Here is a 71,211-nt window from a genome sequence, read left to right on the forward strand (position 1 = left end):
ATGGCCTTGGTCCTAGTTCCTCTAATGCTGCCTGGTGCCATAAACCCATTTCTACTATGACTGCCCTACCCCTGGTGCCAAATTACCAAGGCGGTGTGAATACTATCTTTACTTATCCCCAGTCGAGGACGCCTCGGATGCCCGACGACGATAAGCCACCAGTAATACACGAGGATAAGATTAACCGTTCATCTTCTTCAGGAGTACCACTCCAATAGCTACGACTAATATCCAAATGTTATTCCCCACAAACTTTAGCAGTTCTCCGCCGGCCCTAAGTGCCAAGGAAACAACCGAACCCAGCAGCCCAGGAAGACCGGCTGCCATCTTTTTTCCAAAGTCCGTCAGCCCACTGCCTAATTTCTTTACGCCCGCGCCCGTAGCCTTAAGCGCGGATAGGATTACTCCTACTACGGTGCTAATAGCGACCGCAAATGCCAGTGGAACGCCATACTTCAAAAGGGCTCTTTTTACCTTTTCCTTGGTGGTAAGCCCCAGCTCCTTTTCCAGGTTTTCCTTTTGCGCCCGTAATTCCGCAAGGCGCACCTCTAGATCTTCTGTTTCCCTTTGGGCAGCCTCCCTTTCCTCTTCGGTACGAGTTTGGTCCGCAACTACTTCTCGCTGCCGCTCTATTTGCCCCTCCAGGTCTTCGATGGCCTGATCTCTTTGCCGGATTTGTTCATCCTTAGTATTGATTTCAGCCATTAACCGCCGCCTTTCCACTAAAGAGCCAGCTATGGTAGTTTGTAGGTCCTTAGCGTCGTCTCTTGTTAAGTCCAACTCCTGCAGGGCAAGGTTAAGAGCCCTTTGGGTTTGGTTTCTTTCGCGACGAATTTTGGTTTTTTGTTCTACCAGCTCCCTTATTTCTTGATCTTTGAATTGGACCTCCCTTTTGTGTGCGTCGGCGAGTCGTTGGTTTTGCTTCATGTATTCCTCCTCCCTTTCTTCCAACGTTTCTCGTAGCGCTTCCGTTGAGGTGCCAGAGCTTTGAGCTTCTTCTAAGTCCCTTTGTGCTTTATCTCTTTCGCGCAGGGTTTTATCCAACTGGTTTCTCATTTCTTTCATTCTTTCATCTTGATGGGCGGACTTCTTCTCAGCATCAGCGAGTAGTTGACCTTGCTTTGCGTACTCTGCGTCTCTTTTTTCTAACTCCCTTTGCAGCTCCTCGGCACGCTTTTCAATTTCAACCCTTTCGGTTAGGGCTCTCAACCTTTCTAGCATGCTTCTAGTAGCCTGCTGAAAGCCTTTTAATCTTAAGACGTCGCCCCTAACGTCACCATTCTCATCAAAGAGGGGTTGAGGTTTCGTCCAGTGGTCTTTGTCGGGAAATCTCAGGTCTTGGACGCTTATTAGGACTTTGTTTCCGCGTTCTGTGAGCCTTACCTCGTCAGCATCAAGGTGGGTGTAGCGCAGCTCTAGCTCCTGCTTTGCCCACTCTATGGTTTCCCGTGTGGTTGCCTCCGGCTCGTCTATGTTTTGAAGCTCTAAGTATTCGGGGATGGGTTTGCTGGGGTTTTTCGACTGCCACATGCGCCTTAGAGCGTTCTTAGCACTTTCCCACCCACCACCATACTTATTCTCTAGGGCTGCGTCGTAAACTAGGGGGTCGGTATCCGCGCCTTGAGTCCATGCGTCGAATTCGTCGTCGTTAATGTCAACTTGACCTTCTTCGGTAAGGGGATCGAAATCCGTTCCTTCTACTTCCATTATATATGATAAGCTCAAAGTTAAATCCCAACGTATTACCTAAGCAGGTTGGCGGACTGAAAGCAGAACGCACCTTTCACCGGGTTACATTCACGCCTTCTAGCGCGAAACCAGGAGAGACGCTGTATGTAGGCGTACCCCGCCTAACGGATAACCTAGTCCTAGTACCCGGCACCCTGGCGCTAAGGTTTGACCTAGCAATACAACCAAACACTGCGGACGTGCGTTACGTCGTCAATAACGTGGGTAGAAACCTCGTTTCCAAAATACGCGTAAAGTTCGCCGGGGAATCCTTGCTGGACTTAAACAGGTATGATTTGTATACCACGTACAAAGACTTATGGTTGACTGCATTTGACCGCGCGCAAAGGATAGAGCAGGGAATCGCCAGTGATGCCATACGCAAGGTAAGAAGCGCAACCTCTGGCGCCTCAGGAGAAGACGAAATAAAGACGGCTTATGGTACTAAATATGTTGTTCCATTAGATTTCGAAGTTATCACGAACCACGGTGCATACTACCCAAGGCAGCTAAGCGAACTGCAGTTCGAAGTAACCCTAGCAGACACTACAAACATCCTGCAGGGAAAGGACGTAAGTTCCTCAGCCGTCCACCCATACTCCGTTACTAACTTAGAGCTGCAGTACGAAACGGTATACAGCGAAGACTTAGCACGTAGCGCCGGTAATGGAATACAGCGCCAGGAAGGCTTTCCTTTACGATCACGTCGTGATGTACAAGACGTTCAGCTTTACAAACAACGTCGAAGAGGTCATCAACCAAAGCATTAACCTTCCCAGGCGCAGCCTCACAGGGATAATGTTGCTGTTCGCAAAGACATACACGGCAGGATTGCGTGACTCTGAGGCGTTCTTTAATCCTAACATCACTAACGTAGGCGTTAGCATTAACGGAGTGCCTAATAAGGTTTACTCACAAGGGATAAAGCCCGAGGACATGTACCGGGAAGTCGCGCGTAAGTTTGGCGACCAAATTGGCCCAAAGAAATTCTTTAATGATAAGTATGCGCTGTGGATCGACATGCGCACAACGAACGACGAAGACCTACATGGTCAGGGTTTACGCCTGGTAAATACCCAGGACGGCATTACGTTGGAGATCAAGCGCACCAAACATGCCAGCGACACTACTAAGATAAACGCGTATATCTTCGTAGTCTCAGACGCGCAGCTAAGCGTGGAAATGAATCAGCTAAAAAGCGTTGCCTATTAAAATATTCCTTACGTATAATATGCTTCGCGTATTTCAAAACAACGAAACCAAACTGCAATGCATAGTGCAAGGCGACAAACTGTACTTTAAAGCAAAGGAGGTGGCTTTGGCGTTGGGCTATGAGCGCCCTAGAGATGCAATTAGAGCACACGTATCTGAGAAATACCAGAAAAGATTGTTTGATCTACAAGGGGCTTCAAATCACCGCTCCCCTACTACGCAACCACATTCCGTGTTTATCTCCGAACCTGGTTTGTACGAACTGATATTTAGCTCCAAACTACCCAAAGCTGTGGAGTTTCTTGATTGGGTCTTTGAGGAAGTCCTACCCGCGCTGCGTAAGGACGGTCGATATGCAATAGAAAAGCGGTTGGACGGCCCAAACAAGTTGGTATTTAAGATCGAAAATGAGTTTGACTTACATAAGAAGGTGGTGGATTACATCCGCAGGTTTTACCCCCAAATGCTCGTGACCCCTGGTCTAGGCGAACTGCAGGACGGCGACAGTAAACGCATAAAGTGCTGGCAGAAAGGATATCAACGGGGGCAACCCGACCTGCTTATCCTGAATGCGCACACCCATTACCGTGGCTTCTGCATCGAGCTGAAGACTCCAAAAGGCAACGGGGTATTATCCGAGGATCAACGCCGCCTCTTACAGAGGTATGAAGAAAATGGGTACAAAGCAGCAGTAAGGGGGACTCGCGGTCACCATTCGGAATCGCCCGGGAATTACCCGTGTTTACGCACTAGCGTCCCCCGCGGGAATTACCCGTGTCCCGTTATATGTTGCGCGAAGATTTCCTTACTGCTGCTATGTTTGCGAAGGTTAAAATATTTGTGTCGCAAACGGAGGATAAAATATTCCTTAGATATAGATGGACGCCATCAAAAGCATTAGTAACAAGACTGTGCGCCGACTGCGAACTCAGGTGCTTGACCGCTTAGACGCCGACTTTGCCTTCACAACGTTTATGGAGGGAGATACAGACGAGACGATGAGCGAGGAAAGAGCAGAAAGGATAATTGACTTAATGCCCGAAGGTCATTACCGCCTGGAGTTGACGTTTATAAAGTATTTAGACGGCGAGTGGATAATAGAAAAGGGTAGGAATCCAATACGGGCGTCTGGCAGGAAGGACCTGTTCGTTTTAAACAAGGACACGCGTCCTGGGGCGCTGGTGGGCATCGACATGTTGTTCTACGAAGTTGCTTACCCGGTCACCGTTGTTATTTACGGTGCGTATGAAATTAAGAACCCGGACGTTAAGAAGCTCAAACCAATGCGGCATCCGGGTAACTGCGTGGGTAAGTTAGTTAGAGAGTTCTTCGAGGATTCCTCTAGGGGAGGTAAGCTTACGTTGAAGAGAAGAGAAGCCATCAGGAAATGGGAGCATGCTACTCGTAGGGCAGGAGCCACCATTGAAAACATCAAGAAGTTAGAGGTTGCTTTAGAAAGGCGCATACACGTGAAAGACATCACCGACGGCTTCATTTACTCCGGGACGCACAAGTATGGGGGCCAGGGGGCGCCTATCGTAATTTACCAGCATAACGCACATGCGTGGAGGGAGTTAAGGTTCCCAAAGAAGAAAGAAACGCGCGTTTACAAGGAGTCACCGCTTGCAGAACTAATGCACGAGAATTCCATTTGCTTAATGGACGCGGAGGGAAGTCAATTTATGACCCAAGACGGCACTTTGTATCGTCCTGAAGTGGAACAGCTGCGCATTCAAAGCGCCTGTGAGACTTTAGGAGAAGACTTCTCTGACGAAGTGCTTAGCAGTCGCAGTTTGGACTTCTTAGCCGCGAAGAAAAGAAACGGTTGGAAATCCACGCCGGAGGAGTTCAAAGATATAGCTAAAGCTTGTGTAGAACACGGCCACGGTGGTCTTTGGAACATGGAGTACGATGAAGACGAATACGTGTCGCTGGATATGAAACATTGTTACCCCGCAAGCTTCAAAGGCCTAGGAGATTGTAAGGAATATTACGACCGTTACGGACATCCAGATTCACAGTTCTTTCGTGTTGCGTTGGATGGTCACTACGACGCCCCAGCAACGGGGTTTGTACGGTTGACCACCTGGAAATTAGCAGCGGGTTTGCACCCCATAATCTATGCGTGGTACGGGAAGCACCTGCAGGAGAAAGAATGGATACCGGTGCCCCTATTGAAGTTCTTTGAAGAGCGCAAACTTTTAAAATACACAGCGCATGAAGCCATACTTTGTCACAGCGCCTTCACGCAATGGTTACCGGAGCATAACCCCACAGCGCGTGTGGTCATAGGTAAATTCACGCAGGGCGCAAAAGAAGGTGAAAAACATATGCAGCGGCGCCTGATAACGGACGAAGGCGAGCTAAGCTTCCTCATAAAACGTGCGCATGACAAAGGAACGATGGTGTCCGTAGAGAAATGGGACTACATTGTCGACGATAAGCTGCACGAATGGAATGCGCTGTGTTACTACCAGGACCATCGACCGCAGTATTACCATCTGCGTGCCAGCATGTTAGCCTACGCGCACATTAACCTTCTCGCGATGCTCCTGCGGTTTGACAAAGAAGACATTCCGCGCGTAGCCACGGATTCTTTGTACGTGAAACCGCACGTCTTAGAAAAGATGAAAGAATTCTACACAGAAGACGAGTTAGCGGAAAGTGGCCAATGGCGCGTCAAAGACGAAGAGATCAAAGCTTGGAGAGGCCGCGTAGAATATCACGGAGAACACACCCAGGGCACCATAACGCCCACCGCGGATCCCCTACCTTCAGTTGTCGACCCCATTTCCTACCAACGCTTGTCTTACCTCTACGGTACGGGAGGCAGCGGTAAGACGACGCGTGTGTTAGAACTCTTTCCTGCCTTAAAAGTGCTAACGCCAACGCACCGTTTGGAAAGAGAACTCTGCGAAATGGGCCACGACGCTCAAACGTACCACAGCTTCTTCCGTTGGAATGGCCAAAAGTGGGTACCAGAAGCCATCCATGACATACCTCCGGTGATACTTTGGGATGAGATTTGCACCGTGCCTTTGGAAATCCTCAAAGAATTCGTAGAGTTCCTCCGTGGAAAGTGTCAAGTAATATTCGCCGGAGATCCCTGCCAGCCTCCTCCAATAGCCGGAGAGATGCCCCACGAATGGCTAAAGGGGTTCGTAGACCATGCGGAGGAAATTAACACCGACTACCGCAGTAAGGATCAAGTAAGAAACCTGAAAGCGGAATTAAGGGGCCTTAGTGACGCCGACCAATGCAAGACGCTGCGCAAACGAGTACGAGCGAAGAAATACGAGGACTTCCTTTACACATGGCATCCAAAGGATCTGGTGCTGAGCAGCAAACGCGCGGCACAATCTCGCATACAAAAGGATTTGCTAAATATACACCGAGAGCGCTTTCCTACGCATCACGTACCTGTTTGTTATAAACCCCACGACACCCGCATGCAAAAAAGAGACGTCTGGGTACCTGGTACCGACATCCAACTGCAAAATGCGGTAACGCACGATAAAGCCTGGGTACCCATAGAAAAGGTGGATAAAATAACCTCCCATCCAGACTGGCGCTTGGGCTATTGCATGACGGTCCACAGCGCGCAAGGGCTTACCATAAAAGAAACGCTGTGGATCATAGACCAGCGGCTGTGTTGGAGCAACCTTATCTACACCGCCGTAAGCCGCGTAGAATATGCCAAACAGTTAAAAAGAGCCTGGGGGCCGCAACTGCGTTACGATAAGACGCCAGAGGACGTAGCCAAAGAGAACATTGCTAAGAAACTCCTTCGCTACAAAAGACACGACGAAGAAAAGAGTACGGATCCCCGCTATGCGGGGGTCAAATTCGACCTATGCGTGGACGACGTCTATAAGAAAGGGGCACGGTGTGCCAAGTGTAACATACCCCTACTATGGAGGTTTGACCCAAATGACGATCAGCAGTTCTCCGTGGATCGTATAAATAACAAACGCGGGCATTGCAGAGGCAACGTAAGACTGACATGCCTAGAGTGCAATCGGGCGCGTGGAGCAGCACTACTCTGAGTCTTTGGGGACTATGAGCAGCTCTTCCTTGACAAATCCACGACTTGGGCCATCTAGGTAATACAACACGGGTTGCCCTTCCTTGGTGACGGACTTCGAAATCTCATACGTTTCCAGGGACCAGTTAGGATCCGTGGCTCTCTTACTGCCACCTTCGAGTTCCCCCGGCTGATAGAGGTATCTGACCACTATGTCGCGGGGAAGCTTTTTTCCTTCAGTCCGACCGCCCTTGAGCTTCTGACGTAGGACTTGTGTTCCACGTGTTTCTTCTTCATAGCATCCTTGGGTTTCATTCCTGTAGCCCTGGCCGCCTCGTCGTTCAAAGCCGCGATGACCTGGGGGAGCCTCTGAGTCCATTCCCTTGTTGCGTTTGGAGGGATCTTCCAGCTCTTTCCAATACTGGTACCCAAAGAGGCGCTCGGCCAGGGTCTTATTGAATCTCTCGACAATGCTCTGACCCCTGTGGTACTCTGCTTCGGCTCTCCTAATCTTAGTGTCGTGGTCTTTCAGGGTCTTAGTAACCACGCCCATGAACTCCGTCCCCGCATCCACTTGCAGCAGCTTAGGCCATTTCAAGACGCGCTTGTAAATCCTACCTAGGGCTTCTGCGACTTCCCCAGAATCCTTGCTGGTTATGGGTTCGGCGTCCTTGTATCTGCTTGCGATATCGACTACGGTCAAAGCGTATTTATAGGTCTTTTTTCTCACCTTATCGTGCGGTAAGAACAGCAAATCTGCCTGATGAACTTCATTGGGGGTATTTACGGTGAAGCTGGGCCTGGGAATGTACTTGGGCACGGGAAGATAAACCTGCCAGAGGGTTTGTTTTCTTAGCCAGTTCTTAGCCGTTTCTTCTGATACCCTGGCCGCGGTCGCGAGTTTCTTGATGGCCGACGCTCCTTTCCAATAGCCTTCAGGCCCATAGTAAATCCTCTTGAGTTTGTCCTCTACGCGACCCATTATATGAATTCCAAAACAAGATTGATCTTTCGCCCATTGAAATTCACCGTCTTTCCGTCCACCTTAATGGTGATGTTTATGCTTTCTACCAAATTAGACAAGTCATAGCTCAAAGAAATGGGAGTGTATTCTACTGGGTCAAATGGATTACCTTTGGGTAGAAACTTGGACATAAGAGAAGACTTTTCCCCATTGTTGTAACTATTGACCAAGTCGCAATAGACTTCGTAAGAGGATGCGACTTTCCATTTCACATCATATGTACTGCCGCTATTTATCGTGGTACTAGTAAGACCCAGGAGTTCTACCAATGAACTGTCCTTCAAATTAGCGCTCCCACTATTTTTCTTGAATTTCATTTCATGGGGTAATCCTGTGGTAAGAGTATATCCATGCTTTGCTAGCTCCTTAGCCAGTGTTATGGGGGTGTAATGGGAATCTGGTATTTTTGGTTTGGTGCCGGAAGTTCCGATGACAAAGCCATTAATTAAATTATACCAAGAATTGTACAAAGAGCAACTAACCAACCTTACCTTATGGGCTTTGATGGGGGGATTCAGATAAGTGGTAAAGTCATTCTTGTCGCTTTCCAAAAAGACGATCATTATATTAGATACGCCAAAGCTAGGCCTCCCGCCAGCCCTGCGACTCCTACGAAGACCAACTCACTATCTTTTTGTTTCTTAGAAGGCTGGTAGTAATTCTTAAACTGTGGCTTTCTCATTCTAAAGTCGGGGTGTGCTTGCGCATAGAGCTTAAAGGCGTAGTCTGTATTTTCGAAGTTCTTGTCTGCCTGCATCTTGTCTTGGTAGTTCTTATCCAGCCAATCCCTGTAAGCTTGTCTTTTTTCATTCCAAGCTGCCACGTCTCGCTGATATTTCTCCAGCGCTAAATCATGCCTTTTCCTCTCAGCGGCTAATTCTCCGCTGCGATCACCTCTAACTAATCTATCCAAATACTGACCACCATAATTAGCTCCAGTGAATGCTAAAGCTGCAATAACTCCACCTGCGACCACGCTAGCCATATATATTACGCCGTAGGCAGGTACTTTTCCTTCCGTAGGTAATCCTTTACCATGATAGCTCCGCCTACGGCAGCGGTCATCTTGGCAAAGTTAGCGAAGCTCTTGCTTGGGTCTTCAGTAAAGTCTTCTTTGAGCACTTTCTTGCCTACCCAACCAATACCCGCAACAATAGAAGTAATAATAGCTGCTTCTTCAACAGTTTTCAATAACGCGGTTGACATTATATTACAAAGCGAGAAGGTTATCACTCCATTACGGGGATCCTACTCTTAGGGGGCTCCTGCACGGGTGCGTGATATGTTGGCGGCACATGCACGGGTTCTACTTTTGGCTTTGCTGCCCGCCATTGTAAGTAGAGGCTGCCTGCTGCTATAGCAACTCCTAACGCGCCGATGACGTACCCAGGATTAATAAAGGATTCCTCTTCTTTTTCCTCCACCTTTTCTTCTTTTTTGGCTTTGTTCTTCCTATTCATCTCCGCGAGCTTCTTTCCGGCAGCGACTCTGCCTGGAGATTTAGCCTTGGTAATCTTCTGCTCCTCTTGGGGCTGCTCTACCTTCGACTCTGGTTCCATTTATATCTAAGGACTTGAAGGACTTGATAAATAACTTAATAGGACCTGAGCAAGTACTTGAGGACGACTTGACTAAGTACTTAAGGACGACTTGACTAAGTACTTGAGGCGACCTGGGTAATTCCTGAGGACGACTTGACTAAGTGATCAGGTACCTCAGCAAGTGCCGCCTGGAAGACCTTTTCAACTTCTCTGTCCTTCTTGAAGTCCTTCCAAGTTGTTCCAAAGGAACCTAGTAACTCCTTCAAGTCGACGTGCTGAGCTACGTGCAAAGCCGCAGAGGCGACTGCCATTAACTTACCACACTTCAACGACAACCACCCGCAGGTTATTTTAAGTTCTTGGGCGATGACATAGTCCTCGCTTATGTCCTTCCGTAGTTGCTCCACGTCGTCTATGGGCAGCGCAAGTCCAAGCAATTTAGTTGCAAGTCGGATAGCGGAGTCTGCTACGGCGTCCGTGGTCTTACTTACAAGGGCGGCCTCGTACCTCTTATGGAACTTCTTAACTTCCTCTTCTGACAACTTATTAACTTGCTCATGGGTAAGTTCCTTGCCTATCATTTCTTTACACTTCCCCGAAGACACAAGGATGTTAAGTTGTTCCTTGAGGTTACTTTCGTCTAACTGTGTGGGGACTTCATCTAAGAGCTGCTCAATGTCCATATATGTTAATGGAATACGGAAACCTCAAAGAGAAGATCATCTTGGAATGTTGGTGCGTTTTTAGGTGCCGCATGTATTCGTGTAACTGTTCCTTGGATATCTCACCGCCGTAGTCGCTTAAGATGGTTTCCAGGTCAGACTTACTGGGCGTATAAAATACTACGAGAGAGCCTATGTTTTCCCTGAAGGGTTTAGAGACACTGGTAAGCTGCTGGGAAAGCAACCAAACGCTGATATTGTCATGCCTACCGCTGAAGGCGAGCTTAACGAGCTCGGAGGTGCGCTTTTTTACGTCGTCCCCGCAGGCAATGTCATCCAGTATGAGTAAAGTCTGTGTATCTTTAGGGAATTGCTTGTGCCAGAACTTAAGATGGCTGGATAACTCGTTAGGGTCTAAGATATCTACGAAGAAGTCGTCATCTTTCACTCCTATGCCCGTCCAGGTGCGGTTATTCACGTAGGTGGGGCAAAGCAGTACGACGTAGTCGAAACGGTATCTAAAGGGTCCTAATAGCTGCTCCACGACAAATTGGGTCTTTCCGCAGCCGGTGGGTCCTACTATCAGAGCGTTACAAGGCATGTGATCTGGGTTCATATATAGATGGAGCCAGTGGAAGCAGTAAGAAGGATTGCCGCCGACGCAAAAGATAAAAGAGACACCATAGAAATGCAAAGGGAGGAGATAGACCGGTTAAAAGAGCGCGTGCAGGAGTTGTATGATGAAATGTGCGGTCTGAAGCGCGCGGAAAGGTTTGGTGCGCTGATAACTATGGCAACGTGGGCTAAGGAGTCCGTTAAGGACTTCATGCGATATCCCTTGTAGAATGTTGACGTTTAGGTTAAATCTTTGTTAAGGATGCCTGGAAACTATTCCAAAGAGTGTCTCAGAATGTTGACGTTTAGGTTAAATCTTTGTTAAGGATGCCTGGAAACTATTTCAAAAGTGTCTTAGCTTTACTATTTTGAATCCTGCAAGAGCCCTTCAAAAAGGGGTTCTTATTTTTATTTATTATTATTAAATATTCTTAATATAATAATAAATAAAAATAAGAATGGGATTCGAGACTCTTTGCGCAAACCCTACTTTACTATTTTAAGCCGCCTACTAACCATTACGGGCTTTCCAGGCATCCTTAACAAAGATTTAACCTAAACGTCAACATTCTGAGACACTCTTTGGAATAGTTTCCAGGTATCCTTAACAAAGATTTAACCTAAACGTCAACATTCTGAGACACTTTTGAAATAGTTTCTGGCCGTTAAGGATTTCATGCGGTATCCCATATAAGGGTTATTAAATCCTTATTATATATGGAGTGTGAGCGGTGTAACAAGGAGTTCAGCAGCAAGCAAATGTTAAAATACCACCTGGAAAAGAAGGTACGCGCTAAGAAGGCACGCGAAAGGCGTTGTAAGGAGTGTAATCGCCTCTTTAGCAGCGCGCAGATGTTGGATTACCACGTTGATAACCGCGTTTGTCTAAAGAATGTATGTGAGCGCTGCGAGGAGGACAAGAACGATGAATGGCACCGACATCGATGCCGCGGTAATTACGACCTGCTGAGCGTGGCTTGCGAGGAGCACGGCGACGTTGCCGCACGATGTTGCCCAAAGGAAACCCAAAGGAAGTTAACGCGCCGGAAGAAGGAAATTGACCAGCGCTTTACGGAGTTTGACTGCGTCGAAGGCGTAAGGTGGGAAGATAGGGAATATTGGGAGGCAACTTGTGAGCGCTGCGGCTGTCAAAGAGGTGACCAACATATTTGGCAGTGCCTCTACGACGGCCAAGGCGGCTTTAAGGAGTACTTAGATCGCTTCGAAGCTTGGCATGCCGGCAATGAGGCCGCAAGGAAAGCCCGTAAGGATTAGTAGGCGGCTTAAGATAGTAAAGTAGGGTTTGTGCAAAGAGTCTCAAATCCCATTCTTATTTTTATTTATTATTATTAAGGATAATGAATAATAAATAAAAATAAAGACCCCTTTTAAGGGCGCTTGCATAATCTAATAATAAATAAATAAAAATAAGAACCCCTTTTAAAGGTATATGCTAGCCTACGCAGCCGCCTTCTTAGGAGGATTCCTAATCGCCCTTTCAATATATGGACTGTATTACTTGCGAACTACCTGCCGACTGCATTACCCCTTGTAAGCCGCCGATACCCAAGCCGCGTAAAAAATACACCTGCCTTCATTGCGACAGGGTATTCTCCGAAGGATCCTTTGTGGGGCATTGGTGCTCCGCAGATCCTAAAGCGCAGCGGACTTTAGCAGACGCGCTTAACTACAAAGAGGAGATGGAGTGACTCTTCTTTCAATGTCAAACTTCCATCGGCCATTTACCTTGCCATAGCTGCGTAAGTGGGTGAATTCCTCGCCCTGAATTACGTACCGCACGCAATCCGGCGCCCAAAGGGAATATTCCTTGCCTTCTAAGTCTTTGAGGACTAACCGTAAACGGTCGATGTCTTCGAAGACGACGTAATTTTTTATTTCGTATGCTTTACCGCAAATCACGTCACGCCAGTGTATTTGGTTGACGATCATTATATCTATGAAATATTCTTAAATGCGTTGCCCTTGTCTCCGTAGTCTTGAAGCGTTTGCAGCACCACCGACAGGGAATACGGATGCCTTCCGCGTAGTTGCTAAGGGCACGACAGATGACGTCATAATCGTTGCTAACCATGGTCAGGTAACCATTCGCGTCATACTGCGAAATTATCTTGCGTTGGTCTGCGGAGAGTATGCCATTTCCTTTCGGCGTCTTTAATTCGATGCAAAGCCCTTCATACCTTAAATGCGCGTTCAGTATTAAGAGGTCGGGTTGACCCCTTTGATAACCCTTCTGCCAGCATTTTATGCGTTTGCTGTCAGAATCCTGCAATTCCCCTAAGCCGGGCGCTATGAGCATCTGGGTAGAAGCGGCGTATGTAGTCCACGACTTTCTTATGCAGGTCCAACTCATTTTCCATTTTGAAGACTAACTTGTTAGGACTATCGAACCGCCTTTCTATTTCATACTTACCTGTCTTTCTCAATGCGGGAAGAACGTCCTCGAGGACCCAATCCTGGAATGTCTCTGCCGTTGGCATCTTAGAGCTAAATATTAGTTGATACAACCCAGATTCGGTTACGTACAGGGAATTAGGCTGTGAATACGAGGGGAGGCGATTCACCTCCACTCTAAGTTCGCTAAGCTTTACCTTATACTTTTCACGAACATGCACCTTAATTGCATCTTTTGGGCGTTCGTAACCCAACGCCAGCGCCACTTCCTTTGCTTTGAAGTATAGTTTATCGCCTTGCACTATGCATTGCAGTTTGGTTTCGTTGTTTTCGAATACGCGAAGCATTATATACCAACGATATTTTTTAATCAAAAGGATGAGCGAGTGGATCAATAGGCAACGCTCTTTAGCTGATTCATTTCAACGCTCAGTTGCGCGTCAGACACGACGAAGACGTAGCAGTTTATTTTATCACCGTCGCCCGCGGAGGCATTCTTGGTGCGTTTGATCTCCAATGTTATGCCATCCTGAGTGTTTACTAGACGTAAACCCTGACCATGTAGGTCTTCGTCGTTAATGGTGCGCATATCAATCCACAGCGCATATTTATCCTTAAAGAATTCCTCGGGACTTACCTGGTCGCCAAACTTACGCTTTGCTTCCCTGTAAATGTCTTCAGGCTTTATTCCCTGCGAGTAGACCTTGTTTGGAACGCCGTTAACGCTTACTCCTACGTTAGTAATGTTGGGGTTATGAAAGGCTTCGGAGTCGCGCTTACCGGCTTCGTAGGGTTTGGCAAACACCAGCATCAACCCCGTGAGACTTCTTCGTGGGAGGTTAATGCTTTGGTTGATATCAATCATCCATCATCCGTCTTATCCAAGAAGCTAAATGTCTTATACATCACTACGTGGTCGTAAAGGAATGCCTTCCCGGCGCTATATTCCATGCCAGCGCTACGGGCCAGCTCTTCGCTGTACACGGTCTCATACTGCAGCTCTAAGTTGGTGATAGAATAGGGATCCACGGCTCCACTGATTGCGCTGTCCATGCCTCCTATGACATTCGTAGTGTCCGCCAAGGTTACTTCAAACTGTAACTCGGATAACTGCCTGGGGTAGTACACGCCATGACTCGTAATCACTTCGAAATCCAAAGGGATAACGTACTTGCTACCATAGGCGGTCTTTACCCTCGTTGCGTCTGCTACTGCGGTTGCTCCGCTGGAGTCCGTATGCGCGGGGTTAGTATCGCTGCGAAGCTTACGAAGGATAACGCTTCCAATTCCCTGCTCTATCTTTTGTGCACGGTCGAAGGCTGTTAGCCACAGATCCTTATACGTGGTGTACAAATCGTACCTATTCAAATCCAAGAGGGATTCCCCTGCGAACTTGATTCTCATCTTAGAGACGAGGTTCCTACCCACATTATTGACGGTATAGCGCTTGTCCTTGGTGCTTGGCTGCACCGCTAGGTCGAACCTTAAAGCCAAGGTGCCGGGTACTAAGACTAGGTTATCCGTTAGGCGGGGCACGCTCACGTACAAGGTTTCTCCTGGCTTTGCGCTAGAAGGTGTGAATGTGACCCGATGAAAGGTGCGTTCTGCTTTCAGCCCGCCAACCTGCTTAGGTAATACGTTGGGATTTAACTTTGAGCTTATCATATGTAATGGAAGTAGAAGGAACAGACCCCGACTTCGATCCCACCACTGAGGAAGGTCAGGCTGACATTAACGACGGTGATGAAGAACCGCTGCTTCCAACCCAACAAGTCGACGATTCCCTAAGGGATAGGATTGCAAAGGCCCTAAGACATCCCAAAGCACGCGAGTACACGTTTCCGCGTGAGCACATAGAGCTTCAAAACATGGGCGAGCCGGAAGCAGCCGCGCGGGAAACCGTAGAGTGGGCAACGCAAGAGCTAAGGCAACGTTATTCCCACTTTGATGCTGACGACGTAAAACCCACAGAACGCGGAAACAAAGTTCTCATAAGCGTTCAAGACCTGAGATTTCCTGACAAAGACCGCTGGACGAAACCACAGCCCCTCTTTGATGAGAATGGTGACGGTAGGGGCGACGTCTTAAGATTAAAAGGCTTTCAGCAGGCTACTAGGAGCATGTTAGAAAGGTTGCAAACCCTAAATGAAAAGGTTGCGCTAGAAAAACGCGCAATCGAACTGCAAAAAACGTTAAAAGAAAGGGAGGAAGAATACGCAAAGCAAACTCAGCTAATCGTCGATGCTGAAAAGAAGTTTGGTAACGAAAGAATGGTAGAAATGAGGAACCAGTTGGATAAAGCTTTGCGCGAAAGGGATAAAGCACAAAGAGACTTGGAGGAGGCTAAAGGCTCTGGCGCCTCAGTGGAAGCGCTGCGAGAAACGCTGGAAGAAAGGGAGTAGGAATACATGAAGCAAAACCAACGGCTTGCCGACGCACATAGGAGGGAAGTCGAATTTAAAAATCAAGAAATAGCTGAGTTGGTAGACCAAAGAACCCAAATTCGACGTGAAAGAAATCAAACTCAAAGGGCTCTTAACCTCGCCCTGCAAGAGTTAGACTTAATTAAAGACGATACCGATAACCTGCAAACCACCATAGCCGGCTCTTTAGTGGAACGGCGACGGTTAATGGCTGAAATCAATACTAAGGAGGAACAAATCCGGCAAAGAGATCAGGCCATCGAAGACCTGGAGGGGCAAATAGAGCGGCAGCAAGAAGTAATCGAGGACCAAACTCGTACCGAGGAAGAAAGGGAAGCAGCTCAAAAGGAAGTAGATACGCTCGAAATACGCCTTGCGGAATTGCGGGCTCAAAAGGAAAAGCTGGAAAAAGAGCTGGGGCTTACCACCAAGGAAAAGGTAAAAAGAGCTCTGGTGAAGTATGGTATTCCGCTGGCGTTTGCGGTTGCTATTTCAAGCGTAGTAGGAGTTATCCTATCCACACTTAAGGCTACGGGCGCAGGCGTAAAGAAATTAGGTAAGGGACTGACGGACTTGGGAAAAAAGATGGCAGCCGGTCTTCCTGGGCTGCTGGGTTCGGTTGTTTCCTTGGCACTTAGGGCCGGCGGCGAACTGTTGAAGTTCGTGGGTAACAACATTTGGATCTTGGTCGTCGCTATTGGAGTGGTACTCCTGAAGAAGATGAAGAGGTAACTCCTATGCGACAGGCGGCGCCTTCTCAGATGGTTTCTCGCCCTTTTCATTGGTTGCCCTGGACATTCTCGGCTGGATATAAGTAAATATGGTATTAGCCCCGGGCTGATAATTTGGTACTAAAGGTAAGACGCTCATGGTGCTAATAGCCTTATGACACCAAGCAGCGTCTACAGCCGTTTCAAGCTTACCATTTATTCGGAGGATGCCGGGGTATTTACCACCCCCGGTGGCATCGCTGGGGCGAACTTGAAGCTTTGCATATTGACAATTAGCTATTATATGAAAAGTCGCGGGCGTTAAGTCTTCTCCGCTTAGTGGGTTGGGTTCGAATGAAAAATGGACTGAATGCCTATTACCTTTTGTCCTATAAGGCGGCAATGGGGTATTGGTCTCGTCTAAGATTCTAAAGCCGGCATTACAACTCCGCCCCGTGTTAATGCTAATAGTACATATTATTATTCCTAAGCCCCCAACCTTCACCCACAATCCGGTGTCGTACCAATTATCATTTTCGTACTTTCTCTCCCCCAAATAATAAAGAAACCAATCTTCCTTCGCGTGTGGGTTCATATATTTCAGGGAATAAATTCCCTTCTATAGACTCATTACCGTAAGAGTGCTAATGGTTGCGTGGTTATAGGTCGTATCCCTTTGATTTTCTATGCTATTTACGCAAACGCTCCCGGTGTCGTCTACGCGTATTTGCAGCTTTACCTTCCCATGGCAATCAGCAACCATGTGAAAAGTCCAAGTCGTAAGATTCTCATAGCTATTCGTTGGCGGCTCTACGGAGAAATGCGTAGGCTCTCTGTTGTCCGTCTTTACGCGCATGAGCTGTAATGCCCCGCTGTCGTCGCAGAAACGAAATCCTACATTCGCATTGCTAACGGCTCCCAAAGAAATGCTGCATAATATCAACTTCTTTCCCGAGTAGTTCAGATCCACGGACATGCCCGTGACATCAACCCAAGAGCTCTGGTTGTATTTTTTCTCGCCTGTGTAAGTCGTATAAACACAATCTACTCCAGTTACGTAAGGGTTGTTCATCGCCATATATAATAGCTCAGACCAATGCTTGCGACTGTTAAGCCGGCTTTTAGTAAGTCATGGTCATATTCCTCACGTATCGCAGGCAGGACCTTCTTCGATGGTTTCTTAACTACGGGTAGCTTCGTTTCGTGTGACTTTTTTGGCTTCTCTACGAAGTGAGGAATGTTCCTAAGAGTGTCAGAGTTCACGTCGTTCACCCCAAACTTCATATCCTTAGTAGCTCGTTGAAGTTTGTTGTTGTATCCTACTACAGAACCAGTATTTATAGATAAATTACTAGGCATTAACCAACAACCCGGGGCTACTGCATAGTCCAACCTCGCTTTGGAATTTTGTATGGCTAGTTGGTAACGCTGTACGCCCTTGCTAATGTCGCCCTCCAAGATTGAACTTTCGAATAGAATCAAAGCTTCGGATCGCGTTTCTTCTGCGGCGCCCGTATTTCCGATTATGCTGGATCGGGTGTTTACCTGAGCTCCCAAAATGGAATACACATAAGCTTCTATGCTGCGGTTCAAACGGGCAAGGCCGGCTTTCGTTAGTCCTTTACCTTCTGGGGGTATGAAATTAAAGTATTGCTTCGTTTGCTCGTCGTTGGTAATCTTGATAATCAGCGGGTTAGCCCCACCATACTTACCACCCTCGTCTTTGAACAGAGGTCCGTCTCTGACTTCCTTAGTGGTTTTGGCATTTGGTTCAAAGAAGGTGCTACTGTCGTGAGTTTCTTTGTGATATCCCGTGTCCCATCGCAACTGCAGCGCATGAACTTCCTTATCACTTAGCTCGTGCCCACCAATCCCCCAATAAGCCCAAATATGTCCCAGACCATTGTTAGCGCCGGCAGTGCATCGGAAATCCTTCCCTACAACACCAAACTCCTTACAAAGTCTATCATAAGCCGGCACGCTGTATTTGTTATCTCTTGGATAAAACGCGGCATCTCCCGGCAGCGCAATAACACCCATCTCATGCAGTATTCTTCGGACGGTAAAGTGAAAGTGAAACATAAATATCGAATTCTTCATCAAGTTTGCGCTTACCCCACAACCGCTGGTGGCGCACCAAACCGCAAAGTTTAGTTGCTGCGGCCAATAACGCATGTTAGGACCGCTTAACCATTCATGAGATTCCTTAGCGGTGGTATGAATAATGGGCACGTTTTTGAAGATATCTCGCACCTTTAACGAAAAGGAATGGTTGTTAGAGATCCGCATGTTCAACGTTAGGTCCAAGCTTGGATGTTCATTAAACGTAACTGCGGGTATCGGATAAGTACTGGTACCAAGCAATAATTCCTTTGACCAACCTTGCACGGGCTTGTTTTCAACATATGTTGGCGTTGGCTTAGGCTTATGTTCAACATAACCAGAATTCTTCAGTTGATCGTCTATCTGATTAACCAGCGTAGGCTTCAAATCCTCATTGCTGTACATCCTAGAGCCGTTATAGTAAATACCATCGGGCCTTCTTTCGAACTTACTAGGGTCTGCATGCGGAAACATCTTCCTAAATGCTCTCCAATTCCAGTAATCTCGATTATCGTGATGTGGCTGGTCCTCAATATCATTCCCAAAAGCGTCGTACATTAGTATATATAATGGATGTTATACCATCAGCACCTAAGTTGTACCCAGATATTCCCTATACTACGCCTAACGAATTAAACGCGGAGAACTTCAGGCTCAATAAAGCAAACTTAATCCTGGCTTACTTGGAAGGGCAGACAAAACACTATGAAAAAGTTAGAAAAAAGTACGTCAGAGCCCGGAGTACGCTACATAAGATTGCGATAACTTCAGGGTCCATATCTGTCGTGTTAACGGGCTCTGGCGTTGCTACTTCGCTTACTGGACCGGGAATAATTGTTGGAGTTCCTTTGGCCGGCGTTGGGGCAGCCTGTGGTATTATTTCTGCTGTTGCTACGGGTATTATGAAACAGTTGTCAAGCAAGATATCCAAGCATGACACGACAATAGCTCTATCAAGGGCTAAAGTAAATACAATTACCGATCTTGTCTCAAAGGCTTTGCGTGACAGAAAGATAGACGACGTAGAATTCTCGCTTATTCTGGCCGAAGAAGACAAATACGAGAAACTAAAGACGGACATAAGGAATAAAAAAACAGTCGTAAAAGATCTTTCCGAGGAATCTCGCAAAAAGATCTACCAAGAAGCGAAAGAAGAGCTTCAAAGAAAGCTTGCTCAGTAAACATCTGCTTCGAAAAGAGCGTGACGGGATTCTATTTACATATCTAACGTGAGTCTAAAAATTATGCAGATTAAATATAATATTTTTCACATACATAAGCGTCCAGATGTGTCTGGCGTTCGCTTGTGATCGTGGGACTTTGGAGCTGGGGAGGCCTAAAGTCCCGAGTTCAAGCCTCGCTGTAGATGCATTTGGACCGGTTGCTGTGAGTGAAAAAAAAAAGCCTCCCCCACTCACAGCAACCGTGGGGGGAGGGGTAGAAAGTGCGATTCAACCCCGCGATGGGGGGTTTCGCGATTGGAAAAGTCAGGGGGTGTCTCGGGACGCTGTCCGGAGTTCACCCTCTGGTGGGTCGTAAGAAAGATATATGTGTATGTACTAGAGGGCCTCTGGCGCGGGATGAAATAAGCCCCGTAAGCCCAAAATGCAAAAAAACCCACTGGGGATAGCTTGGTGTTCTGCGCGATGCGTTCCCCAGTGGGGTTTCTGGCAAAATAAACGCCAGTTTTGCATTTTTATTTTCTCGGAATCCATCCTAACAGGGGGTGGTTGGGGTCAATTTTGTAAAATATTTCGTAAATTACGTCAGGGTAATAAGGAATATCCTTATCCAGCCGACAAAACATCCACTCGGCTCTGCTCATATCAGAAACCTCAGGAATAGACTTACCGGTAATTTCAGACAAAATGTAAGAGATGTCTTTGTAATATTTTCCTAGTTTTAATTTTTTCAGCGTTTTCCGTAGACTTTGTGGGGTTGGCTCTTCTAAATGGTCTATGATTTTCTTCTTTACTTCGTTGTCTAAATATACCGGTCGATAACCTTGGATATGACTCATCCAGTCCCTAAAGTATTTTATTCTCTTATAAGGTGTTTTCTTACGACCTCCATTGGCGTAATATTGCTCTCTGGTAGCATTTGGTACGGCATTACGAATGTTTTTACCACACTCGTAACACTGTGCTGACGTGTCGTCTTCTATTTGCATTTTCTTACCACAACACCAGAAACCCCGAGGCTTTGGTATGTTAACTTTGGATCTTAGGCAAATTATACAGAAGTCATTGGCGAACTTTTTACCTTCATGCATATAAGAGACAAACATTCCTAACATTCGCGCAACATATAACGGGACACGGGTAATTCCCGCGGGGGACGCTAGTGCATAAACACGGGTAATTCCCGGGCAATTCCGAATGGTGACCGCTAGTCCCCCTTACTGCTGCTGTACAAAGTGTCGATCAGCAACGACTACGACGACATCTGCAGGGAGATCACGGAGTATGCACAAGGAATTCGCCTGCCATGTAGGTGGTGCTGCAAGCGCTTTAAAAGCGCGCAGACTCTGGCAACGCATTTGAGAATATTCCATAGGTATAATGGATAAGGATAAATTTAACGAGTTAAAGTTCATACAAACACACTGGAGGGATTTAACCGTGGGGGAGATTTACGAGATAAAGAATTACGTGGTCTTTGAAGACTTGGACCGCCTGCGTTTGGTCTTAAAGAATAAAAAAAGAACATACACCCTTTGGGCGCCTGATAGGATAAGGTACGCCATTGAAGGGCAGGACGTTACCCATGTTATGAGTCATGGTAAAAAGGATGGCAGGTGGGTATTTGACGTAGTCAAGTATGAGCCTGAGAGTCCTCTGCATAATTAGCTTACACTGCATAGAAAAATGGATTTGCGTACCTGAGTAAATGTTGTGCAAATCTATTATACTAAAATTGACACAAATTTGTTTCCAAGCCAAATTTGGTCCAAATGTAATTTTTTTATCCCAATCAAATGTGAGTAAAAGTGTAGCATTCTTGGTATTTGCATCAGGTTTGGCAAACATTTTATTTCTATAACAAATACTGGGTTTTACAAAACATTTGCCACGAAAGCAAATTTGGTCCAAATTTAAATATTTGTGTCCCAATCAATTGTGAGTAAAAGTGTAGCATCATTGGTATTTGCATCAGATTTGACAAATATTTTATCCCTATAACAAATGCTGGGTTTTACAAAACATTTGCCACGAAAGCAAATTTGGTCCAAATTTAAATATTTGTGTCCCAATCAATTGTGAGTAAAAGTGTAGCATCATTGGTATTTGCATCAGATTTGACAAATATTTTATCCCTATAACAAATGCTGGGTTTTACAAAACATTTGCCACGAAAGCAAGTTTGGTCCAAATTTAAATATTTGTGTCCCAATCAAATGTGAGTAAAAGTGCAGCATCGTTGGTATTTGCATTAAATTTGACACATATTTTATCCCTATAACAAATACTGGGTTTCAGATAGGATTCGATATGCCACATACATGACGTCACTCTTTCTGTTCCAGAATACCAGTAATCTCACAGCATAAAGATCTTTCACATACATGACGTCACTCTTTCTGTTCCAGAATACCAGTATTCTCACAGCATAAAGATCTTTCACATACATGACGTCACTCTTTCTGTTCCAGAATACCAGTAATCTCACAGCATAAAGATCTTTCACATACATGACGTCACTCTTTCTGTTCCAGAATACCAGTATTCTCACAGCATAAAGATCTTTCACATACATGACGTCACTCTTTCTGTTCCAGAATACCAGTATTCTCACAGCAAAAAGATCTTCCACATACATGACGTCACTTTTTCTGTTCCAGAATACCAGTATTCTCACAGCATAAAGATCTTTCACATACATGACGTCACTCTTTCTGTTCCAGAATACCAGTAATCTCACAGCATAAAGATCTTTCACATACATGACGTCACTCTTTCTGTTCCAGAATACCAGTAATCTCACAGCATAAAGATCTTTCACATACATGACGTCACTCTTTCTGTTCCAGAATACCAGTAATCTCACAGCATAAAGATCTTTCACATACATGACGTCACTCTTTCTGTTCCAGAATACCAGTAATCTCACAGCATAAAGATCTTTCACATACATGACGTCACTCTTTCTGTTCCAGAATACCAGTAATCTCACAGCATAAAGATCTTTCACATACATGACGTCACTCTTTCTGTTCCAGAATACCAGTAATCTCACAGCAAAAAGATCTTTCACATACATGACGTCACTCTTTCTGTTCCAGAATACCAGTAATCTCACAGAATAAAGATCTTTCACATACATGACGTCACTCTTTCTGTTCCAGAATACCAGTAATCTCACAGCATAAAGATCTTTCACATACATGACGTCACTCTTTCTGTTCCAGAATACCGGTAATCTCACAGCATAAAGATCTTTCACATACATGACGTCACTCTTTCTGTTCCAGAATACCAGTAATCTCACAGCATAAAGATCTTTCACATACATGACGTCACTCTTTCTGTTCAAGAATACCAGTAATCTCACAGCATACAGATCTTTCACATACATGACGTCACTCTTTCTGTTCCAGAATACCAGTAATCTCACAGCATAAAGATCTTTCACATACATGACCTCACTCTTTCTGTTCAAGAATACCAGTAATCTCACAGCATAAAGATCTTTCACATACATGACGTCACTCTTTCTGTTCCAGAATACCAGTAATCTCACAGCATAAAGATATTTCACATACATGATGTCACTCTTTCTGTTCCAGAATACCAGTAGTCTCCTTGCATTCATACAACACCAGATATACATGTAACCAAAACATATATAAACCAAAAATGAGAACAAATATAGGATAGCAAACTGTATCATTTAGTTCTGTTGTTCTTTGGAAAACACTGCCAATGCATATCAAAAACTTAAAAACATTTTCCTTTAAAAGATAATTAAAAGATCACTATCTTTCAAATCAGAGATTATAAGTATTTCTAGTGTACAATATAAGATTTATCTCAACTAGAGTTCTATTCTGCTTTTTCTTTATTTATATGATATTAATATATATTTTTAAGTATCTTGTAGATCGGATTGTAAATGAATCAAAAATCTCTTTATCCTGTACATATCAGTCACCAACATAAATATTTGTCAATTTTCTCTGCATATCTTTTTCTAATATGAGGCTGGGGGGCAACTAGAAAACGTCACTGTTATTGTCCTCCAGGCTCAAATATCTCAACTAATCTCTATTCTCAGTCTGTAATGTCATATGCACAAATGATATGAATAGAAATAAGTGTAATCTCTTTATTATAAATATTTATTATGCATTTATATTATATTTAAATTTCTTTATATTGTCATCAAATGTAATTAATATTTAAGAGCAATAAACTTGTTCTGTTCTGTGTGTTCATACATGACGTCACTCTTTCTGTTCCAGAATTGATAATGTAATGTTCTTGTACATTCAACACTCAGAGAAAAATTAGTGAGTTTTTAATAAGTTCTTAGGGACCATTCATTTTTTATCAGGGAGGGGAGCCGGTTGAAATCTTGGGTAGGGGGCATGTCAAAGAATCTGGCTTATAGAGGGGGGGAGGCACATGTAGAAGAAGCAATGTCACAAGCGGGGGCATTCAGGTATAGAACATGAGGGGGGCAGCAGATGTCAACAGCAATATGGAGGGGGGGCTAGTTTTTCTTGTATGGGCTCTTGCTGTAGTTTCACTGCCCCCCCCTCCCTCCATGATAAAAAATGAACGGTCCCTTATTTAAACCAAAGACTTTTTATTTGCCAAAACAGTTAAACATTTATACCAAAGCAAACAAATAACACTATTTTGACTAGCAACAAAGTGGGAAGCTTTTTAATAAAGACATTTAGTTCGAAAAAACAAACTGTAGTCGGTCTTTTCAATCTTTCTTAGTTTTTGTCTGTATTTAAAATATTTTACCATCTGAAGATATAAGGGATCTTTTTCGTAGTCAGAAGTACTAGTATTAATTGTTGATGCAGTACTTGTATTCAATCTCTGATTCTCAACTTGAAAATTAACTTCAGTAGTAATAATAGCAGGAGTTGATGCAGTACTGGTATTTTCAACATCTAAATGAGCTTCATTGGACACATGCCAGTGATTGCCTTTCCCTTGTCCACAGGTTTTACTTTTCTTTGCCTTCTTTTTCTGCTTTGACCTCTTGATATAAGCCATTCGACTTGTTTTATTGTGCTTTCCCATCGTTAATTCCTTTTAAAAGAAATGGGCATCGAACGAGATTGGCGTGGTAAGCTTATATGATTTTAGCTTAGGACACAACGCACTCACAAAAATTTCGCGATCAATTTTTTTTAAACGGCAATAGTTTTAAATTGAGGATCATGTGGGCATTATAAATAGCACATGGATGCATGTCTTCGAAAAACCGAATCCCACAAAGCAATGCGCATCGCTATTACCACAGGAAACCCATTCAATGATAACAACAAAATAGCAAACATTCAACTTTAATAGTTCAGTAAACATTCAAGGGGACCTTTATGCACTGTTTTTATGTAAAACAGCTGTCTCAAAAAATTCTCTAACACCAAAAACAAAAGAAAAAACAAACAAAAAATAAAGAAAATGAAGAAAATAAAAGAGTAAGCTTAACATAGGATTTTCTTGCCATTAAAATATTGTTGAATTAATTACTTGGTTTCAAGTGGTATACCATGGAATATCCCATGTGTTTATTGTATTATTTTCTATGGCTTCAAGTGGTATACCATCCATGGAATATCCCATACCACAGTCAATTTTGTAATTTTGTTTTTGTACTCACTAGGCCTTATTGAGTGCAGTATGTACAAAGAAAATATACAGCTATTTCAAATATATATGTATTATATAATAATATAATAATATGCTAAATAGTTAAAGATGACTAAGTTCTTAGTTCTTAGATAAAGTAAAACGTGAATGACTAACGAATCAATTACCTACTACACTTGGATTTTCTGAGCCAAAGGACAGACAACCATGACCTTTTCACCCTTCAAAGTATCAACTGCAGGCACAAACTTTTGATGGATTCTTTGGACAGGAATGAAATTTGCTGGACCATCCATCTCAAACAAATCTCTGCACCAAACTTCAACAGGTGGCCCAAGATCCCTTTTCGCAGGGTGTTCCTGAAACCAGTGGACTACAGCAAAAACACAAGATACATACTGTCCTCCTATTTTGACATTTTGCTTGAGAAAGTATCTGATTATTCCTGGCCTTAAGTGAACACCACTTCTGTCAATTTTGCCACCAAGCTTACACCATCTTGCCAATATAAATGATGATCTTTGGCCAATTGAGTCACTTGATCCTAACTTCTCAGCATTAAATGAACATGAAGAGTATCTTTCAAACTGGCTTGTCACAGATGATTCATCAACTTCATCAAACAAATTGTTATAAACCTCCTTTAAAAAGGGTAAAAATTCAGGGTCCAGGCAATCTCTAGAATAGGCCATCATACAGTTAAATAAGTTACTATCACAGGCCCAAACTCCTTTTTTGAGTGGTCCAATGGAAAGAAGACTCGTGGCTATAGCACCTACATGTTCACTTTCTGCTGTTGATGTGTCACATGCATTTTCCATTAGAGTTCCAGCTTGTTTTCTCAATAGTCTTTCAAAAATTGGTTTAAAGTTCTCTTGAAATGCACTGGGGAATGGAATATCCCTTAAGAATTGATCAGAAGTAAACCTTCTCATCAGTTGAATTTCTACTGATTTCTGATTGGTACCATACTCCCCCAGGATACCATTATACCTTTCAAAGCTGAAGAGCCAGAAAGAGTATACTGGACCATAATCCAAAATGCAGTCCAAAATATGTGTATGAAGATGCATATTAGGGGTGATCTTTGCAGTACCGTACATGTTTTCAACTGCCTTGCAGAATTTTAATATGTATGTGTGAGCAAGCATTGCTTTGTTTTCTGTTATAACTGGAGTACAAAATAAAAAGCATGCCATTACAAAGTCTTGCCATATTTGCAAATCAGGTTTTGGCAAAATATCCCAAAGAGCAAACACTGAGTAGATGATTGTAAAATTCTTCCACTGATCAGCTGTAAATCCCCCATAGCTGTTTTCAATTTTCTTCGGCATCCTACCAATACTTGATGGAGCTTTGACTTTATCAATCTTGTCTTGTATTTTACCTAGGTGGTTTTTATTGATTAGGGGGGTTTGCTTTTCGGAGTGAATCCAAATATTTTTCATCACGTGTTTAGCAGTTCCAGTAAACAAGTTATGCATTGGGTCCACTATATGAAAACGCACACAGTCAAAATAAGGTAAAAACATCAGTTAGCTGAATCGGGTACCATATTGTGATTCCTTGGCAGTTCGATCAGCTGCAGAAGTCTGTTGCTGAGTATCTTGTGCTTGCTGTCTATGTTCTTTGTTTGTTCTGGGTTCACAAGGAGCAAATCCAGAAAAATCAATTCTTGTTGCAACGTTTCCTGGGAAAAATTTCTTACATTTAGAACAACCAAGATTTGAGCCATGTCCTGTGAATCCACAAACTTTTCTGGTAGCAGGGATGTCGCAACCAACGCATAGCAAAACACTACGAACTAACACCTCTGACCCAGCAACTTTCAGTTTGACACCTGTCCATAGCTGATTAAGCTCTGCAACTAGAGGCTGTAGATATGTATTTATATTTCTTTTTGGCTCTTTTGGTCCAGGGATGATTCCAACCAAGAAAACATTTTCAGGTTTGAACCTTTCTGCTCTTGGAAGATTCATTAAAACCATGTAGATGGCTCCAACACTATATATTGAATGCTTAAATGGCTGGAACCAGTCAACATTAAGCATAAAAGAATAATTTTTTGCTGCAGCTAAAAAAGGTTTTCCATCTACATACTGCCATTCTTTCCATAGTCTACCATCAAATACATCAGCAAGAAATGATTTTGGTACATTTCTATCACGCCAGCTCTCTAACTTTGTCATGAAATTTGGTCGTTGTAAAAACTGTTCCAGAGTAGACACTATGCTATTGTAACAGTACACTTTGTAGGGATATAATCTAGTTTTTCCACCTTTCAAATGTACCTCTCTCAAAAGTGATTCATTGCATTGTGTTCGACGGAATTGCTGGCGATGGTGTGGAAATTTAACAAATGTGCATTTCTTTGTGACATGCTTTCCAAATTGTAGAGTGTAACAATCATCAAAATTATACAGATTCTCACATTTTGGACAAACTACAAACTTTATGAATTTATCTTGATTTAGTCCCAATTTGTTCTTAAGCAAATGCAATGACTTTGGAATCAGCATAGCCAAGCCTGTTACCATGGGAACCATGGGCACCGTTGATCCCAGTGCTTCAAAGAAAGTTTTCAAGAAACTCAATAGAATATCAATTGCATTATCTGAGAGACTACAAAATGAAGACCATAGACATACGAATAGTAGCAGGCAATGAACAAGACCTTTTACTTTATCCAATGTACCCAAAACATTAACATCCACTGAATACAGGTTTTTATTGACCCTGAAATCACAGTCAACGTCTATGTCGTTCAGGTCCCATACTTCCTGTAGCTCTGGTCTCCTTTCGTGATATTTAAATTCATCATCACTCTCTCCCTCAGAAAGACCAACAAAGTTTCGATCTTCCGTTTCTAATTCTGCAATGTTGACACCTACCAAAGCAAATATATTTTTATTAAGCATAGTTTCATAACAAACTGTTATTTATTGTAATAGGAGAAATAAAATAAAACCCATGAAAAAACTTAAACAACTTTTTTTTACAGTTAAAACTTAAAATACCTTGAGGATTTCGATCTTCACAACTCGAAGTCGCTTCAAAATCTATACTGTTGTCCCCATTTATACTCAAGCTTGTATCACTATCGGTATGTTCTTCTTCGGAAGATTCGCCGCATATTTCCCACTTATTCTCCTTTTTGTTGAAATATAAATCTACATGTTGTCTGAATGTCCTCAAGGAAACAAACTCTTTGCAGTGTTCACAGTATTTTCGCTTTGAATTTGACGGCATGTTTCTCGGATTTGTTTCATGGTTGTCTGGCGGGAACTGTACCGGAACACAGGAATCCCATACCGGTATTCCAGTTAAATTATTGTCACGTGTCTGGTTACGTTTATCAGTTGATTTTAAAAGGGAGTTGATTTTAAAAGGGAGCGTTTGGGAGTGTAGAGTACATTCAGTCAAACTGTTGAATAGTTAGATAAATGTATCTTATAACTTAGATATGAGTATTTAGTTGACGTAAACTAAAATATTAACTAACTTATCTAATTTAGGTGACGTCAACTATTCAACAGTTTCACTGAATGGACTCTATGCAAACAGGAAATACCTATCATATTTCAATTAATAATTATGACCTTTGAAATTCATATCATGTAAGAACCACGTGCTGTATTTACTTTAAGCCAATAGCGTTACAGCTTATCCAAACAGCGCAAATCTAACCAACCGCATTCCAGAACTAAGATCACTGAAATCTAATACTCGAACAGTCATAAGGCGCGGTAAACTTGAGTGTGTGGTAGCCACTTTCAAATATCTTTTGTCCAGAACACGTGTATTCCTTGTTTCAAACTGAACGATCGTGGTAAAAAATGGCCAGACTGCCTCCTAACAAGCCAAGTCGTCGTCGTGATCAAGATAAGAGAGCCAGCACGAGTCAGGGAAAGACAAGGCCGCAGATCACCGATCCAGCTGAGCATGCGGGTAATTCTTCAACTGACACAAGTTTAATTCAAGAACCTCTGGAAGCTAGTACCCCAGTTCTTAATGAGACAAGCCGAGTTTTGCCAAGTGGTGGTTCACAGTTGTTCGAAACTCCGCGCACAACTGCTACCGAAAATCATCGTAGGTCAAGCTTCCTGAGCCTCCTTCCACCAAGAAATACCACGGATCATGAAGATCACGGAGATAGCCAAGCGGACATCGCTAATCAGTTAAACGAGTTTTTTAAAAGGCAAGACGCCTTCAACAAAAGTATAGAAGAAAAAGTTCAGTTAGCGCTGAATGAAACAGCAGAGAAAACAAGACAATCAAAACGACTTCCCAAGGAACTATCGGTAAGTCAATCAACAATAAGCTTTGAATTTTCTGTTTAGCATTAGTTTTGGCGCGCAAAGTTAGTTACGGTTGATGCTGTAAATTTATTTTACCATGCATTACTTGTGGTCTGTTACAAATCCCGCGCTGTGATTAACAAATTGCTAGTGATCTCTTATTGGTAGTAAACACGTAATAGCTAAAAGGTTTCAACCCAATGTATATATGTATCTTCTTTAGACTTGAACGATTGCACCTTGAGCTCTCGTGCTTTACACCATGAAGCGAGATTTTTACTGATTAAATATCAATGTCAAAGGCTACGAAATTTTACTTTTACTGGTATTGACTTTTCGTCTGTTTTTATCGCAGAGCAATGTAAGAGCAGTTTATGACAAAAGCGATAAAAAATGGGACTTGTCAAAAAAGTAAGTCTTTATTATATTCATACTGTTTCAGTTATTGTCATTGGAATTACCCTACCTATACTTAAACAATCAATCGCTGGTATTTATTACAGATTCAATGATCAAGATAGGGAAATAAATGCCGCGATCTTGGCAGGAGTTCGAAGCACTGATTCAAAGACTTCTACCGCGCTAATAGGCCCTTTGCAGCTAGTGGTCACGTGCTTGGATACCGCTTAGCAACACAAAACTGGAGAGCAAGCCTTCCAGTAAACAAAAGTTGTAATAGGTCAAGCACGCGTGGTTTTATACGATAGTTTCATCGTTCAAAACGCTTAATCCTTTTGCCCTATCTACAAACACAGTAAGATAATCTTAAATTCTCTCCTTTGGACTCGATTTTTGGTTCGAAGTAACGATATTCTTCGCGTTATCGCGAAAAAATTGTCACCGCCGGCCCGCTCGACGGCTGAAAAACATGGCGACTTCGCAAGGTATGTACTTCAAAACTCTCCTTTTTTTTGGTTTCTTTTCAATTATTGGACTTCTAAAATCTCTAAAATAACAGTTTAGATTGTGAATGGTGATCGATTGTAATTGGACGGCATTTTAATGGACGATTTGTTTATTTTTTGTGAGAGTGATTCCACGTCTAAAGTCAAGACTAACCCATGTTTACATATATTCGCTGTAGATGTTAGAACTCCCGACGAGCCATCACATACCAAGAAAAATTCTTCGTACCATTGTTGTGTTCCCTTGTGTAACGGAGATTCTCGATATCATCCTGATTTAAAGTTTCACCGCTTACCAGGCCGTGCAAGGGATGAGCAATTGAAAAAGGAATGGCTGGTGAAGATACGAAGAGATGTGGGCCCACACTTCAAGGTATATAGGAATCTAACAATATCAATGCACAATACGAATTGCCTGTGGATCTTTAAAAAACTGTAATGAAGATAAAAATAGTTGAATACAGTTACATTGTTATTAAAAGGACATTTGATTTATAATAGGTTAACAAAAGTACCAGAGTGTGCTCAAAACACTTCACTGAGGAAGATTACAATCCTCCCACTGATTCTGGACGTCAGTTGCTAAAAAGAGAAGCTGTACCATCAATCTTTGACTGGTCAACCAAATCCAAAGCAAGAAGAAAGATAATTCGACAAGTAGATAGGTAATGAATATCACATATTTCTACTTCAATACATTTCATTTAGACTTGACTGATGGAATTGTACTTGATGTTTATTTTGGTTTAAACCAAAATAATTTTATAATTTTAATAATTTAGTCTTTTATAATTTTTTATTTAGTGTGAACTGAGTGTGAACTGAGTGTCATCATAATTTCAAAACCTTTTTACAGAGACACTCAGACAGATGAAAGTGATGACAATGAAGATAATAGTCCCAGCACTTCTACAACCTTCAGCATGGATGACCTACAAGCACAAGTCCAGTCACTCAGAGCACAGTTCCAAGATGCACAAAAGCAACTTGAACAAAGTAGAAATGAAACTGCAGCTGCCCTCACTGAAATAAAAAGGGTTAAAGTTGAAGCTGCAAAAGAAATTGAGGACATTAAGAGGCAAGCTGCAGAACAATTAGCACTTAATAAATTTGGGCTTGAGAGATTTGGCACAGACAATGAGATCATAAGATTTTATACAGGTTTCCCATCCTATTTACATATTCAGTTCTTTTTTAAGTTTTTGCAGCCATGTGCTGCACAAATGACATATTGTTATGCCTCTGGAGAAAGAGAAAGTAGACCAGACTCAAGAAATATGCTTCTTGTGGATGAATTGTTTATGTTTTGTGTACGCCTCAAACTAGGTCTATTCGGACAGGATTTAGCTCATAGGTTCCGAATACATAAATCGTCAGTTTGCAGGAAATTGATCACATGGACTAATTTTTTGTATTTTCTTCTTGGTAGTCAAGTGATCTGGCCTTCAAGGCAATGACACCGAGAGCTTCGTCATGACTGAATCACCAGGTTCTAACAAATCTAGAATGCCGCTGCACCTTGTGATTTCCTTATCACTAATCCCCCCTGTGTAAAGGCTAGAAACGAAGCTAATAGCTCCATTAGGGGTAATGCCTATCAAACCCTTGAGTGTAGTATTACTCTTATAACTAGAATAAAGCTGCGACTGAAGTAGTAGGGAGGTAGGTGTTTGAACAAAAATCTCTGTACAATCTAAAATGACGTGTGCTTGCATAAAGCTTTTTAAAACCTTCTGGCATAAACCTATCAACATCTTGCCTTGAAGGCCAGATCACTTGACTACCAAGAAGAAAATACAAAAAATTAGTCCATGTGATCAATTTCCTGCAAACTGACGATTTATGTATTCGGAACCTATGAGCTAAATCCTGTCCGAATAGACCTAGTTTGAGGCGTACACAAAACATAAACAATTCATCCACAAGAAGCATATTTCTTGAGTCTGGTCTACTTTCTCTTTCTCCAGAGGCATAACAATATGTCATTTGTGCAGCACATGGCTGCAAAAACTTAAAAAAGAACTGAATATGTAAATAGGATGGGAAACCTGTATAAAATCTTATGATCTCATTGTCTGTGCCAAATCTCTCAAGCCCAAATTTATTAAGTGCTAATTGTTCTGCAGCTTGCCTCTTAATGTCCTCAATTTCTTTTGCAGCTTCAACTTTAACCCTTTTTATTTCAGTGAGGGCAGCTGCAGTTTCATTTCTACTTTGTTCAAGTTGCTTTTGTGCATCTTGGAACTGTGCTCTGAGTGACTGGACTTGTGCTTGTAGGTCATCCATGCTGAAGGTTGTAGAAGTGCTGGGACTATTATCTTCATTGTCATCACTTTCATCTGTCTGAGTGTCTCTGTAAAAAGGTTTTGAAATTATGATGACACTCAGTTCACACTCAGTTCACACTAAATAAAAAATTATAAAAGACTAAATTATTAAAATTATAAAATTATTTTGGTTTAAACCAAAATAAACATCAAGTACAATTCCATCAGTCAAGTCTAAATGAAATGTATTGAAGTAGAAATATGTGATATTCATTACCTATCTACTTGTCGAATTATCTTTCTTCTTGCTTTGGATTTGGTTGACCAGTCAAAGATTGATGGTACAGCTTCTCTTTTTAGCAACTGACGTCCAGAATCAGTGGGAGGATTGTAATCTTCCTCAGTGAAGTGTTTTGAGCACACTCTGGTACTTTTGTTAACCTATTATAAATCAAATGTCCTTTTAATAACAATGTAACTGTATTCAACTATTTTTATCTTCATTACAGTTTTTTAAAGATCCACAGGCAATTCGTATTGTGCATTGATATTGTTAGATTCCTATATACCTTGAAGTGTGGGCCCACATCTCTTCGTATCTTCACCAGCCATTCCTTTTTCAATTGCTCATCCCTTGCACGGCCTGGTAAGCGGTGAAACTTTAAATCAGGATGATATCGAGAATCTCCGTTACACAAGGGAACACAACAATGGTACGAAGAATTTTTCTTGGTATGTGATGGCTCGTCGGGAGTTCTAACATCTACAGCGAATATATGTAAACATGGGTTAGTCTTGACTTTAGACGTGGAATCACTCTCACAAAAAATAAACAAATCGTCCATTAAAATGCCGTCCAATTACAATCGATCACCATTCACAATCTAAACTGTTATTTTAGAGATTTTAGAAGTCCAATAATTGAAAAGAAACCAAAAAAAAGGAGAGTTTTGAAGTACATACCTTGCGAAGTCGCCATGTTTTTCAGCCGTCGAGCGGGCCGGCGGTGACAATTTTTTCGCGATAACGCGAAGAATATCGTTACTTCGAACCAAAAATCGAGTCCAAAGGAGAGAATTTAAGATTATCTTACTGTGTTTGTAGATAGGGCAAAAGGATTAAGCGTTTTGAACGATGAAACTATCGTATAAAACCACGCGTGCTTGACCTATTACAACTTTTGTTTACTGGAAGGCTTGCTCTCCAGTTTTGTGTTGCTAAGCGGTATCCAAGCACGTGACCACTAGCTGCAAAGGGCCTATTATGAGTAAGTTTTTAAATTAATGATAAGTGATCCAAGACTTTATAGCTTACACAATTCCAATTTTGATTAACAGGAGCAATGAGAGTGCATTTCAAAACAAAAAAGCGGCAAAGACAAAACAAAGAACAAAAGAAAGACTCGCAAGTGCTGAAAGAGCAAAGAAAGCGTTCGCGACTGAACTCGGTAAGTAAAAAAGCACATCAAACTTTTTCGTGAACAGCTTGAGAGTTGAACCTTTTCCTCATATAATATAGTAAAACAATGGTCTCGGTTTTCAATTTGTCCCCGTTTGACCAGTAGGAAAGGTATCTTAAAAGGTTTTTCTTGGCCTTTAATGAAACTCGCTCACAATAAGAAACAAAGAAATTTTAATAACAATAGGCGATTTCTTATTACTTCTGATAATTTTTAGCACCCGGGCTAATAAATAGGACATCTGGTATACATGAGACAATTAATAAGCAAAATAAATATTTACTGATTTTCCAGGGTTAATATTCAATCATCGAATAACAGAAGAGCTAGAGTGAATATAATTTCCCTCAGTGTGCATCTTGTCTCATATGACGCTGTGACTATTCATTACCGCTCCTTTGTTATCCGACGATTGAATATTAGCCTTGGAAATCGATACGCGAGGCCATTTTATAGGTTCAAATTCCAAAGTACTGTGGTCTAATCATGTCGTATGCGCAATCCATTACATTATGATACCACGTTTGACAATGTTATTTGTCGATCCTTCTCGTCTCTTCTCAGAAAAAGGCCAATCGTATCAAAGCGCTCAACCAGTCTACGTCCATAGCTGAAGATGACAAAAAAAAAATACTGCAACGTCATGACAGTGGATTTTATGTACTCGGAAGAGTCGGCATCCGAAGACGAGTTAGATGCCGAGGATCCATCGGAAGAGTCCGATTCGGAAGAAGAGGGGAGCAAAAGAAAGAAAAGGGACTTCTTTCTTTTGAAACCTCTCCCATGGAGAAGCGAGGAGGTCACTAAACTGATGAAAGTTTTGGACAAAAAGTCAAAGAGGAGGAAATCTCAAAAAAGTCTTAACATGAGTTTAGAGAGAAGGGTGGGACCTCCTTCTAAGAGATTGGCTCCCATTGATGCCCCAGCCTTTTCTCTTAGATAGGCTAATTGATTGAGTGAATGCGTAAAAAGCTAATGTGGCCAGACCATTGATTAATATATTATCTACAGCATTTGGCCGAAATAGCTTTGTACTCATTGAATACATTAATTGATGCATTTTATTTTCCTATCGGTATTTCTAACTATGCACGTCCTTAAATAAGGACGGCATTCACAAATTAGCCTCCATAGCGATACTTCATGTTAGTACGATCATTGTGATTTAATATGCGGCCGATTATTTTCAATAGACCTAATCGGCTAGCGTGTTGCTACGTACGTTGCCACCCAATTCAATTCTGAGAATGTTTCATTGGTAGTTATATTTTGGTTTTAGAGTTGAATTCGTAGAGACAAACTATTCTATTCCCAGAAGGTTTGACTTGGGTGGTAACGTACATAGCAGCACGTTAGCCGATTACGTCTATTGAAAGCACTTTACGAGTTGACTTGTTGACAACCCCAAAAACGTCCGTCAAAATGAAGTATCAATTTGTTGCAGTTCAGGGAGACAGGACAAAACAAATGTCAAAATGAAATTGTAATAATACTATTTCTGTCATTATTGTCAAAGAGCAATAAATTTTTTTCTTGATGTAACCTGAGTATCAATGCAATGTTTGGTTAATACATTAATTTACAATATAAATATTGAAAACATCATGCATGTAGCGAGTATAGGTGGTACACATATGTTCACTGGAAATGCGAGCAAATTTCGTTATTTATCTCGAAAAGAAACATGATTTTACTCACATTTGCTCCTGAACCAAAAATGTTCAAATACGAGTTTTGCGATGCATAGGCAGCCTTGAAAATATATGGCAGTTGACGTAGATTTGTTTAACTAACAAACGCGAGCAAATTTGGTCGTTTACCAACAAAGCAAAGCAATTTCTGTATACTAAACTTTACTCACATTTGCTCCTGAAGCAAAAATGTTCAAATACGAGTTTTGCGATGCATAGGCAGCCTTGAACATATATGGCGGTTGACATAGATTTGTTTAACTAACAAACGCGAGCAAATTTGGTCGTTTAATAACAAAGCAAAGCAATTTCTGTATACTTAACTTTACTCACATTTGCTCCTGAAGCAAAGGTGTTCAAATACGAGTTTTGCGATGAATAGGCAGCCTTGAAAATATATGGCGGTTGACATAGATTTGTTTAACTAACAAACGCGAGCAAATTTGGTCGTTTACCAACAAAGCAAAGCAATTTCTGTATACTTAGCTTTACTCACATTTGCTCCTGAAGCAAAGGTGTTCAAATACGAGTTTTGCGATGCATAGGCAGCCTTGAAAATATATGGCAGATGACATAGATTTGTTTAACTAACAAACGCGAGCAAATTTGGTCGTTTACCAACAAAGCAAAACAATTTCTTTATACTTAACTTTACTCACATTTGCTCTTGAAGCAGAAAACAATCAAATAACCAGTTTTCTACACATTGGCTTCGTTTTCAAATATTAAAGATTATTCACATTTGCAGATAGTCAATTTTGTAGTAAATATTGAGTTTACTAACAGGTTTGCACGCATGCAATTTTAACGCAAATATACAACAGCACTAACATTTTACTCTGATCGCCAAAGTAAATCAAAGACGGCATTTACCGGCTTTGCTTCATGCGCAAAACCGATGGCAAATCACAGATTTGTACTGAAGCAAATATAAGCAAATTGGAACAAATGTGGTATTTACTTTAAATTTGCTTCACATTTGCGGTGCAGGAAATCCATTATTCTATGCAGTGTTACTAGCGCGTCTGCTAAAGTCCGCTGCGCTTTAGGATCCGCGGATCACCAATGCCCCACAAAGGATACTTCGGGGAATACCTTGCCACAATGAAGGCAGGTGTATTTTTTCTCCTCACGAATTGCGGGGGTTTCAGGGATTATGCAGTCGCTTGGTAGTTCGCATGTAATACAGTCCATATATTGAAAGGGCGATTAGGAATCCTCCAAAGAATGCGGCTGCGTAGGCTAGCATATACCTTTAAAAGGGGTCCTTATTTTTATTGTTGTATTGTTGATCCCTAACAAACAACAAGAAAAATAAGATCAGGATTTGAGACTCTTTGCACAAACCCTGCTTTACTATTAAAGGCCCCCAGAAACTATTTCAAAGAGTGTCTCAGAATGTTGACAATAAGGTTAAATCTTTTTTAAGGATGCCTGGAAACTATTTCAAAGAGTGTCTCAGAATGTTGACGTTTAGGTTAAATCTTTGTTAAGACAGTTGAAGATATGTTCCTCTTCTCTAACACAACCACAACGATCGCACTCCTGCCTCCAATACTCCCTTTTAGTCCACGGAACGCCTTCGGCGCGTTCAAAAGAGGGGAAAGTACGGACTATCTTCTTATGGTAATCTATGCGATTCCTTAAGTAATCCTCTTTATGCGGGCAGCGACACATCAAATCCGCACATTGGTAGCAATCCACGCCTTCCAAGTCGTAAGCGCGGGAGAGAAACCTATAATTCACTTCATGCGTTCTCCGGTGCGTCTGTAAACGTTGACGACTACTAAGTATCTTATTACAGAAACTACACTGTCTGGTTCGATTACAGACGCCCCTTTTCAGATGCTGCTGCATTTCGAAGGGGTTGTGGAATTCCTTATTACAGTCCTTACAAAGCGCACAAATGCGTTTATCCTGATGTTGTTGCATCTTTTGAACGGTGCTGAATTCCTTACCGCAATCCTTACAAACCTTACTAATTGGCTTCTTCGTGCAAACTCCATGCCGAACATGGTATTGCAGTCTTTGTTTGCTGCTGAACACCTTTTTACACATCAAACAGTCCATATATACTTAACAGTATCTTAGCCTCCATTTAACATCCTTAACAAAGATTTAACCTTATTGTCAACATTCTGAGACACTTTTTAAATAGTTTCCACATATACTTAACAAAGATTTAACCTTATTGTCAACATTCTGAGGCATTTTTTGGAATAGCTTATGGGCGACTTAACAAAGATTTAACCTTATTGTTAACATTCTAAGACACTTTTTAAATAGTTTCCAGGCATCCTTAATAAAGATTTAACCTTATTGTTAACATTCTACGGGGGATATGGCATGAAGTCCTTAACGGACTCCTTAGCCCACGTTGCCATCGTCAAGAGCGCACCAAACCTTTCCGCGCGCTTCAGACCGCACATTTCATCGCACAACTCCTGCACGCGCTCTTTTAACCGGTCTATCTCCTCCCTTTGCATTTCTATGGTGTCTCTTTTATCTTTTGCGTCGGCGACAATTCTTTGCACTGCTTCCACTGGCTCCATATATATCAGGTAACAAGTTCCCTTCGAAAGAAGGGATATAAATGAACCCAGATCACATGCCTTGTAACGCTCTGATAGTAGGACCCACCGGCTGCGGAAAGACCCAGTTCGTGGTGGAGCAGCTATTAGGGCCCTTTAGATACCGATTCGACTATATCGTGCTATTATGCCCCACCTACGTGAACAACCGCACCTGGACGAGCATAGGCGCAAAAGATGACGACTTCTTTGTGGACATACTGGATCCTAATGAGTTATCCAGCCATCTTAAGTTTTGGCATAAGCAATTCCCTAAGGAAACACAGACACTCCTCATACTGGATGACATCGCCTGCGGGGATGATGTAAAAAGGCGCACTTCCGAATTAGTGAAGCTCGCTTTCAGCGGTAGACACGACAACATTAGCGTTTGGTTGCTCTCGCAGCAGCTTACCAGTGTCTCCAAGCCTTTTAGGGAAAACATAGGCTCCCTGGTCGTATTTTATACTCAAAGTAAGTCTGATCTGGAAACCATTTTGAGCGACTACGGCGGTGAGGTAAGCAAGGAACAGTTACACGAATACATGCGGCACCTAAAAACGCACCAACATTCCAAGATGATCTTCTCTTTGAGGTTTCCGTATTCCATTAACATATATGGAGATTGAGCAGCTCTTAGATGAAGTCCCCACGCAGCTAGATGAAAGTAACCTCAAGGAACAACTCAACATCCTTGTGTCTTCGGGGAAGTGTAAAGAAATGATAGGCAAGGAACTTACCCATGAGCAAGTTAATAAGTTGTCAGAAGAGGAAGTTAAGAAGTTCCATAAGAGGTACGGGGCTGCCCTTGCAAGTAAGACCACGGACGCCGTAGCAGACTCCGCTATCCGACTTGCTACTAAATTGCTTGGACTCGCGCTGCCCATAGACGACGTGGAGCAACTGCGGAAGGACATTAGCGAGGACTATGTCATCGCTCAAGAACTTAAGATAACCTGTGGGTGGTTGTCTTTGAAGTGCGGTAAGTTAATGGCAGTCGCCTCTGCGGCTTTGCACGTAGCTCAGCACGTTGACTTGAAGGAACTTGCGGGCACCTTTGGGGCCTCTTGGAAGGACTTCAAAAAGGACAGAGAAGTCGAAAAGGTCTTCCAGGCAGCACTTGCTGAGGTACCTGATCAAGTCGCCTCAAGTACTTAGTCAAGTCGTCCTTAAGTACCTGGTCAGGTCGCGCCCAGGTTATTTCCAAGTCGTCCTTAAGTCCTTCTCAAGTACTTATCAAGTCCTTCAAGTCCTTAGATATAAATGAGTGAACCAGAGTCGAAGGTAGAGCAGCCCCAAGAGGAGCAGAAAATTACCAAGGCTAAATCTCCAGGCAGAGTCGCCGCCGGAAAGAAGCTCGCGGAGATGAACAGGAAGAACAAAGCCAAAAAAGAAGAAAAGGTGGAGGAAAAAGAAGAGGAATCCTTTATTAATCCTGGGTACGTCATGGGCGCGTTAGGAGTTGCTATAGCAGCAGGCAGCCTCTACTTACAATGGTGGGCTACGAAGCCAAAAGTAGAACCCCCAACATATCACACACCCGTGACGCCTCAACCCGCACCTAAAAGTAGGATCCCCGTAATGGAGTGATAACCTTCTCACTCTGTAATATAATGTCAACCGCGTTATTGAAAACTGTTGAAGAAGCAGCTATCATTACTTCCATCGTTGCGGGTATTGGTTGGGTAGGCAAGAAAGTGCTCAAAGAAGACTTTACTGAAGACCCAAGCAAGAGCTTCGCTAATTTTGCTAAGATGACCGCTGCCGTATAACATAACTCGTGAAAATCCCTGTGATTTTCTAATATATAATGGCTAGCGTGGTCACAGGTGGAGTTATTGCAGCTTTAGCATTCACTGGAGCTAATTATGGTGGTCAATATTTGGATAGATTAGTTAGAGGTGATCACAGCGGAGACAGCCGCCGAAAGGAAGAGACACGACTTAGCGCTGGAGAAATATCAAAGGGACGTGGCGGCTTGGAATGAAAAAAGACAAGCTTACAGGGATTGGTTGGACAAGAATTACCAAGACCAAATGCAGGCAGACAAGAACTTCGAAAATACAGACTACGCCTTTAAGAGTGACCGTCTGTAACCATCCAGCAAAACGTGGCAAACTTCGAAAAATCGATTTCGCTCATACTTTCAAGTTAGTTAGGGTAATGTATCCTAAGAATCGCTGTATAGTTGGTTTGATCAAATAACGCTTTATTATGGAGAAAAATGGAATTTTTCAAACACTCCCGAAAACGCCGTTCGCGACAGTAAATTTTGACTCAACTTTCGCGGCTGCTGGACACAAAATAAGCAACACTGGGAATTAAAACAACCCATATTCTTGAAGAACAATCTATTGAGTACGATATGCGTGACTTTGGGATCAATTGTACAATTTTAAGATAACAAAATAATTTTATTCGCTAGACGTGTGTTTAGAGTATCAAAAAGAAGGTCTTACAAAAATATTCATTCTGAATGTGCTTAACCTCTCAGTCGCGTGAAACTTCGCTGGTTGATTATTCAGATATTGGTCTTTCTAGTGATGTAAAGAAATCTTTGGGCAAATGATTGTCTGTCACGCAGTATGTCTTCAAACTTTGGTCAAATTACTCATTTCTGACCTCTGGCCGCTTTCTATAACAGACAAGATACTAGCGTTTATAAGTAAAATATAAACTCAAAAACAAGCCTAAAACACTTTTATAGCCTTAAATAATGTAGCTGTTTAAGAATTCTTACCTGGCAAACTCTGAAACCTGGATTTTTATGAATGTTTTTAGACACAACATCGATCTGGTTTCTTTCATTACCGACTCGAACTTGTCAACGATGACACGCTGTTCACCTGTTCCGAAGAAGGATGCGTAAAAACTTTCCAAAGATTTTCATGTTCTGCATCTACTCCAATAAAATCGTGGGTGCCTCTGTCACATACATTTGTTCGGTACTAATTATGAACCTTAGAGGCCAGTGATCATTTATGATGACATGCCAAGCAGAAAAATTGCATGTAGTGTATACACGGTTCAACTTCTTTAAAATCAATTTAGAACTGTTACCATTAGTAAGGTTCTACTGCAGGTTTTCCCCCTCTTTATTAGTCATTCATATTATAGATTATCATGTAATTCAGCAAGTTTTACTGGAATAGTTGTGAAATTTTTTATTGTGTGTGTTTGCATCATCATTAAAACAAATTAAAACGATTTTTTAATCAATCTGGGTTTCCTGTGTTTTGCACCACAACAAGAAAGGTTGGGCTCCCTGTGGCACTCGGCCGTTGACAAGTTCGAGTCGGTAATGAAAGAAACCAGATCGATTTTGTGTCTAAAAACATTCATAAAAATCCAGGTTTCAGAGTTTGCCAGGTAAGAATTCTTAAACAGCTACATTATTTAAGGCTATAAAAGTGTTTTAGGCTTGTTTTTGAGTTTATATTTTACTTATAAACGCTAGTATCTTGTCTGTTATAGAAAGCGGCCAGAGGTCAGAAATGAGTAATTTGACCAAAGTTTGAAGACATACTGCGTGACACACAATCATTTGCCCAAAGATTTCTTTACATCACTAGAAAGACCAACATCTGAATAATCAACCAGCGAAGTTTCACGCGACTGAGAGGTTAAGCACATTCAGAATGAATATTTTTGTAAGACCTTCTTTTTGATACTCTAAACACACGTCTAGCGAATAAAATTATTTTGTTATCTTAAAATTGTACAATTGATCCCAAAGTCACGCATATCGTACTCAATAGATTGTTCTTCAAGAATATGGGTTGTTTTAATTCCCAGTGTTGCTTATTTTGTGTCCAGCAGCCGCGAAAATTGAGTCAAAATTTACTGTTGCGAACGGCGTTTTCGGGAGTGTTTGAAAAATTCCATTTTTCTCCATAATAAAGCGTTATTTGATCAAACCAACTATACAGCGATTCTTAGGATACATTACCCTAACTAACTTGAAAGTATGAGCGAAATTGATTTTTCGAAGTTTGCCACGGATTTTAAATTTTGCTTGATCGTTACAGACAGTCACTCTTAAGCTCTATGCGCAAGCACACCCCGCGGCATTAACGGGGTTGAAAAAGCCTCAGTTTAAGAATTACTACCAGCCTTCTAAGAAACAAAAAGACAATGAATTGGTCTTCGTAGGAGTCGCAGGGCTGGCGGGAGGCGTGGCTTTGGCGTATTTAGTCTAATTCAGCAAGCGTAGCTTGCTTCTAGAAGGAAACTGTGTTTCCTGAAATATATGATCGTCTTTTTGGAAAGCGACAAGAATAACTTTACCACTTATCTGAATCCCCCCATCAAAGCCCATAAGGTCCGGCTGGTTAGTTGCTCTTTGTACAATTCTTGGTATAATTTAGTCAATGCCTTGGTCACCGTACTTAAGGCGCCCGGGAAATATCAAGGCGTAATGCTACCCGATGGACATTACACGCCAATCACCCTTGCTAAGGAGCTCGCCAAGCGCGGTTATACTCTCACCACGGGATTGCTGCACGAAATGACCCTCAAACAGAATATGCCAAACTATTCATTAACTTTTGGAAAGTCTGACCCATTGGGGTCATTATTATGTGCCTCGGGCAAGACAATTACCGACACAGCCATACCTGTGAAATGGAAAGTCGCATCCTCTTACGAAGTCTATTGCGATTTAGTCCATAGTTACAACAATGGAGAAAAGTCTTCTCTTATGTCCAAGTTTCTGCCCAAAGGTAATCCATTTGACCCAGTAGAATACACTCCCATTTCTTTAAGCTAGGACTTGTCTAATTTGGTAGAAAACATAAACATCACCATTAAAGTGAACGGAAAGACGGTGGATTTCAACGGACGCAAGATCAATCTCGTTTTGGAATTCATATAATGGGCCGCGTAGAGGACAAACTCAAAAGGATTTACTATGGGCCTGAAGGCTATTGGAAAGGAGCGTCGGCCATCAAGAAACTCGCGACCGCGGCCAGGGTTTCAGAAGAAACGGCTAAGAACTGGCTAAGAAAACAAACTCTCTGGCAGGTTTATCTTCCCGTGCGCAAGTACATTCCCAGGCCCAGCTTTACCGTAAATACACCTAATGAAGTTCATCAGGCGGATTTGCTTTTCTTACCGCACGACAAGGTGAGAAAGAAGACCTATAGATACGCTTTGACCGTAGTTGATATCGCAAGCAGATACAAGGACGCCGAACCCATAACCAGCAAGGATTCTGGGGAAGTCGCAGAAGCCCTAGGTAGGATTTATAAGCGCGTCTTGAAATGGCCCAAGCTGCTGCAAGTGGATGCGGGGACAGAGTTCATGGGCGTGGTTACTAAGACCCTGAAAGACCACAGCACTAAGATTAGGAGAGCCGAGGCAGAGTACCACAGGGGTCAGAGCATCGTCGAAAGATACAATAAGACCTTGGCCGAGCGCCTCTTTGGGTACCAGTATTGGAAAGAGCTGGAAGATCCCTCCAAACGCAACAGGGAATGGACTCAGAGACTCCCCCAGGTCGTCGCGGCTTTAAATAACGAGGCGGCCAGGGCTACGGGAATGAAACCCAAGGATGCCATAAAAAAGAAACACGTGGAACACAAGTCCTACGTCAGAAGTTCGAGGGCGGTCGGACTGAAGGAAAAAAAGCTCCCCCGCGACATAGTGGTCAGATACCTCTATCAGCCGGGGGAACTCGAAGGTGGCAGTAAGAGAGCCACGGATCCTAACTGGTCCCTGGAAACGTATGAGATTTCGAAGTCCGTCACCAAGGAAGGGCAACCCGTGTTGTATTACCTAGATGGCCCAAGTCGTGGATTTGTCAAGGAAGAGCTGCTCATAGTCCCCAAAGACTCAGAGTAGTGCTGCTCCACGCGCCCGATTGCACTCTAGGCATGTCAGTCTTACGTTGCCTCTGCAATGCCCGCGCTTGTTGTTGATACGATCCACGGAGAACTGCTGATCGTCATTTGGGTCAAACCTCCATAGTAGAGGTATGTTACATTTGGCACACCTTGCCCCTTTCTTATAGACGTCGTCCACGCATAGGTCGAACGTCATATTTTTTTCTTCGTCGTGCCGCTTGTAGCGAAGGAGTTTCTTAGCAATGTTCTCTTTGGCTACGTCCTCTGGCGTTTTATCGTAGCGCAGTTGCGGACCCCAGGCTCTTTTTAACTGTTTGACATATTCTACGCGACTTACGGCGGTGTAGATAAGGTTGCTCCAACACAGCCGCTGGTCTATGATCCATAAGGTTTCTTTTATGGTAAGCCCTTGCGCGCTGTGGACTGTCATGCAATAGCACAAGCGCCAGTCTGGATGGGAGGTTATTTTTTTCACCTTTTCTATGGGTACCCAGGCTTTATCATGCGTTACTGCGTTCTGCAGTTGGATGTCGGTACCAGGTACCCAGACGTCGCGGCGCTGCATGCGGGTGTCGTGGGGTTTGTAGCAAACAGGTACGGGATGCGTAGGGAAGCGCTCTCGGTGTATATTTAGCAAATCCTTTTGTATGCGAGACTGTGCTGCGCGTTTGCTGCTCAGCACCAGATCCTTTGGATGCCATGTGTAAAGGAAGTCCTCGTAGGACTTCGCTCGTACACTTTTGCGCAGCGTCTTTCATTGGTCGGCGTCACTGAGCCCCCTTAATTCCGCTTTCAGGTTCCTTACTTGATCCTTACTGCGGTAGTCGGTGTTAATTTCCTCCGCATGGTCTACGAAATCTTTCAGACATTCGTGGGGCATCTCTCCGGCTATTGGAGGAGGCTGGCAGGGATCTCCGGCGAATATTACTTGACACTTTCCACGGAGGAATTCTACGAATTCTTTGAGGATTTCTAAAGGAACGGTGCAAATCTCATCCCAAAGTATCACCGGAGGTATGTCGTGGATGGCTTCTGGTACCCACTTTTGGCCATTCCAACGAAAGAAGCTGTGGTACGTTTGGGCGTCGTGGCCCATTTCGCAGAGTTCTCTTTCCAAACGGTGCGTTGGCGTTAGCACCTTTATCTTAGGAAAGAGTTCTAACACACGCGTCGTCTTACCGCTGCCTCCCGTACCGTAGAGGTAAGACAAGCGTTGGTAGGAAATGGGGTCGGCAACTGAAGGTAGAGGCTCTTTGGTAGGCGTTACGGTGCCCTGGGTGTGCTCGCCGTGATATTCTACACGTGCCCTCCAAGACCTTATCTTCTTATCTTTGACGCGCCATTGGCCACTTTCTGCGAGTTCATCGGCAGTGTAGAATTCCTTCATCTTTTCCAATACGTGCGGTTTCACGTATAAGGAATCCGTGGCTACGCGTGGAATGTCTTCTTTGTCAAACCGCAAGAGCATTGCGAGAAGGTTAATGAGCGCATATGCAAGCATACTGGCGCGGAGATGGTAATACTGCGGTCGATGGTCCTGGTAATAACACAGCGCATTCCATTCGTGTAGTTTATCGTCGACAAGGTAGTCCCATTTCTCTACAGACACCATCGTTCCTTTGTCATGCGCGCGCTTGATGAGGAAGCTTAGCTCGCCTTCGTCCGTTATCAGGCGCCGCTGCATATGTTTTTCACCTTCTTTTGCGCCCTGCGTGAATTTACCTATGACCACACGCGCTGTGGGGTTATGCTCCGGTAACCATTGCGTGAAGGCGCTATGACAAAGTATGGCTTCATGCGCTGTGTATTTTAAAAGTTTGCGCTCTTCAAAGAACTTCAATAGGGGCACCGGTATCCATTCTTTCTCCTGCAGGTGCTTCCCATACCACGCATAGATTATGGGGTGCAGACCCGCTGCTAATTTCCAGGTGGTCAACCGTACAAACCCCGTTGCTGGGGCGTCGTAGTGACCATCCAACGCAACACGAAAGAACTGTGAATCTGGATGTCCGTAACGGTCGTAATATTCCTTACAATCTCCTAGGCCTTTGAAGCTTGCGGGGTAACAATGTTTCATATCCAGCGACACGTATTCGTCTTCGTCGTATTCCATGTTCCACAGGCCACCATGACCGTGCTCTACGCAAGCTTTAGCTATGTCTTTGAACTCCTCCGGCGTGGATTTCCAACCGTTTCTTTTCTTTGCGGCTAAGAAGTCCAAACTGCGACTGCTAAGCACTTCGTCGGAGAAGTCTTCTCCTAAAGTCTCACAGGCGCTTTGAATGCGCAGCTGTTCCACTTCAGGACGATACAAAGTACCATCTTGGGTCATAAATTGACTTCCCTCCGCATCCATTAACCAAATAGAATTCTCGTGCATTAGTTCTGCAAGCGGCGACTCCTTGTAAACGCGCGTCTCCTTCTTTTTGGGGAACCTTAACTCCCTCCACGCATGTGCGTTATGCTGGTAAATTACGATAGGCGCACCCCGGCCCCCATACTTGTGCGTCCCGGAGTAGATGAAGCCGTCGGTGATGTCTTTCACGTGTATACGACTTTCTAAAGCAACCTCTAACTTCTTGATGTTGTCTATCGTTGCTCCAGCCCTACGCGTATCTTTTTCCCATTTCCTGATGGCTTCTCTTCTCTTTAAAGTTAACTTACCGCCACGAGAGGAATCCTCAAAGAACTCTCTAACCAGCTTTCCTACGCAGTTACCAGGATGGCGCATTGGTTTAAGTTTTTTAACATCTGGCTTCTTGATCTCGTAAGCAGCATAAATAACTACGGTAACTGGATATGCAACTTCGTAGAACAGCATGTCGATGCCCACCAGCGCTCCAGGTCTCGTATCCTTGCTTAAAACAAACAGGTTCTGCTTACCAGACGCCCGTATTGGATTACGCCCCTTTTCTATTATCCACTCACCGTCTAAATACTTTATAAACGTCAACTCCAAACGGTAGTCGCCTTCAGGCATTAAGTCGATTATCCTTCCTGCTCTTTCCTCGTCCATCGTATCGTCTGTATCTCCCTCCATAAACGTTGTGAAGGCAAAGTCCGCATCCAGGCGATCCAACACCTGAGTCCTGAGCTTGCGCACAGTCTTGTTTCGAATGCTTTTGATGGCGTCCATCTATAACTAAGGAATATCTTAACCTCCGTTTGCGGTACCCGACACAGCAGCTAAGGGACTTCTCGCAAAAGCAAACAGTGTAACGCACCTACTTCACACGGGTTATTTCCATGCCGCCAAAAAGTTTCCCATAGGCGCTAACGCGGGTAATTCCCGTGAAAATGACATAGGTTCCTGGGGACTTCGCGAGTCCCCCTTACTGGTCTACGGGTTTGGTACGGGTAAAGTGGACAAATCGGATATTTGCCTAAAAGTCCGTAGAGTTGGCTCGAATAATTCCCGCTGCCGACGCTAGTGCGTAAACACGGGTAATTCCCGGGCGATTCCGAATGGTGACCGCGAGTCCCCCTTACTGCTGCTCATATGTCGTCTTAGGCTGCCTGTTGAAGTAGCAGCCGACCGAGGCACTCTTTAGTTCACATGTGTTTACACAGGCGATTTCAGATGGAAACCTCTTAAAAACCTCATTTTTTGCAAATTCAGTAGGCCTAGACCCACACATCTGCTTTGAAATGACATACCAGAATTTCGAAGGGTCCAGAGACGGTCCAGTAACACGATTGAGAGTCCATTCTCGATCTGAGGGTTGCTTGGAAGTTTCCAATGGCGGAGTCTTGGAAGTCCCTGCTTCCATTTCGATCCCGCGCAGACTGACATCCAAATCAAAGGCATGGTGCTTTTCATTTTGAACTTCCCGCGTTAGTTTACTATTACTTATAAGTAACTTTCGTTAAGTTGAAAATAAATTTTTGTCGCCTTCGAAAGCCCTTTTCATGTACAAAAACAATGCGTACAATAGGAAGTCTCCTGAAATATGACAAGGCGTTCCTCGCGTCAAGTGAGAGAAACTGAGAATGAGCCTAAGGCAGCCCACTGAGCTATGTTCTGGTGTGCAATTTTACGTGATGTGGTGAATTATGGAGCAAGGATCGAAGAGAAAGGAACTATTGACAAATTTTTAATATTGTTTATTGTATCTAAGCTGACGACTTTACGAAGCGCTCGATCCGCTAGTAGCTGAGACATTTTAGTCTTGTTCTCCCCGGCTTTGGCTTATAATGCTTGCCGCATCACAGTTAGAATGATTTATAATATAAGTACACAATGATAAAAATTTCATATTACGACGCACTCCAATAATGATATTACATAAGTTGAAACTCTTAATCTAACCATTCAAACAAGCATATTGTAACTGAAGACGAAAGATTTAATTACATTTATCAGATAGAGATATCTGAGCCTGTCACTTGCCCAACACCTCTCCTGACATTTGTGTAAATAGAAATTAACACCCTAGGTACGCCTAAGTGATCTCCCGCTAAGATTTTTTTTCAGGGCCTAAGCTCCTCATGATGAGGTGCTTTTGACATTAATGAAATTGAAACTTGGTCTTCCCACTGAATTACTAGCAGACCTGTTTCTTATTAGTACTGGTTTGGTTTCACAGATATTTAACACTTGGATAAAATTTTTAGCCAAGCAACTAAGACCTATCATTCATTGGCCAGACAGAGAAACTATCAAGCAAATGCTACCACGTTCTCTAAGGGGATACCCTAACTTACGCTGTACCATCGACTGCAGTGAAATATTCATCGAGAGACCAAGGGACCTAGAAACACAAGCTCTCACTTGGTCCGATTACAAAAAGCATAACACAAGCAAATTTTTGGTAGGTATTGCTCCAAATGGAATGATCAGTTTCCTGTCAAAATTATGGGGTGGTTGAGCCTCTGATCAACATATAACAAGGCAGTCTGGATTTCTAAATAAATTAGAGCCTGGAGATTTAATTCTGGCAGATCGTGGTTTTCCTCTTCGTGAAGATCTGCTTATGAAAGGAGCAACCCTGAAGATACCTCCCCCCAGCAGTGGTATTGAACAAATGACCCAAGAAAATTTTAGAGCTACAAAAAGGATCGCAAATGCACGAATCCATGTTGAGCGTGCCATTGGAAGAATGAAGAATTTTGCTTTGTTGAGATATGTAATGCCAGTTACACTTTTACCAATTTCTGATGATATTGTCACAGTTGCTGCATGTCTGTGTAATTTTTTGCCACCTTTAGTTAACTAGTTTCACTTGCATGTGTGCTAGAATGCAAACACTAAAAGTCTAAGTAGTACTACATTAATTCTAAATTATGGTTATGTTTTTTCTATTGTTTGATTAGTAGTATTTATTACTTAATTGTGCAAAATATTAATATTGCATGCCTTTAGTGTTTGCACTCTATTGCAATAATTTGTCTGTGAATAAAACATGGCAAGTTATTTTTTGTGATATTTTTTTTCAAATTGGAAACATCTCTCTTAGTTAACACATAGCTAGGGAAAGAGTGTAATGGTCTGTAATGATTCTATGATTAAGTTGGTAGCTTACTCATTATAGTACCTATACAAGATTATACAAAATGAATATATTGAGAAATGAAAACCGTTTTAAAAGGCAGTGACTTCTTAAATTTATTTTTTGACAAACTCAATCCTTTCTTGTTCTCGCAGAGCTCGGCACATTCATAATATTATTAAGTTATTGTTTTCACTCCTTAGTGTTGCCTGACCTTGACAGATACAAATGATGTTATCAAGGAAATTTACAATGCAGTGAATCTTGATAATTACAGTGTGAAACAATATGAAGGTACTGTACATGGCACTGTACATGCTTGATGTTTTGGTCACCAAAGTTATGTTGCTCTTGTGTTGTTATTATTGTTCATGAAATATGGGATAATATGGTCTTTAAAGAAATATTCTGCTGCACTTTCAAGTGCTCCCCATCTTTCAGTATCAAAATTAATTCTCTCTAGGTAGAATCCATGTTTACTATAAACAAAAAAGTCACACCATTGTCTTCTAGTCACCCCCATCTGGTATAGGACTTGACTATAGTATGGATGGCTCTTTGAAAGACTTACTTGCCCTTTTTTGTTGGCTTTTAAATATTTTAGATTGTTTTGATTGGGTGCAGAGTCTGCAATGCTAAAAGAGCATTTTATCTCGAGAAGGCCTTCCCCACAACATGTACAGTCCACTAATCCATCAGGACTTGCAGCAATATAGGCCTTGCTTGGTATTACACGTAGTCTACTAGGCCTCACTTGTACATTCTGATGCTTAAGAGTGACTGTCTGTAACCATCGAGCAAAACGTGGCAAACTTCGAAAAATCGATTTCGCTCATACTTTCAAGTTAGTTAGGGTAATGTATCCTAAGAATCGCTGTATAGTTGGTTTGATCAAATAACGCTTTATTATGGAGAAAAATGGAATTTTTCAAACACTCCCGAAAACGCCGTTCGCGACAGTAAATTTTGACTCAACTTTCGCGGCTGCTGGACACAAAATAAGCAACACTGGGAATTAAAACAACCCATATTCTTGAAGAACAATCTATTGAGTACGATATGCGTGACTTTGGGATCAATTGTACAATTTTAAGATAACAAAATAATTTTATTTGCTAGACGTGTGTTTAGAGTATCAAAAAGTAGGTCTTACAAAAATATTCATTCTGAATGTGCTTAACCTCTCAGTCGCGTGAAACTTCGCTGGTTGATTATTCAGATGTTGGTCTTTCTAGTGATGTAAAGAAATCTTTGGGCAAATGATTGTCTGTCACGCAGTATGTCTTCAAACTTTGGTCAAATTACTCATTTCTGACCTCTGGCCGCTTTCTATAACAGACAAGATACTAGTGTTTATAAGTAAAATATAAACTCAAAAACAAGCCTAAAACACTTTTATAGCCTTAAATAATGTAGCTGTTTAAGAATTCTTACCTGGCAAACTCTGAAACCTGGATTTTTATGAATGTTTTTAGACACAAAATCGATCTGGTTTCTTTCATTACCGACTCGAACTTGTCAACGGCCGAGTGCCACAGGGAGCCCAACCTTTCTTGTTGTGGTGCAAAACACAGGAAACCCAGATTGATTAAAAAATCGTTTTAATTTGTTTTAATGATGATGCAAACACACACAATAAAAAATTTCACAACTATTCCAGTAACACTTACTGAATTACATGATAATCTATAATATGAATGACTAATAAAGAGGGGAAAAACCTGCAGTAGAACCTTACTAATGGTAACAGTTCTAAATTGATTTTAAAGAAGTTGAACCGTATACACCACATGCAATTTTTCTGCTCGGCCTGTCATCATAAATGATCACCGGCCTCTAAGGTTCATAATTAGTACCGAACAAATGTATGTGACAGAGGCACCCACGATTCTATTGGAGTAGATGCAGAACATGAAAATCTTTGGAAAGTTTTTACGCATCCTTCTTCGGAACAGGTGAACAGCGTGTCATCATCGGTATCGCTGTTTTCCTTGCTGGAATCTGTAGTGGTCTTTGGTTTGTATTTCCTACTTTGTCTAGGTATGATAACGCAGAAATCTGGAACCTGGTCATCAGAATACTCCATCTTCCTAAGGGTGGGTAAGGCTAGAGCTGACGATGTCTTCGTTGTTTCAAATTTCGTGTTGGGTATCTTTTTTCCTTTTCCAACGCCGTATGCTCTCCAAACCACAATGTTACGCTTTTTGAAGATAACATCATTGTCAAGGCTTACGCCTTGCTCGATGGTTACAGACAGTCACTCTTTAATACTCCATTTTACAGTTCCATTCAGTGACCACGAATAATAGTCTCTAGCCGAGGCTGGAGTTTCCGCGCATAGCAAAACTATAGTTTATCATGCGCGGTAACTCCAGCCTCGGCTAGGAACTATTATTCGTGATCACTGAATGGAACTATAAAGAGGAGTATTGGGGCTTGGTTTAATTAGTTTTGGTGAAAGTACTTGAAAATATGTAGGACTCAAGATGAATATAATTTGCATCCAAAGCAAAAATTTTGAAACAACGAAGACATCGTCAGCTCTAGCCTTACCCACCCTTAGGAAGATGGAGTATTCTGATGACCAGGTTCCAGATTTCTGCGTTATCATACCTAGACAAAGTAGGAAATACAAACCAAAGACCACTACAGATTCCAGCAAGGAAAACAGCGATACCGATGATGACACGCTGTTCACCTGTTCCGAAGAAGGATGCGTAAAAACTTTCCAAAGATTTTCATGTTCTGCATCTACTCCAATAGAATCGTGGGTGCCTCTGTCACATACATTTGTTCGGTACTAATTATGAACCTTAGAGGCCGGTGATCATTTATGATGACAGGCCGAGCAGAAAAATTGCATGTGGTGTATACGGTTCAACTTCTTTAAAATCAATTTAGAACTGTTACCATTAGTAAGGTTCTACTGCAGGTTTTTCCCCTCTTTATTAGTCATTCATATTATAGATTATCATGTAATTCAGTAAGTGTTACTGGAATAGTTGTGAAATTTTTTATTGTGTGTGTTTGCATCATCATTAAAACAAATTAAAACGATTTTTTAATCAATCTGGGTTTCCTGTGTTTTGCACCACAACAAGAAAGGTTGGGCTCCCTGTGGCACTCGGCCGTTGACAAGTTCGAGTCGGTAATGAAAGAAACCAGATCGATTTTGTGTCTAAAAACATTCATAAAAATCCAGGTTTCAGAGTTTGCCAGGTAAGAATTCTTAAACAGCTACATTATTTAAGGCTATAAAAGTGTTTTAGGCTTGTTTTTGAGTTTATATTTTACTTATAAACACTAGTATCTTGTCTGTTATAGAAAGCGGCCAGAGGTCAGAAATGAGTAATTTGACCAAAGTTTGAAGACATACTGCGTGACAGACAATCATTTGCCCAAAGATTTCTTTACATCACTAGAAAGACCAACATCTGAATAATCAACCAGCGAAGTTTCACGCGACTGAGAGGTTAAGCACATTCAGAATGAATATTTTTGTAAGACCTACTTTTTGATACTCTAAACACACGTCTAGCAAATAAAATTATTTTGTTATCTTAAAATTGTACAATTGATCCCAAAGTCACGCATATCGTACTCAATAGATTGTTCTTCAAGAATATGGGTTGTTTTAATTCCCAGTGTTGCTTATTTTGTGTCCAGCAGCCGCGAAAGTTGAGTCAAAATTTACTGTCGCGAACGGCGTTTTCGGGAGTGTTTGAAAAATTCCATTTTTCTCCATAATAAAGCGTTATTTGATCAAACCAACTATACAGCGATTCTTAGGATACATTACCCTAACTAACTTGAAAGTATGAGCGAAATCGATTTTTCGAAGTTTGCCACGGATTTTGAATTTTGCTTGATCGTTACAGACAGTCACTCTTAAGTTTTATTACTTTTGTATGTGCATTTCTTGCATCGTCCTCCATTTATATGCCATAAAGCAATGCAGGTATTGCCTTGCTGTCAGATTTCAATGAACACAAGGAATCCAAAAGGGAGCTGCATGCATTATTTGTCTTGTCATTTGGTTGTTGCAAAGTGTTAACCTTAGTCATGACACTGTGTGAGACAGAGGTAGCAATCCTGCCAACACGCTGAGACTTCCATTCGTGATTGACATTCTGTCCAAGGGTGCGACTTTCAAGAACATGGGATTCATCAACACTGAAACTGGTTAGAATGTCAAGTACCTGACTCCCTGTGTCCACTTCAAAGACTATTTCAGGGATACTTTTTGGTACACTAGTGGAAGTTTCAATTTCAATTGTTCTCTCCACATTGATATCATCCTCAGGGAAGTAATTAGTAGTCACATGTAGATCAAGATATTGAAATCCACATGCATTTGGTATACTTGGATACAAAGCACCAAGTAAACTCTTGAGTGTGGGAGTAAGCAGCAGGTAGGGGGACTCGCGGCCACCCCCCGGAATTACATGGGTATTCCCCGCGCTCACGTACGTGCGTCGGCCGCGGGTATTACCCGTAAGGTCGTTCTGGGTATTACCTGCGTAATTCGATTCGAAAAGCTCTCTACGGGTTTTACTGGTGCCCCACATTACTAAGTTAAAATATTACCCCTAATGGAGGACAAAATATCGTTAAGTATACGATGAGTGGTAAGCTTATTTGTCCAAGATGTAGCAAGAGCTTCACAAAGTGTGGTCTGATTTCCCATCTACGCAGGAAGGATCCCTGTGAGATTGTGACGACTTGTACGACAACGCGCGAGGAATACGTAAAGGAGTTGACAAGAAAGCCCGTGGTTCCCAAACCTGCTTTTAGACGTCGTCCTATGAAATATTGGATGCGTCCGCGTAGGGTCGTAAACGAAGGTTAAAATATTTCCTAGATATAGATGGACAACATCGCGGGCATTCAAAACAAAACTGTACGCAAGCTGCGAACCCAGGTATTGGATCGTTTGGACGCCGACTTCGCCTTCACGACATTCACAGAAGGAGACACAGAAGAAATCATGGATGAAGAAAGAGCCGAAAAGATAATAGACCTGATGCCTGAAGGTAACTACCGTTTACAGTTAACGTTTATAAAGTATTACGACGGTGACTGGGCAATAGAAAGAGGCCGTAACCCTATTCGGGCGTCTGGTAAGCAGAACCTGTTTGTTTTAAATAAGCAAACGCGCCCCGGAGCGCTGGTAGGCATCGACGCGCTGTTCTACGAGGTTGCTTACCCTGTTACGGTAGTTATCTACGGTGCGTATGAGATCAAAGAGCCAGACGTTAGGAAACTCAAGCCAATGCGACATCCCGGCAACTGCGTCGGGAAACTGGTAAGGGAATTCTTTGAAGATTCCGCCCGCGGAGGTAAGTTAACTCCGAAAAGAAAAGAAGCCATCAGGAAATGGGAAAACGCCACCTACAAAGCTGGGGCTACGATAGACAACATAAAGAAATTAGAAACCCTCTTAGAAAGGCGCATACACGTGAAAGACATCACAGACGGGTACATTTACCCTGGGACTCATAAATATGGGGGCCGAGGCGCTCATATAGTCATCTACCAACACAACGGACACGCTTGGCGAGAACTTCGGTTCCCTAAGAAGAAAGAGACTAAGGTCTATGAAACTTCCCCATTGGTAGACTTAATCCATGAGAACTCCGTTTGGCTGATGGATCCCGAAGGAAGCCAGTTTATGACTCAAGATGGTACTCTTTACCGCCCCGAAATCGAACATCTGCGCATCCAGAGCGCCTGCGAAACCCTTGGGGAAGACTTCTCAGATGAAGTCCTTAGCTCCCGCAGCTTAGACTTCTTAGCGGCCAAAAAGAGGAATGGATGGAAACCTACCCCAAAAGAGTTCAAAGATATCTCCAAAGCGTGCGTAGAACACGGTCATGGAGGTCTTTGGAACATGGAGTACGACGAGGAAGAATACGTGTCCTTAGACATGAAGCACTGCTATCCTGCGTCATTTAAAGGCCTGGGGGATTGTAAGGAATATTACGACCGCTACGGCCATCCAGATTCACAGTTCTTTCGTGTGTCCTTAGACGGCAGCTACGACGCGCCAGCTACGGGGTTCGTCAGATTAACGTCTTGGAAGTTGGCTAAAGACTTGCACCCCATAATTTAATCATGGTACGGGAAGCATCTACAAGAGAAAGAATGGATACCAGTGCCATTGTTAAAGTTCTTTGAAGAGCGTAAACTACTCACCTACACCGCGCATGAAGCCATACTTTGCCATAGCGCCTTTACTAAATGGTTACCGGAGCACAACCCAACCGCCTGAATTGTCATAGGAAAGTTCACGCAAGGTGCTAAGGAGGGTGAAAAACATATGCAGCGACGCCTAATAACCGACGAAGGCGAACTAAGCTTCTTCATCAAGCGCGCCTACGACCAAGGAACGATGGTGTCCGTGGAGAAATGGGATTATTTCATAGAAGCCGAGCAGAGAGAACGTAAGTGGAATGCTTTGTGTTACTACCAGGACCATCGACCGCAGTATTACCATCTGCGTGCCAGCATGCTCGCATATGCGCACATTAACCTATTAGCGATGCTCCTGCGGTTTGACAAAGAATATATCCCCCGCGTAGCCACGGATTCCCTATACGTTAAGCCGAGCGTATTGGAAAAGATGAAGGAATTCTACACTGCCGATGAACTCGCAGAAAGTGGACAATGGCGCGTTAAAGATGAGGAGATAAGAGCCTGGAGGGCACGTGTAGAATATCACGGAGAACACACCCGCGGTTCCATTACGCCGACGGAAGAGCCACTGCCCTCAGTTGCGGACCCTATTTCCTACCAACGCTTCTCTTACCTCTATGGTACCGGCGGCAGTGGTAAGACGACGCGTGTGTTAGAACTCTTTCCTAAGATAAAGGTGCTAACGCCAACGCACCGTTTGGAAAGAGAACTCTGCGAAATGGGTTACGACGCGCAGACCTACCACAGCTTCTTCCGTTGGAATGGACAAAAATGGGTACCAGAGGCCATCCATGACATACCTCCGGTGATACTTTGGGATGAGATTTGCACCGTGCCTTTGGAAATCCTGCAGGAGTTCGTAGAGTTCCTTCGCGGGAAATGTCAAGTAATATTCGCCGGAGATCCCTGCCAGCCTCCTCCAATATCCGGAGAAATGCCCCCCGAATGGCTAAAGGGGTTCGTAGACTACTCTGAAGAAATCAACACAGATTACCGCAGTAAGGATCAAGTAAGATACCTGAAAGCGGAATTAAGGGGCCTTAGTGACGCCGACCAATGCAAAACACTGCGCAAACGCGTAAGAGCGAAGAAATACGAGGACTTCCTTTACACATGGCATCCAAAGGATCTGGTGCTGAGCAGCAAACGCGCCGCACAGTCTCGCATACAAAAGGATTTGCTAAATATACACCGAGAGCGCTTCCCTACGCATCCCGTACCTGTTTGCTACAAACCCCACGACACCCGCATGCAAAAAAGAGACGTCTGGGTACCTGGTACCGACATCCAACTGCAGAACGCAGTAACGCATGACAAAGGCTTGGTACCCATAGAAAAGGTGGAAAGAATTACCTCCCATCCAGACTGGCGCTTGGGTTATTGCATGACAGTCCATAGTGCGCAGGGGCTTACCATAAAAGAAACGCTGTGGATCATAGACCAGCGGCTGTGTTGGAGCAACCTTATCTACACCGCCGTAAGTCGCGTAGAATATGCCAAACAGTTAAAAAGAGCCTGGGGGCCGCAACTGCGTTACGACCGCACCCCAAAAGACATAGCAAAGGAGAGCATTGCTAAGAAACTCCTTCGCTACAAAAGACACGACGAAGAGAAGGGTCATGTCTTTGACTTATGCGTGGACGACGTCTATAAGAAAGGGGCAAGGTGTGCCAAATGTAACATACCTCTACTATGGAGGTTTGACCCAAATGACGATCAGCAGTTCTCCGTGGATCGTATCAACAATAAGCGCGGCCATTGTAGAGGCAACGTAAGACTGACATGCCTAGAGTGTAATCGGGCGCGCGGAGCAGCACTACTCTGAGTCTTTGGGGACTATGAGCAACTCTTCCTTGACAAATCCGCGACTTGGGCCATCTAGGTAATACAACACGGGTTGCCCTTCCTTGGTGACGGACTTTGAAATCTCATACGTTTCCAGGGACCAGTTAGGATCCGTGGCTCTCTTACTGCCACCTTCGAGTTCCCCCGGCTGATAGAGGTATCTGACCACTATGTCGCGGGGGAGCTTTTTTTCCTTCAGGCCGACCGCCCTCGAACTTCTGACGTAGGACTTGTGTTCCACGTGTTTCTTTTTTATGGCCTCCTTGGGTTTCATTCCCGTAGCCCTGGCCACCTCGTTGTTTAAAGCCGCGACGACCTGGGGGAGTCTCTGAGTCCATTCCCTGTTGCGTTTGGAGGGATCTTCCAGCTCTTTCCAATACTGGTACCCAAAGAGACGCTCGGTCAGGGTCTTATTGAATCTTTCAACGATGCTCTGACCCCTGTGGTACTCTGCTTCGGCTCTCCTAATCTTAGTGCTGTGGTCTTTCAGGGTCTTAGTAACCACGCCCATGAACTCTGTCCCCGCATCCACTTGCAGCAGCTTAGGCCATTTCAAGACGCGCTTATAAATCCTACCTAGGGCTTCTGCGACTTCCCCAGAATCCTTGCTGGTTATGGGTTCGGCGTCCTTGTATCTGCTTGCGATATCAACTACGGTCAAAGCGTATCTATAGGTCTTCTTTCTCACCTTGTCGTGCGGTAAGAAAAGCAAATCCGCCTGATGAACTTCATTGGGGGCATTTACGGTGAAGCTGGGCCTGGGAATGTACTTGGGCACGGGAAGATAAACCTGCCAGAGGGTTTGTTTTCTTAGCCAGTTATTAGCCGTTTCTTCTGATAACCCTGGCCGCGGTCGCGAGTTTCTTAATAGCTGACGCTCCTCTCCAATAGCCCACAGGCCCATAGTAAATCCTTTTGAGTTTGTCCTCTACGCGGCCCATTATATGAATTCCAGGACGAGATTGATCTTACGTCCGTTGAAATCCACCGTCTTTCCGTCCACTTTAATGGTGATGTTTATGCTTTCTACCAAATTAGACAAGTCATAGCTTAAAGAAATGGGAGTGTATTCTACTGGGTCAAATGGATTACCTTTGGGCAGAAACTTGGACATAAGAGAAGACTTTTCTCCATTGTTGTAACTATGGACCAAGTCGCAATAGACTTCGTAAGAGGATGCGACTTTCCATTTCACAGGTATGGCTGTGTCGGTAATTGTCTTGTCCGAGGCACATAATAAAGATCCCAATGGGTCAAACTTTCCAAAAGTTACTGAATAGTTTGGCATATTCTGTTTGAGGGTCATTTCGTGCGGCAAACCCGTGGTGAGAGTATAACCGCGCTTGGCGAGCTCCTTAGCAAGGGTGATTGGCGTGTAATGTCCATCGGGTAGCATTTCACCTTGATATTTGCCAGGCGCCTTAAGTACGGTGACCAAGGCATTGACTAAATTATACCAAGAATTGTACAAAGAGCAACTAACCAGCCGAACCTTATGGGCTTTGATGGGGGGATTCAGATAAGTGGTAAAGTTATTCTTGTCGCTTTCCAAAAAGACGATCATTATATTCTAGGCGCCAAAGGCGCCACTAGAGGCTAAGCGTAGCCTAGACTAAGTACGCCAGAGCTACGCCTCCCGCCAGCCCTGCGACTCCTACGAAGACCAATTCATTGTCTTTTTGTTTCTTAGAAGGCCGGTAGTAATTCTTAAATTGAGGCCTTTTTAACCCCGTCGATGCCGCGGGGTGTGCTTGCGCATAAAGGTTAAAGGCGTAGTCTGTGTTTTCGAAGTTCTTATCCGCCTGCATCTTGTCTTGGTAATTCTTGTCCAACCAATTCCTGTGAGCTTGTCTTTTTTCATTCCAAGCCGCCACGTCCCTTTGATATTTCTCCAGCGCTAAATCATGCCTTTTCCTCTCAGCGGCTAATTCTCCGCTTTTGTCGCCTCTGACTAATCTATCCAAATACTGACCACCATAATTAGCTCCAGTGAATGCTAAAGCTGCGATAACTCCGCCTGCGATTAAACTAGCCATTTATATTGCAGGGGACAAGTCCCCTTCTAGAAGTAAGCTACGCTTACTGATGAATGTACTTTTCCTTCCGTAGGTAATCCTTTACCATGATAGCCCCGCCTACGGCAGCGGTCATCTTAGCAAAGTTAGCGAAGCTCTTGCTTGGGTCTTCAGTAAAATCTTCTTTGAGCACTTTCTTACCTACCCAACCAATACCCGCAACGATGGAAGTAATAATAGCTGCTTCTTCAACAGTTTTCAATAACGCGGTTGACATTATATTACAAAGCGAGAAGGTTATTCCATTACGGGTATTTTGCTTCTAGGCTCCTGCGCCACATGCACGGGTTCTACCTTTGGCTTTGCTGCCTTCCATTGTAAGTAAAGGCTACCTGCTGCTATGATGACTCCTAACGCGCCAATGACGTAGCCCGGATTGATGGAGGATTCCTCTTCTTTCTCTTCCACCTTGTCCTCTTTCTTTGCTTTGTTCTTTCTATTCATCTCCGCGAGCTTCTTTCCGGCAGCGACCCTGCCTGGAGATTTAGCCTTGGTAATCTTTTGCTCCTCTTGGGGCTGCTTCTCCGCCTTCGATTCAGCTTCACTCATTTATATCTAAGGACTTGAAGGACTTGATAAGTAACTTAATAGGACCTGGGTAAGTACTTAAGGACGACTTGACTAAGTACTTGAGGCGACCTGGGTAATTCCTGAGGACGACTTGACTAAGTACTTGAGGCGACCTGGGTAATTCCTGAGGACGACTTGACTAAGTACTTGAGGCGACTTGATCAGGTACCTCAGCAAGTGCCGCCTTGAAGACCTTTTCAACGTACCTGTCCTTCTTAAAGTCCTTCCAAGACGTCGTAAGTTCCTTCAAGTCGACATGCTGAGCTACGTGAACTGCCGCAGAGGCGACTGCCATTAACTTACCGCACTTCAACGACAACCACCCGCAGGTTATCTTAAGTTCTTGGGATATGACATAGTCCTCGCTAATGTCCTTCCGCAGTTGCTCCACGTCGTCTATGGGCAGCGCAGGTCCAAGCAATTTAGTCGCGAACTTAATGGCTGAGTCTGCTACGGCGTCCGTGGTCTTACTTGCAAGGGCGGCCTCGTACCTCTTATGGAACTTCTTAACCTCCTCTTCCGACAACTTATTAACCTGCTCATGGGTAAATTCCTTGCCTATCATTTCTTTGCACTTCCCAGAAGACACCAGGATGTTAAGTTGTTCCTTAAGGTTACTTTCATCTAACTGTGTGGGGACTTCATCTAAGAGCTGCTCAATCTCCATATATATTTACCTCATACGGAAACCTCAAAGAGAAGATCATCTTGGAATGTTGGTGCGTTTTTAAATGCCGCATGTATTCGTGTAACTGTTCCTTGCTTATCTCGCCGCCGTAGTCGCTTAAGATGGTTTCCAGGTCAGACTTGCTCGGAGTATAGAATACTACGAGAGATCCTATGTTTTCCCTAAAAGGCTTAGAGACACTGGTAAGCTGCTGCGAGAGCAACCAAACGCTAATATTGTCGTGTCTGCCGCTAAAGGCGAGTTTAACGAGCTCTGACGTGCGTCTTTTTATGTGGTCCCCGCAGGCGATGTCGTCCAGTATGAGGAGGGTTTGCGTATCTTTAGGGAATCGTTTGTGCCAGAACTTAAGATGTCCAGATAACTCGTTAGGGTCTAAGATATCTACGAAGAAGTCGTCGTCTTTCACTCCTATGCCCGTCCAGGTGCGGTTGTTCACGTAGGTAGGGCAAAGCAGCACTATGTAGTCGAAGCGGTATCTAAAGGGTCCTAATAGCTGCTCTACCACAAACTGGGTCTTTCCGCAGCCGGTGGGTCCTACGATGAGCGCGTTACAGGGCATATGATCTGGTTCCATTATATATATGAAGCCTTTGGAGGACATGACGAGAGAGGAACTAATTGCAGAACTACGCATGATGCATGGCCAGAATGAGGTACCTACGCCTTTAGAGGGCCTTACGAATGAAAGGTTGCTGCAGCAGGCATACATAACGTTTGGCAGAGTAGAAATCCTTTAAATATATGGAGGCCGTGGACGCAGTCAGAGCGATGGTTAACAAACTCGAAGACAAGTCGGACACGATAAAGATGCAAAGGGAGGAGTTCGATCGATTAAAAGAGCGCGTGCAGGAGTTGTACGACGAAATGTGCGGTCTGAAGCGCGCGGAAAGGTTTGGCGCGCTGATAACGATGGCAACGTGGGCAAAGGAGTCCGTGAAGGACTTTATGAAATATCCTATGTAAATTGTGTGGACAAGTGTTTGAAATGATGCCTTAGGATGTTGAGGATGAGGTTGTTATCTTGTTAAGTAGGGTACGAAACTCCTCAAAAAACCCCCGTAGGATGTTGAGGATAAAGTTGTTATCTTGTTAAGTAGGGCTGGAAACTATTCTGAGATGCCCATAGAATGTTAAGGAATATGTTGTTATCTTGTTAAAGGATGTTAAATGGAGGCTAAGATATAGTTAAGTATATATGGACTGTTTGATGTGTAAGAGGGTGTTTAGCACCAAGCACAGACTGCAATACCATGTTCGGCATGGAGTTTGCACAAAGAAGCCAATTAGTAAGGTTTGTAAGGATTGTAATAAGGAATTCAGCACCGTTCAAAAGATGCAGCAACACCAGGAAAGACGCGTCTGTAGAAGCGCCTGTAAGGATTGTAATAAGGAATTCAGCACTCTTCAGGAAATGCAGCAACATCTGAAAAGAGGGGTTTGCTGTAGGACTAGGCAGTGTAGTTTCTGTGATAAGATACTTAGCAGCCGCCAACGTCTTCAGACACACAGAAAGAGGCATGAGGAGACTTATCGATTCCTTTCTAGGACCTACGACATGGAAGGAGTAGATTGTTACCAGTGCGGTGATATTATGAGTCGTTGTGAACATAAAGAGGAATATCTAAGGAATAGAATAGACTACCATAGGAAGATAATCCATACCTTTCCTTTCTTTGAGCGCACCGAAGGAATTCCATGGACTAACAGAGAATATTGGAGGCAGGAGTGTGACCGCTGCGGATGCGTCAGAGAAGAGAAACACATCTCTAACTGCTTAACAAGATAACAACCTCATCCTTAACATTCTGAGGGGGTTTCTGACAAGGATATATGATAGCCTACGCAGCTGCATTGGAGGATTCCTAATCGCCCTTTCAATATATGGACTGTATTACGTGCGAACCCCCTGCTGACTGCATCGTTAAAAAAGAGTCGCCGAGCACTGCCGACGACCCTACTTTAAATGCTCCTAACTACATAGAGGCGAAGGAAGGACGCACTTTGCGACGTCAAACGCCCAGCGACCATCCTTCTTCCCATACGACCTCAGATGCGTAAACTCCTGCCCCTCTATCACGTATCGGACGCGATCCGGCGCCCACAGGCTGTACGTAACACCCTCATGCGCTAATAACAACCGTAGCCTGTCAATATCTTCAAAGGCTACATAATTTTTTATTTCATACGTAACGCCCTCCTTTAAGTCTCTCCAGTGTATCTGCCTTACAGCCTCAAACTCCATATATTCTATGGAATATCTTTAAATGCGTTCCCAGAGTCTGCGCGCTTTTAAAGCGCTTACAGCACCACCTACATGGTAAACGCATTCCTTGTGCATACTCCGTGATGGCTCTGCAGATGACATCGTAGTCGTTACTGATCAACACTTTGTAACCATTCTGCTCATACCGCTGCAGCAGCAGGCGTTGATCCTCAGATAATGCCCCGTTGCCTTTAGGGGTCTTCAGCTCTACGCAGAAACCGCGGTATCACACGTGTGCATTCAAGATAAGAAGGTCGGGCTGACCGCGTTGATATCCTTTCTGCCAGCACTTTATACGTTTGCCGATCGAATCCTGCAGTTCGCCTAGACCAGGGGTTACGAGCATTTGGGGGTAAAACCTGCGGATGTAGTCCACTACCTTTTTATGCAGGTCGAATTCATTTTCGATTTTAAATACCAACTTGTTTGGACCGCCAAACCGCTTTTCTGTTGCATATCGACCGTCCTTACGCAGCGCGGGTAGGACTTCCTCAAAGACCCAATCCTGAAATGCTTCTGCCTTTGGTAGCTTTGAGCTAAATATCAGCTGATACAACCCAGGTTCGGAAATAAACACGGAATGTGGGTGTATAGTACAATCGTCGCGATTCACGACCCCTTTTAACTCAGACAGCCTTTTCTTGTACTTATCCGAAACGTGAGTAATTAAAGCATCTCTAGCATTGGAATATTCCAACGCAGCCGCCACCTCCTTTTCCCCTGAAGTACAGTTCGTTGCCTTGCACTATGCATTGCAGTTTGGTTTCGTTGTTTTGAAATACGCGAAGCATATTATAGGTAAGGAATATTTTAATTTTTCGTTCACTTTGTTCACGAAACTAGTAGGCAACGCTCTTTAGCTGATTCATTTCCACGAAAACGTAGCAGTTTATTTTGTCGCCGTCGCCGGCATCGGTGTTCTTGGTGCGCTTGATCTCCAATGTTATGCCATCCTGCGTATTTACTAGACGTAAACCCTGACCGTGCATGCTTTCGTCGTTGGTGGTGCGCATATCGATCCATAACGCATATTTATCCTTAAAGAATTCCTCAGGGCTAATTTGGTCGCCAAACTTGCGCATGGCCTCTCTGTACACGTCTGCGGGCTTTATTCCCTGGGAGTAGACCTTGTTGGGTACTCCGTTGACATTTACCCCCACGTTAGTAAAGTTGGGGTTGTGAAAGGCCTCGGAGTCGCGCTTGCCGGCTTCGTAGGGCTTAGCAAACACCAGCATTAACCCCGTGAGACTTCTTCGGGGGAGGTTAATGCTTTGGTTGATAACCTCATCCGTCTTATCCAAGAAGCTAATTGTCTTATACATCACTACGTGGTCGTAAAGGAATGCCTTCCCTGCACTGTATTCCATACCGGCGCTACGGGCCAGCTCTTCGCTGTATACCGTTTCGTACTGCAGCTCTAAGTTGGTAATAGAGTATGGGGTTGTTGTGGTAAGTGCAGTGGTCAGCCCACCAATGATGTTATTAGCATCTGCTAAAGTTACTTCAAACTGTAGCTCGGATAACTGTCTTGGGTAATACACACCGTGATTCGTAATCACTTCAAAGTCCAGTGGTATGACATACTTGCTACCATAGGCGGTCTTTATTCGCTTTGCGTCTGCCACTGCGGTTTCTCCGCTGCCGTCAGTAGGTTGTGTTTTCGTAGGTGTGCGGACCTTACGTAGAATGACACTACCAATTCCTTGTTCTATCCTTTGCGCGCGGTCAAAGGCTGTCAACCATAAGTCTTTGTACGTGGTGTATAAGTCGTACCTATTTAAGTCCAGCAAGGATTCCCCTGCGAACTTTACGCGCATCTTAGAAACTAAGTTTCTACCCACGTTATTAACAATAATTCTTTCGTCTGTGTGGTCAGACTGCACCGCTAAGTCGAACCTTAAAGCCAAGGTGCCAGGAACTAAGACTAGGTTATCCGTTAGGCGGGGCACGCCTACGTACAAGGTTTCTTTTGGTTTTGCGCTGCTGGGGGAAAAGGTGACCCGGTGAAAGGTGCGTTCTGCCTTTAGTCCGCCAACCTGCTTAGGTAATACGTTGGGGTTTAACTTTGAGCTTATCATATATAATGGAAGTAGAAGGAACGGATCTTGGCCCCCTTACCGAAGAAGGCCAAATCGATATTAACGACGAAGAATACGACGCATGGACTAAAGGCGCGGAAACCGGCCCCCTAATCTACGACATGGCCCTAGAAAACACGTACGGTAGTGGGTGGAAAAGCATCATGACCTCCTTGAATCGCATGTGGCAATCAAAGAACCGCGGCCCCGTCCCCGAGTACTTAGAACTTCGGGATATGAACGAGCAGGGAGCAACCGCGCGGGAAACCGTAGAGTGGGCAACGCGAGAACTGAGGATGCGTTATCGCCGTTTTGAGGCGGACGACATAAAGCTCACAGAACGCGGAAACAAAGTCCTCATAAGCGTCCAAGACCTGAGATTTCCTGACAAAGACCGCTGGACGAAACCGCAACCCCTTTTTGATGAAGATGGTGAAGTTAGGGGTGACGTGGCGAGATTAAAAGGCTTTCAACTAGCTACCCGAAGTGCGTTAGAAAGGTTGGCAGCCCTGAATGAAAGGGTTGCGTTAGAAAAACGCGTCGAGGAGCTGCAAGAAACGTTGGAAGAAACGGAAGCAGATTACATGAGACAAAACCGACTACTTCTCGATGCTCAAAAGAGAGAACTTGACGACAAAAATCAGCTAATAGTACAGATGAGAGAACAAAGAGACAATGCCCTACGCGATAGAGACCAAGCCCAAAAGGCCTTCGAGCTCGCCCTGCAAGACCTGGACATGAGCAAGGAAGAAGCCAAAAACTTGAATGTCACCATAGCCGGCTCTTTGGAGGAACGGCGGCAGTTGGTTGCCGAAATCAATACTAAAGAAGAGCAAATCCGGCAAAGAGAACAGGCCATCGAAGACCTGGAGGGTCAAATAGAGCGGCAGCAGGAAATAATCAACGACCAGACTCGTCCCGAAGAGGAAAGGGAGGCAACCCAAAAGGAAGTAGAAACCCTTCAGGTGCGCCTTGCGGAATTACAGGCACAAAAGGACAACCTGGAAAAGGAGCCGGGGCTTACTACCAAGGAAAAGGTAAAAAGAGCTCTGGTGAAGTATGGTCTTCCGCTGGCATTTGCGGTTGCTATTTCAAGCGTAGTAGGCGTGATCCTTAACGCGCTTAAGGCTACGGGCGCAGGCGTAAAGAAATTAGGCAATGGGCTGACGGACTTGGGAAAAAAGATGGCAGCCGGTCTTCCTGGGCTGCTGGGTTCGGTTGTTTCCTTGGCACTTAGGGCCGGAGGCGAACTGTTGAAGTTCGTGGGTAACAACATTTGGATCTTGGTCGTCGCTATTGGAGTGGTACTCCTGAAGAAGATGAAGGGTTAATCTTATCCTTGTGTATTACTGGGGGCTTATCGTCGTCAGGCATCCGAGGCGTCCTCGACTGGTGATACGTAAAGATAGTATTCGCGCCGCCTTGATAATGCGGAACTAGCGGCAAGCACACTCATGGTGCTAATGGGCTTATGATTCCAAACAGCATCCGTCGGAGGATCTCTTGTCGGGGCGGCATTTATCCGAAGGTAGGCAACGTCGTTGGGAAGAACCTGAAGCTTCGCATATTGACAATTGGCTATCATATGAAAAGTTACTGGCGTTAAGTCTTCTCCGCTTTTTGGAGGGGGCTCCGACGAGAAATGAACTGGGTTCCTATTGCTATCTTTTTTTCTGTAGGGTAGTAATGGGTGGTCATCCTCATCAACGATCCTAAACCCCACTTTACACGAATACCCCGTCGAAATGCTAATGGTACACATGACCAACCCCAGGCCCCCAACCTTTACCCACAGCCCGGTGTCATGCCAATGCTGTTCTAAGTAGTCCTTCTCCTCCAGGTAATGGAGAAACAAATCTTCCTTCGCGTGTGTGTTCATATATTTCAGCAAATAAATTTGCTTCTAAAGGCTAAGCACCGTAAGAGTGCTGATGGTTGCGTGGTTATAGATAGTATCCCTTTGATTTTCTATGCTATTTACCGTAACCTTTCCCGTATCGTCTACTCTTATCTGCAGCTTTACCTTCCCATGGCAATCGGCGACCATGTGGAAAGTCCAAACGGAAAGATTCTCGGCGCTCTAGGGGGTTGGGCTCTACGGAGAAATGCGCAGGCTCCCTGTTGTTTGTCTTATTTCTCATAGGCTGCAGTATACCCTTGTCATCTAGAAACCTAAAGCCCACGTTGGCGTGACTACTCGTGCCAATGCAAATACTACAAAGGATCAATTTCTTTCCCGAGTAGTTCAAATTCACGGACATGCCCGTGACATCAACCCAAGATGCCTGGGTGTATTTTTTCTCGCCTGTGTAAGTCGTATAGACACAATCTACTCCAGCTACGTAGGGGTTGTTCATCGCCATATATAATAACTCAGACCAACGCCTGCGGTGGCTAAGCCGGCCTTTAGTAAGTTATGGTCATATTCCTCAGGTATCGCAGGCAAAACCTTCTTTGATGGTTTCTTAACTACGGGTAGCTTCGTTTCGTGTGAGTTTTTTGGCTCCTCTACGAAGTGAGGAATGCCCTTGGTAGTATCAGAGTTCACGTCATTTGCCCCAAACTTCATGTCTTTGGTTGCTCGCTGCAGCTTGTTGTTGTAACCCACAACGGAATTGGCGTTGATAACCAAATTACTTGGCATTAACCAACAACCAGGACTCAAGGCGTAATCCAGCCGCACTTTGGATTGCTGCACCGCTAATTGATATCTCTGCACCGACTTGGATATGTCATTTTCTATTATTGCGGACTCAAACAGGGTTAGGAATTCCTGTTGCGTTTCCCGCGAAGCACCTTGGGATCCAACAATGGGGCTGCGGGTATTTACCTGCGCTCCCAGGATGCAGTAGACAAATGCTTCAATGCTGCGGTTAATTCGAGCTAGGTTTCTTAGGCCTTTTCCTTTTAATAATACAAACGGATCCCAAGGACTGGGGTAAATTGTCTCAATCCTATCGATCAGCGTAACGTCATTCTTGCGACCACCCAAGTCGTAAAACTTTAGGATCCCGGGGTATTTTTGATGATACATGTCGGCCGGACGCACGCCGTCAACATGCCAAGCATAAATAATGCCCAAGCCATGCGTGGCGCCCTCCCGATAACGAAAGTCTCTTTGCTGCGGCTTAAACTCATTCATTAGTCTTTCTAGGGCAGCGGAATCGTAGTGGTTATCCATTCGATTGAATGGCTTTTCCCCCGGCAGCGGTACGCTAAGCTCCTTCAATATGCGCCGCATAGTAAAGGCAACGTGGAACCTTAGAAAGGCAATGTCGAACATATCCGCGGCAACCCCGCAGCCCTTTGTAGCCGCCCAGACGGCAAAGTTTAACTGCTGCGGCCAGTACTTAAAGTTAGGCCCCTTTAACCATTCGTGGGCTTCTTTTCCTGAAGTGTGCGTAAGGTTAAAATCCTTAAAGATATTCCTTACTACTACGTCAAACGTTTGCTTACCCACTGGAATCTTTAAATGCGTCACTATTTTATCAAAGTTGTTTATACCACCTTCGGCATCGTAAAATGGGTAATCCTGGTTGGTTATTAATAGATTCTTTGGAAAATTAGGTAGCCTTTCTTTATGCACGGGTTTTGGTGGCTTGGTGGTCGCCTTTGGCTCCAAGTCCGCATTACTGTACATTCTTTCGCCGTTGAAGTAAATCCATCGGGTCTCCTTTCGAACTTACTAGGGTCTGCATGCGGAAACATCTTCCTAAAGGCCCTCCAGTTGGCATAATCCCGGTTGTCGTGATGTGGCTGCTCCTCAATATCATTCCCAAAAGCGTCGTACATTAGTATATATAATGGATGTTATACCATCAGCACCTCCACTTTATCCTGAACTTCCTAAGGAACCTAACGAATTAAAAGCTGAAAACTTTCGTCTGAATAAAGCAAATTTAATCCTGGCTTACTTGGAAGGGCAGACAAAACACTACGAAAAAGTCCGAAAAAAGTACGTCAGAGCCCCGGAGTACGCTACATAAGATTTCGATAACTTCAGGATCCATATCTGTTGTGTTAACAGGCTCCGGCGTTGCTACTTCGCTTACTGGACCGGGAATAATCGTTGGAGTTCCTTTGGCCGGCGTCGGGGCAGCCTGTGGTATTATTTCAGCCGTTGCTACGGGCATTATGAAACAGTTGTCAAGCAAAATATACAAGCATGACACGACAATAGCTCTGTCAAGGGCTAAAGTAAATACTATTACCGACCTTGTTTCAAAGGCTTTGCGTGACAGAAAGATAGACGACGTAGAATTCTCGCTTATCCTAGCCGAAGAGGAAAAGTACGAGAAATTAAAGTCGGACATAAGGAACAAAAAAACAGTCGTAAAAGATCTTTCCGAGGAATCTTGCAAAAAGATCTACCAGGAGGCAAAAGAAGAGCTTCAAAGAAAGCTTGCTCAGTAAACATCTGCTTTGAAAAGAGCGAAACAGGATTCTATTTGCATATTGAACGCCGGCTGTCTGGTTCATATGCAAATTAGAGCGTAAGACATAAATATAATAATTTTCACATACATAAGTGTCCAGATGTGTCTGGCGTTCGCTTGTGATCGTGGACTTTGGAGCTGGGGAGGCCTAAAGTCCCGAGTTCAAGCCTCGCTGTAGACGCATTTGGACCGGTTGCTGTGAGTGAAAAAAAAGCCTCCCCCACTCACAGCAACCGTGGGGGGAGGGGTGGAAAGATAGAAAGTGCGATTCAACCCCGCGATGGGGGGTTTCGCGATTGGAAAAGTCTGGGGGGTGTCTCGGGACGCTGTCCGGAGTTCACCCTCTGGTGGGTCGTAAGAAAGATATATGTGTATGTACTAGAGGGCCTCTGGCGCGGGATGAAATAAGCCCCGTAAGCCCAAAATGCAAAAAACCCCACTGGGAATAGCTTGGTGTTCTGCGCGATGCATTCCCCAGTGGGGTTTCTGGCAAAATAAACGCCAGTTTTGCATTTTTATTTTCTCGGAATCCATCCTAACAGGGGGTGGTTGGGGTCAATTTTGTAAAATATTTCGTAGATTACGTCAGGGTAATATGGAATATCCTTATTCAACCGACAAAACATCCACTCGGCTCTTGTCATATCAGAAACCTCAGGAATAGACTTACCGGTAATTTCAGACAAAAGATAGGGAATAGCTTTGTAATATTTCCCTAGTTTTAATTTTTTCAGCGTTTTCCGTAGACTTTGTGGGGTTGGCTCTTCTAAATGGTCTATGATTTTCTTCCTTACTTCGTGGTTTAAATATACCGGTCGATAACCTTAGATATGACTCATCCAGTCTCTAAAGTATTTTATTCTCTTATAAGGTGTTTTCTTACGACCTCCATTGGCGTAATATTGCTCTACATTTGGTACGGCATTACGAATGTTCTTACCACATTCGTAACACTGCGCTGACGTGTCGTCTTCTATTTGCATTTTCTTACCACAACAAATATACTTATTTGGCTTAGTAGGTACAAACTTGGGTTTCAAGCACTTTACACAGAAGTCATAAACGAGCTCTTTACATTCATGCATCGTATATAAGACAAATATTTTAACTTAGTAATGTGGGGCACCAGTAAAACCCGTAGAGAGCTTTTCGAATCGAATTACGCAGGTAATACCCAGAACGACCTTACGGGTAATACCCGCGGCCGACGCACGTACGTGAGCGCGGGGAATACCCATGTAATTCCGGGGGG

General features: G+C 43.6%; 5 protein-coding genes across 9 annotated transcripts; 2 read left to right on the forward strand and 3 right to left on the reverse strand.

Annotated features, from left to right (window-relative positions):
* Positions 1 to 25,049: 25,049 nt before the first annotated feature.
* On the reverse strand, positions 25,050 to 27,484 carry LOC116308116 (uncharacterized). Its single transcript, XM_089028580.1, has one exon. The coding sequence runs from the start codon at positions 26,817 to 26,819 to the stop codon at positions 25,458 to 25,460; it is 1,362 nt and encodes a 453-aa protein (XP_088884706.1). The 5' UTR covers positions 26,820 to 27,484; the 3' UTR covers positions 25,050 to 25,457.
* LOC148911941 (uncharacterized) lies at positions 26,823 to 27,476 on the reverse strand. The gene has a single exon (XM_089028589.1). The coding sequence runs from the start codon at positions 27,474 to 27,476 to the stop codon at positions 26,823 to 26,825; it is 654 nt and encodes a 217-aa protein (XP_088884715.1).
* Positions 27,485 to 28,891: 1,407 nt separating the features above from the next.
* On the forward strand, positions 28,892 to 35,758 carry LOC148911942 (uncharacterized). The gene is made up of 4 exons (XM_089028365.1): positions 28,892 to 29,588; positions 29,941 to 29,996; positions 30,089 to 30,191; positions 34,827 to 35,758. Exons 1-4 carry the CDS (start codon positions 29,124 to 29,126, stop codon positions 35,157 to 35,159), a joined length of 957 nt encoding a protein of 318 aa, XP_088884491.1. The 5' UTR covers positions 28,892 to 29,123; the 3' UTR covers positions 35,160 to 35,758.
* Positions 30,221 to 34,204, forward strand: LOC148911943 (THAP domain-containing protein 2-like). Of its 4 annotated transcripts, none has more exons than XM_089028584.1 (5): positions 30,221 to 30,469; positions 30,670 to 30,863; positions 30,992 to 31,155; positions 31,347 to 33,545; positions 34,095 to 34,204. In XM_089028584.1, exons 1-4 carry the CDS (start codon positions 30,454 to 30,456, stop codon positions 31,945 to 31,947), a joined length of 975 nt encoding a protein of 324 aa, XP_088884710.1. In that variant the 5' UTR covers positions 30,221 to 30,453; the 3' UTR covers positions 31,948 to 33,545; positions 34,095 to 34,204. The 4 variants fall into 4 exon arrangements, with proteins under 4 accessions (XP_088884710.1, XP_088884709.1, XP_088884711.1 ...); XM_089028583.1 differs by having other exon boundaries at positions 31,347 to 33,489; XM_089028585.1 differs by having other exon boundaries at positions 31,347 to 33,470.
* LOC148911944 (THAP domain-containing protein 2-like) lies at positions 32,120 to 33,987 on the reverse strand. Of its 2 annotated transcripts, none has more exons than XM_089028581.1 (4): positions 33,721 to 33,987; positions 33,327 to 33,520; positions 33,035 to 33,198; positions 32,120 to 32,843 (listed from the first exon to the last, which is right to left on the reverse strand). In XM_089028581.1, the coding sequence occupies exons 1-4, from the start codon at positions 33,734 to 33,736 to the stop codon at positions 32,120 to 32,122; spliced, it is 1,098 nt and encodes a 365-aa protein (XP_088884707.1). In that variant the 5' UTR covers positions 33,737 to 33,987. The 2 variants fall into 2 exon arrangements, with proteins under 2 accessions (XP_088884707.1, XP_088884708.1); XM_089028582.1 differs by lacking the exon at positions 32,120 to 32,843 and adding an exon at positions 32,871 to 32,895 and having other exon boundaries at positions 33,721 to 33,976.
* Positions 35,759 to 71,211: the final 35,453 nt, after the last annotated feature.

Source organism: Actinia tenebrosa, unplaced genomic scaffold (genome assembly GCF_029948245.1).
Source record: "Actinia tenebrosa isolate PJP-AT-01 unplaced genomic scaffold, QUT_ActTen_1.0 PGA_scaffold12__29_contigs__length_12842862, whole genome shotgun sequence".
NCBI lineage: Eukaryota > Metazoa > Cnidaria > Anthozoa > Actiniaria > Actiniidae > Actinia > Actinia tenebrosa.

Coding starts and splice junctions, on each gene's coding strand:
- LOC148911944 (XM_089028581.1), bottom strand. Junction 33,199..33,326: donor ATGTGGGCCCACACTTCAAG/GTATATAGGAAT, acceptor GATTTATAATAG/GTTAACAAAAGTACCAGAGT. Junction 32,844..33,034: donor ATAATTCGACAAGTAGATAG/GTAATGAATATC, acceptor ACCTTTTTACAG/AGACACTCAGACAGATGAAA.
- LOC148911942 (XM_089028365.1), top strand. CDS start 29,124: ATGGCCAGACTGCCTCCTAACAAGCCAAGTCGTCGTCGTGATCAAGAT. Junction 29,997..30,088: donor AAATGGGACTTGTCAAAAAA/GTAAGTCTTTAT, acceptor TATTTATTACAG/ATTCAATGATCAAGATAGGG. Junction 30,192..34,826: donor TAGGCCCTTTGCAGCTAGTG/GTCACGTGCTTG, acceptor CTACGTCCATAG/CTGAAGATGACAAAAAAAAA.
- LOC116308116 (XM_089028580.1), bottom strand. CDS start 26,819: ATGTTTTTACCTTATTTTGACTGTGTGCGTTTTCATATAGTGGACCCA.
- LOC148911943 (XM_089028584.1), top strand. Junction 30,864..30,991: donor ATGTGGGCCCACACTTCAAG/GTATATAGGAAT, acceptor GATTTATAATAG/GTTAACAAAAGTACCAGAGT. Junction 31,156..31,346: donor ATAATTCGACAAGTAGATAG/GTAATGAATATC, acceptor ACCTTTTTACAG/AGACACTCAGACAGATGAAA.
- LOC148911941 (XM_089028589.1), bottom strand. CDS start 27,476: ATGACAAAGTTAGAGAGCTGGCGTGATAGAAATGTACCAAAATCATTT.